At 43.6% G+C, this 72,089-nt stretch overlaps 3 protein-coding genes across 6 annotated transcripts; 2 read left to right on the top strand and 1 right to left on the bottom strand.

The window, feature by feature from the left end:
- Nucleotides 1-20,341: 20,341 nt before the first annotated feature.
- On the top strand, nt 20,342-23,574 carry LOC127296777 (chloroplast protein FOR GROWTH AND FERTILITY 2-like). The gene is made up of 2 exons (XM_051326990.2): nt 20,342-20,791; nt 22,660-23,574. The coding sequence occupies exons 1-2, from the start codon at nt 20,519-20,521 to the stop codon at nt 23,473-23,475; spliced, it is 1,089 nt and encodes a 362-aa protein (XP_051182950.1). The 5' UTR covers nt 20,342-20,518; the 3' UTR covers nt 23,476-23,574.
- A 1,564-nt stretch (nt 23,575-25,138) lies between these two features.
- Nucleotides 25,139-30,705, top strand: LOC127296775 (MEIOTIC F-BOX protein MOF). 4 transcript variants are annotated; one of them, XM_051326987.2, is made up of 5 exons: nt 25,139-28,486; nt 28,684-28,839; nt 28,922-29,123; nt 29,890-29,979; nt 30,256-30,399. In XM_051326987.2, exons 1-5 carry the CDS (start codon nt 27,611-27,613, stop codon nt 30,261-30,263), a joined length of 1,332 nt encoding a protein of 443 aa, XP_051182947.1. In that variant the 5' UTR covers nt 25,139-27,610; the 3' UTR covers nt 30,264-30,399. The 4 variants fall into 4 exon arrangements, with proteins under 4 accessions (XP_051182947.1, XP_051182946.1, XP_051182949.1 ...); XM_051326986.2 differs by having other exon boundaries at nt 25,142-28,486; nt 30,264-30,705; XM_051326989.2 differs by having other exon boundaries at nt 25,143-28,486; nt 29,940-29,979; nt 30,264-30,401.
- A 3,783-nt stretch (nt 30,706-34,488) lies between these two features.
- Nucleotides 34,489-39,865, bottom strand: LOC127296774 (uncharacterized). The gene is made up of 6 exons (XM_051326984.2): nt 39,364-39,865; nt 38,426-39,113; nt 38,183-38,339; nt 38,007-38,097; nt 36,659-36,760; nt 34,489-35,176 (listed from the first exon to the last, which is right to left on the bottom strand). The coding sequence occupies exons 1-6, from the start codon at nt 39,592-39,594 to the stop codon at nt 34,850-34,852; spliced, it is 1,596 nt and encodes a 531-aa protein (XP_051182944.1). The 5' UTR covers nt 39,595-39,865; the 3' UTR covers nt 34,489-34,849.
- Nucleotides 39,866-72,089: the final 32,224 nt, after the last annotated feature.

The raw sequence follows: 72,089 nt of genomic DNA on the forward strand, positions 1-72,089 counted from the left end.
GGAAATGAGGACAGTGAATCCGTATCGCTATGAGCAACGGACTTACACTGGTGGGGACAAGTTCTTCTGGACCAAGACACAAGCAGCCCTATGGCATGGTTTCTATAATACTCGAGAGTGTATGAAGAATGGTGCTGTTGTGATGCCCAAGGCCATCAACCCTGACGAGCTTGCCTTGCATGAAGCCACAAAGTACCGCTTTGTGGTTGAAACCTTGAAGGGTTTGGGACTATATGATCTTGTGTGCCTAAATCCCGATGATGAACAAGCAGAAAGCATCTACTGTCCCCTTCTTGTCCGTCAATTCCATTGCACCGTATTCTTCCATGATGATGAGGATCGCACTATCACTTGGATGACTAGCAAGGAGAAGTACGCATGCACCTACACTCAGTTCTGTGCAGCCATGGGTTGTGGTGGTGATAGTTCTCCAGGGTACAAGATTCATTCTCGGTCTAAGCTTACTAAGGGTGACATCTCCTTTTGCTATCCTTCGAACCCTACACCTGGGCCTCCCACTATCTCTGGGATGTACTACTCATATCTTGTCCTTGCCAAGTTGTTCCGTGAGAATCTCATAAGCAAGTCTGGCGACACCAGTGAAGTCAGGAACTATCACCTAAATCTGATGTACTATTGCCATCCTGACAGGGTAAGGAAGATTGATGGCTGTGATCTTATTCACTGTGAACTGAAGCATGCAATTATGGACCGCATGACTCCCAACTATGCTCAGTATGTTCAGCGGCTCATCAACTACATTGTTCCTGCTCCTCTCAACACTCTTGATGAGTGCGATAGCATCTCTCCTCTTTTCTTCGCCTTTTTGGTGTTCCGATGCCAAAGGGGGAGAAGAGAGTAGAGTCTAGGACCACGGGGTTCTTTGATTGTCACAAGCCATGGGTGTTGCTTTATTTGAATCTTATATGGCTTGTGCTTATTTGCTTTGATTTCTCAAGAACCATTTGCTACTTCGAATAATTCGTGTATGGACGACTATTTGTATGCTTAATCACTCTATTAGGATAATCATGCTTTATGCTTATATATCTTGATATACTTGTCCATACCATGCTTGTTTCCTAAAGATATTGGGGGAGCTTCTCATATTCCACAAATGGTGCACTTTGCATTCAAACGCAAATTCTCCAAGTGCACACATTATGGGGGAGCTGTCGTAATATCTTATATGGAATCAAGGTTTAGAGCTTATCATAATATCTATATGTGACTCTAGCTTGGTTTGTCATCGTATACCAAAAAGGGGGAGATTGTAAGGGTATTTTACCCTTATCCATTATTTTGGTAACAATGACACCATGCTAGAGTATTTGGCCTAATACGTTTATAAGGATAATCTCAGGTATTAGGCAAAGAGGCATAAATAGTGTATCAAAGGAACAAGAAGGCTAAAGGAGACCCCCCACTTCAACAACAATCGAAAAGGGGTCTACAGCAGAAATCCGGTTTGCCGCCCGGTCAGCCGGCCCCCCAACCGGCCAGTCGGGCGTGCGGCCCGGTCAACCGGGCGCCAACCGGGCGTCAAAAGAGCGCCTAAGTGGTCCGGTCTGCAGCCTGGTCTGCCGGCCTATAGACCGGCGGGGCCGGCGTACAGTCCGGTCGACCGGGCGCCAACCGGGCGCCAACCGGAGGAGCTCCTGGATGACGCATAGTGACTCCGGTCCCTGGTCCGGTCCGACCGGCCTCTGCACCGGGCAGTCCGGTCTGTGGTCCGGTTGACCGGGTTTGTCGGGAGAAAAGCTGAGGTGGCATGTGACCAACGGCCATATTTCGAAGAACACTATAAATAGCCCTTCTTCTACCTCTGAACTGTTAGGCACTACACTACAGGCTGTTCTTGAGCTCTCTCTCTTACTCCATTGCTAGAAACACCAAAAGCCTCAGATCTACCTCCTCCTCCACCCAAACTCAAATCCCTCCGGGGAATCGTTAGAGGAGGACCCGATCTACGATTCTACCAAGCCAAATCTCATTCCCCCTTGTATTCATCGAGAAGCTTACTTCCTAGGGTTCCTTGGAAACCCTAGGTGGGCAAGAGGAGTCCGGAAGCATCCGGGTTGTGGATTTGCTCCGGGCAAGACTGTGAAGGTTTGGAGGCTACCTCAAAGTCTACCACAAGTGAGTGAGCTATTCCTTCGTGGGATAGGCTCCGGAGAATAGGGTGAGCCTTCGTGGCGTGGGGAATCCTTCGTGGGACCTCCACCCCTCCAAACATGACGTACCTTGTTGCAAAGCAAGGGAACACGGGAATACATCCTCGTCTCCGCGTGCTACCGGTTATCTCTAACCGAACTCCTTACTTGTGATTTAACTGCCTGTGAGAGCCTTCGTGCTCGAGTTAGTTGTATCCTCATATAGGTTGCTTCACCTAGTTTGCATTAGGCTCACCTTTATATTCCGCAAAGCCTAATATTGCAAAGAAAGAATTAAAATCTGTAGGAACCTATTCACCCCCCCTCTAGGTTTACCATCTCTATACTTTCAATCTCTCCTCTAAGTGAGGGGAACTCTTGGGATCTAGATCTTGGAGTCATTTGTTGATTTCCTCTTTGTTCTTCCTCTCTAATCTCATCCTAGCATTTGTTGCTTTGGTGGGATTTGAGTGTGAAGAATTTGAACACCTCTAGTGTTCTTGCTTTGCATCATTGCATAGTGTTGAGCTCTCCACCACGATTAGTTCGAGTGAGAGACCGTGAGCTTGTTACTCTTGGAGGGAGACCTCCTAGTTGGCTTGACGGTTGGTGCTCCGGTGATCTCTTCAAGGAAGATTGTGAAGAGGCCTGGGCTTCTCCTTCGTGGAGCTTGTGAAGTGGTTTTGGAGCTTTCCATCTCCGGAGTGGAGGAAAAGCTAACCATAAGGAAAGGGCCATTATCCTTCGTGGGTTTGGCTCGGAGAAGAAGGTGAGCATTCGTGGCGTTGGGGAATCCTTCGTGGGACCTCCACATCTCCAAACGTGATGTGCCTTCTTGCAAAGGAAGGGAACACGGGAATACATCTTCGTCTCCGCGTGCCTCGGTTATTTCTATACCCGATCGTACTTTCCTTGTGATAGCCATCATGCTTGAAGTACATATATCTTGCTATCACTTGTGCTACATATATCTTGTGCCTATCTTGCTTAGCTCTAGTTATTATTGTTGCACTTAGTTGAGCCTAGCATATTTAGGGTTTGTGCTTGTAAACTAAACGTTAGTTTAATTCCGCATTCTTACAAACCAAATCCATAAGAGTTTTTGAACGCCTATTCACCCCCCTCTAGGCGACATCTCGTCCTTTCACATATACTTTCAGATCTATGCAGGAACTCAATGAGGCTTCGTACCTGGATGTACTCGTCCGTCGTCTCTTCATCACCGCCGTAGAAGCAGCAACCATCTTCGCTCCAGTCCAGTATGCAATCGGTTTTCATCTTCATAATGACGCTTCACTTCGTCCTCCAGTTTCTGATGTGGTTGTAAAGCTGAAGAGTGGTGACGTGTACGCCGGCGAATGCAAGAAGATCTGCGGCTACCTTCTTCATATGTTTCTCCTTGAATACCATGTTGAAGCAGACGCCGCTACGGACGAGCTGAACCAACCGGTTCAACAAAAACTCTGATAGCTCAGGTTTCCAAACCATGGCTGGTTTGCTTCCAATCAAACATGGCTGAGCATTCACAATGGGCGCAGACAGATCAGGGGAGCCCAAAGGTATGATCGCCTACATGACAAACACTATCACATCAATGAACTACCACTACCACATCGACATCCTTAAGCACTAGCAGTTCAATGAACTATCACCACTACCAGTACCACATCCACATCCTTAAGCAGTACCACATCAATGAACTACCACTATCACATCAATGAACAACGAGATAAGTAAGAGCGGCCTTGCAAGTGTTAAGCTTAATTTTCTATCTATGATCTATTGCAAATGTGTGTGTTTTAAATGGTTTCACTCAATAGCATCAAATACAACAAGTAATCAATACCGGGAGAGTTTCCCCTTCGAAATATGCGACGTACAACCCAAATAGTTACAGCGGGACGAGGTGGAGAAGGCGGTGATGATGGTGCTCATGGTGGAGATGATGAGGATGATGATCACAATGAAGTCCAGCTCGATGGCGGTGGCGACGATTTCCCCCTCCGGGAGGGAATTTCCCCCGGTAGATTCCTATCTGCCGGAGAGCTTTTCTCTCTGGTGTTTTCCGCCTCGTAGTGGCGGTGGAATATTTCTGCGAGCGGCCCCCCCCCCCCCCCGATCTTAGGTTTTCGTGGGGATGATATACGTGAAAGGGCAGCGTCAGATGTGGGCCAGGGCGGTCATACATGCCCCAGGCGCGGCCAGGGTAGGGCCCGCGCCTGGGCATTGTATTGCCCAATGGTGGCCCTCCTCAGGTCCTCCTTCTGGCTATCTCCGTCATCCGGGAAAATAAGATCTTCATGAAAGTTTCTGGAATTTTCTGATCTTCCGAAGTATGGTACCCTGATGACCACTTTTCCAGCAGAATTCCAGCTCCGGCGGCAAATCTCGTGAAAATCATCAAACATGCAAAAATAGATAAAATAACATAAGTATCATGTCTAAATATGAAATATATCAATAAATAACAGTAGATTATAATACAAAATAGATATGCAAATTGGACGTATCAGTCTCCTATGACCCTCGTGCCGCCCCATTGAAGCACATGGAAGCTCCTGGAAGGCCATCTACTTCGTATGAAGTCTAGAGTTCACGACCGACCAACTTGCTAGCGTCCACGTCCGTAGCCACGTGATTGCAAGGGGCCAGGAGGGTGCCGGTGACCTCATCGACACCATTTACGTCTCGAGAGGGGTGGGCGAGACGAAGGGCTTCAACGACCTTCCTAGGTGTGCACAATACAATCTTGCATCAACTTTTATGTAAGAGATGACACCGATAAATTTTACTAACATGGAGGAAATAAATTGAGGGAGAATAATACTCCCTCCGATCAATAATAAATGTCGGGATTCAACTAAAATTTGAGCTAATTTGAACAAAACCTCGGCATTTATTATGGATCAGAAGAGTGGTTAATTAGTTTGATGCATAATCCCTCATTCTCAATTTAGGATGCACATTAGTTTTGGTCAAAGTTAAACTTTATAAATTATGAAAATATATTAACTTTCATAATACCAAATGCTTATGAAAATATATTCCGTGATGGTTTTAATAACATCAATGTTGTAGATGTCGGGATTATTTTCTATATTTTTAGTTAAAGTTTACAAAGTTTATCTTTGACTAAAACTGACCCAACTAAAGAAATAGAAGCTGAAGGTAGAAACGAATGGGGGAAGGAGCAGAAAGCTCAGCCGTGGGCACCTGCTCTCTGTCCTAGGTAGGGTCGGCAGCTGCTGCTGCTCGGCCGTGGCATGCCACCCCTCCTTTTGCCGCCCGAAGCTGGTAGAGTCGAGGACGCGCCGAAGGCTAGATGATGCCGGTGTCGTTAGTCGTGGAGTCGAGGACACACTAACAAAGATCGAGATTCTCGGGAGGTATTATGTGGAGTCATGCGCTTGTTACCGCCGGTGGCTGAAAGAGATAGAGATAGGAGGTGAGGTGGGAGAGAGAAAGAGAGAGTAGGGGCAGACGAGGGAGCGATAAGGCGCGTACCGCTGGCCGCCATCGGACCCACCATTGAAAAGGGCATCTCAGTCCTCGCCGCATCCGCTATTGCCTGAGGGGAAAAGGGCACCGCCGATCTCCCCTCGAAACTGTGTGGCCGACCTCCCCGTCATCTTTTTTAACTTGCCGTCCCTTGGTTGGAAGCAGAGGAACCTCCATACCAACAGCCGCGCCGCGAACCCATCTCCCACCCAACCTCGCACGGCAGCAAGCCACCACGGTCCCCGGTGGTTCATGTTGCCCACAACACCATCGTTGTCTGGTGGCAGCAGGGTGGCTTCTAGGCCATGACCTCCGATCAAGAGGAGGCGGTGTGATACGTCTCAAACGTATCTATAATTTCTTATGTTCCATGCTAGTTTTATGACAATACCTACATGTTTTGTTCACACTTTATATCGTTTTGATGCGTTTTCCGGAACTAACCTGTTGACGAGATGCCGAAGTGCCAGTTCCTGTTTTCTGCTGTTTTTGGTTTCAGAAATCCTAGTAAGGAAATATTATCGGAATTGGACGAAATCAAGGCCCAACATCTTATAATTGCACGAAGCTTCCAGAACACCGGAGAGGGGCCAGAGGAGAGCCAGGTGGGCCCCACACATGGTGGCGGTGTGGCCAGGCTAGGGCCCGCGCCCCCCCTACTGTGTGGGTCCCCCGTAGCCCCTCCGACTCCGCCTCTTCGCCTATAAGAAGCCCCCTGACCTAAATCTTCGAGACGGAAAAGCCACGGTACGAGAAACCTTCCAGAGCCGCCGCCATCGCGAAGCCAAGATCTGGGGGACAGGAGTCTCTGTTCCGGCACGCCGCCGGGACGGGGAAGTGCCCCCGGAAGGCATCTCCATCGACACCACCGCCATCTTCATCAACGTTGATGTCTCCCATGAGGAGGGAGTAGTTCTCCCTCGAGGCTAAGGGCTGTACCGGTAGCTATGTGGTTAATCTCTCTCCCATGTACTTCAATACAATGATCTCATGAGCTGCCTTACATGATTGAGATTCATATGATGAGCTTTGTAATCTAGATGTCGTTATGCTATTCAAGTGGATTTTACTTATGTGATCTCCGGAGACTCCTTGTCCCACGTGTGTAAAGGTGACAGTGTGTGCACCGTGTGGGTCTCTTAGGCTATATTTCACAGAATACTTATTCACTGAGTTATGATTTGAGTTGGATGTCTCTATGAAATTGTGGTGTGTTAGTACCTCCTATGAATGCTCAAAGTGACAGCGTGGGGTGTTCATTAGTACTTGGGAATACATCTTTAAGGTTTTCCTACATGATGAATTAGAGTTCGTTATCTTGCCAGAGAGTAATTCGGAATAGCATAGTGAAGTGCTTATTTATATTCCATTATGATTGCAATGTTGAGAGAGTCCACTAGTGAAAGTATGATCCCTAGGCCTTGTTTCTAAATACTGCAATCATCGCTTGTTTACTGTTTTACTGCATCTTTACTTCCTGCAATATTACTACCATCAACTACACGCCAGCAAGCACTTTTCTCAAGCGCTCGTTACTACGCTTCATATTCATTCATACCACTTGTATTTCACTATCTCTTCGCCGAACTAGTGCACCTATACATCTGACAAGTGTATTAGGTGTGTTGGGGACACAAGAGACTTCTTGTATCGTGATCGCAGGGTTGCTTGAGAGGGATATCTTTGACCTCTTCCTCCCTGAGTTCGATAAACCTTGGGTGATCCACTTAAGGGAAACTTGCTGCTGTTCTACAAACCTCTGCTCTTGGAGGCCCAACACTGTCTACAAGAATAGAAGCACCCGTAGACATCAAGCACTTTTCTGGCGCCGTTGCCGGGGACGAATCAAGACACTCCATCAAGCCCGTCAACCGCCATCAAACCTCCCACGTCAACCACACGCCAGTTGTGGACAGCAAGCACTTTTCTGGCGCCGTTGCCGGGGAGGAAAGGTAAAAGGCACTCATACTCCGGTCCCAGGTAACTAAGTACTTTTCTGTTGCCGTTGTGTGTGTGCTCGAAGCTATTTCCTTTAGATCCTGCAATTGCATCTTTTTGTTTCTTGTTAAACACTAGTAAGGCATAATGGAAAACATCTGTGAGCTTTTTAAACTATTTCCTGAGTCAAGACATGAATGGTTTAATGTGAAAATTAAAAAACCTATGGAAACTTATTTGCATGCTAGTAGTAATATTAGTATGAACACTTTGAACACCATTGTTGATAATGATATAGAAAATTCTAAGCTTGGGGAGGTCGGTTTTGATGAAAATGATCTGTTTAGCCCTCCGGGTATTGAGGAGAAAGTTTATGTTGATTATGATATGCCTCCCATATATGATGATTATAATGATAGTGGTCTTCTGGTGCCGCCTACTATGGAGGATAAAGTTTATTATGATGATACTATACCTCCTATATTTGATGATGAGAATAATAATGATAGCTACTTTGTTGAATTTGCTCCCACTACAACTAATAAAATCGATTATGCTTATGTGGAGAGTAATGATACTTTTATGCATGTGAATAAGAATGCTTTATGTGATACTTATATTGTTGAGTTTGTTCATGATGCCACTGAAAGTTATTATGAGAGAGGGAAACATGGTTATATGCATCCTAATAATATTAAGTTTCCCCTCTTTGTGTTGAGAATTGTGAAGTTACTCTTGTTTTATCTTGCTATGCTTGTCACTTTGTTCTTCATGAATTTATTTGTGTACAAGATTCCTTTTCATAGGAAGTGGGTTAGACTTAAATGTGTTTTGAATTTGCTTTTTGATGCTCTCTTTTGCTTCAACTCTTATTTCTTATGTGAGCTTCATTAAAATTGCTGAGCCCATCTTAATGGCTATAAAGAAAGAACTTCTTGGGAGATAACCCATGTGTTTATCTTACTACAGCAATTTTGTTTTATATTTGAGTCTTGGAAGTTGTTACTACTGTAGCAACCTCTCCTTATCTTTATTTTATTGCATTGTTGTGCCAAGTAAAGTCTTTGATAGTAAGGTTCATACTAGATTTGGATTACTGCGCAGAAACAGATTTCTGTCTGTCACGAATTTGGGCAGGGTTCTCTGTAGGTAACTCAGAAAAATCTGCCAATTTACGTGCGTGATCCTCAGATATGTACGCAACTTTCATTCAATTTGAGCATTTTCATCTGAGCAAGTCCAGTGCCTCTAAAAAAATCGTCTTTACGGACTGTTCTGTTTTGACAGATTCTGCCTTTTATTTCGCATTGCCTGTTTTGCTATGTTTGATGGATTTCTTTGTTCCATTAACTTTCAGTAGCTTTGTGCAATGTCCAGAAGTGTTAAGAATGATTATGTCACCTCTGAATATATGAATTATGCACTGACCCTCTAATGAGTTTGTTTTGAGTTTGGTGTGGAGGAAGTTTTCAAGGGTCAAGAGAGGAGGATGATACAATATGATTAAGAAGAGTGAAAAGTCAAAGCTTGGGGATGCCCCCGTGGTTCATCCCTGCATATTTTAAGAAGACTCAAGCGTCTAAGCTTGGGGATGCCCAAGGCATCCCTTCTTCATCAACAATTTATCAGGTTTCTTCTCTTGAAACTATATTTTTATTCGGTCACATCTTATGTGCTTTACTTGGAGCATCTGTTTGTTTTTATTTTCATTTTGTTATTTTCCTTCTCTGAATAAATTCATGCTTGTGTGGGAGAGAGACACGCTCCGCTTGTTCATATGAACACTAGTGTTCTTAGTTATATCTTTAATGTTCATGGCAGAGTTGAAAACCGCTTCGTTAATTGCTATTTGGTTGGAAACAGAAAATGCTTCATGTGGTAATTGGTATAATGTCTTGAATAATTTGATACTTGGCAATTGTTGTGCTCATATAGATCATGTTTAAGCTCTTGCATCATGTACTTTGTACCCATTAATGAAGAACTACATAGAGCTTGTTAAAATATGGTTTGCATGATTGGTCTCTAAAGTCTAGATATTTTCTGGTTAAGGTGTTTGAACAACAAGGAGACGATGTAAAGTCTTATAATGCTTACAATATGTTCATATGTGAGTCTTGCTGCACCGTTTTATACTTGAGTTTGCGTCAAACAACCTTGCTAGCCTAGCCTTGTATTGAGAGGAATTCTTCTCGTGCATCCAAATCCTTGAGCCAAAAACTATGCCATTTGTGTCCACCATACCTACCTACTACATGGTATTTCTCTGCCATTCCAAGCAAATACTTCATGTGCTACCTTTAAACAATTCAAAAGCTATTATCTCTTATTTGTGTCAATGTTTTATAGCTCATGAGGAAGTTGTGGTGTTTATCTTTCGATCTTGTCATTTACTTCGGACAGACTTTCACCAATGGACTAGTGGCATATCCGCTTATCCAATAATTTTGCAAAAAGAGCTGGCAATGGGGTGCCCAACCCCAATTAATTAACTTGCATTAATAATTCTCTTCACATGCTTTGCCCTGATCTATCAGTAAGCAACTTAATTTTGCAAATAGACACTCCTCCATGGTATGTGAATGTTGGAAGGCACCCGAGGATTCGGTTAGCCATGGCTTGTGTAAGCAAAAGGTTGGGAGGAGTGTCATCTATAAATAATGAAACTAAAATACATGTGTAAACAAAAGAGAAGAGGGATGATCTACCTTGCTGGTAGAGATAACGTCCTTCATGGGAGCCGCTCTTGAAAGTCTGGTTGATAAGGTAGTTAGAGTACCCATTACCATTCGTTGACAACAACAAACACCTCTCAAAACTTTACTTGTATGCTCTCTATATGATTTCAAAACTTAAAAAGCTCTAGCACATGATTTCATCCCTGCTTCCCTCTGCGAAGGGTCATTCTTCTACTTTATTGTTGAGTCAGTTTACCTACTTCTTTCTATCTTAGAAGCAAACACTTGTGTAAACTGTGTGCATTGATTCCTACATGTTTACCTATTGCACTTGTTATATTACTTTGTGTTGACAATTATCCATGAGATATACATGTTACAAGTTGAAAGCAATTGCTGAAACTTAATCATCCTTTGTGTTGCTTCAATGCCTTCTACTTTGAATCTATTGCTTTATGAGTTAACTCTTATGCAAGTCTTATTGATGGTTGTCTTGAAAGTACTATTTATGAAAAGTCTTTGCTATATGATTCATTTATTTACTCATTGTCTTCATCATTGCTTTGAATCGCTGCATTCATCTCATATGCTTTACAATAGTATGATCAAGATTATGTTGGTAGCATGTCACTTAAGAAATTATCATTGTTATCGTTTACCTACTCGAGGGTGAGTAGGAACTAAGCTTGGGGATGCTTGATACGTCTCAAACGTATCTATAATTTCTTATGTTCCATGCTAGTTTTATGATAATACCTACATGTTTTGTTCACACTTTATATCGTATTGATGCGTTTTCCGGAACTAACCTATTGACGAGATGACGAAGTGCCAGTTCCTGTTTTCTGCTGTTTTTGGTTTCAGAAATCCTAGTAAGGAAATATTCTCGGAATTGGACGAAATCAACGCCCAGAATCTTATAATTGCACGAAGCTTCCAGAACACCGGAGAGGGGCCAGAGGAGAGCCAGGTGGGCCCCACACATGGTGGCGGCGCGGCCAGGCTAGGGCCCGCGCCCCCCTATTGTGTGGCGGCTCCGTAACCCTTCCGACTCCGCCTCTTCACCTATAAGAAGCTCCCTGACCTAAATCTTCGATACGGAAAAGCCACGGTACGAGAAACCTTCCAGAGCCGCCGCCATCGCGAAGCCAAGATCTGGGGGACAGGAGTCTCTGTTCCGGCACGCCGCCAGAACGGGGAAGTGCCCCCGGAAGGCATCTCCATCGACACCACCGCCATCTTCATCAACGCTGCTGTCTCCCATAAGGAGGGAGTAGTTCTCCCTCGAGGCTAAGGGCTGTACCAGTAGCTATGTGGTTAATTTCTCTCCCATGTACTTCAATACAATGATCTCGATCATGAGCTGCCTTACATGATTGAGATTCATATGATGAGCTTTGTAATCTAGATGTCGTTATGCTATTCAAGTGGATTTTACTTATGTGATCTCCGGAGACTCCTTGTCCCACGTGTGTAAAGGTGATAGTGTGTGCACCGTGTGGGTCTCTTAGGCTATATTTCACAGAATACTTATTCACTGAGTTATGATTTGAGTTGGATGTCTCTATGAAATTGTGGTGTGTTAGTACCTCCTATGAATGCTCAAAGTGACAGCGTGGGGTGTTCATTAGTACTTGGGAATACATCTTTAAGGTTTGCCTACATGATGAATTAGAGTTTGTTATCTTGCCAGAGAGTAATTCAGAATAGCATAGTGAAGTGCTTATTTATATTCCATTATGATTGCAATGTTGAGAGAGTCCACTAGTGAAAGTATGATCCCTAGGCCTTGTTTCCAAATACTGCAATCATCGCTTGTTTACTGTTTTACTGCATCTTTACTTCCTGCAATATTACTACCATCAACTGCACGCCAGCAAGCACTTTTCTGGCGCCGTTACTACTGCTCATATTCATCCATACCACTTGTATTTCACTATCTCTTCGCCGAACTAGTGCACCTATACATCTGACAAGTGTATTAGGTGTATTGGGGACACAAGAGACTTCTTGTATCGTGATTGCAGGGTTGCTTGAGAGGGATATCTTTGACCTCTTCCTCCCTGAGTTCGATAAACCTTGGGTGATCCACTTAAGGGAAACTTGTTGCTGTTCCACAAACCTCTGCTCTTGGAGGCCCAACACTGTCTACAAGAATAGAAGCACCCGTAGACATCAAGCACTTTTCTGGCGCCGTTGCCGGGGACGAATCAAGACACTCCATCAAGCCCGTCAACCGCCATCAAACCTCCCACGTCAACCACGCGCCAGTTGTGGACAGCACGGTGGCACTACTGGCCATCGAGTAGTCACATAACAGACCAATTGGTGTGATTATGATTAGCTGAAGAGAGCAAACCATGGCACCTCCATCGGCCACAAATGAGTTCTGACTAGCCTCCGAGAACCTCCTCCGCTCCGCCGACCGCCTAGGACAGAGAGGAGTGATGTCTACACACGCTTCTATTCCTGTAGACAGTGTTGGGCCTCCAAGAGCAGAGGTTTGTAGAACAGCAGCAAGTTTCCCTTAAGTGAATCACCCAAGGTTTATCGAACTCAGGGAGGTAGAGGTCAGAGATATCCCTCTCAAGCAACCCTGCAATTAAGATACAAGAAGTCTCTTGTGTCCCCAACACACCTAATACACTTGTCAGATGTATAGGTGCACTAGTTCGGCGAAGAGATAGTGAAACGCAGGTGGTATAGATGGTGGTAAACGGTAATTGCGAACTGAAGTAAATATTGCAGGAAGTAAAGATGCAGTAAAATAGTAAATAAGCGATGTTTGCAGTATTTGAAAACAAGGCCTAGGGATCCTACTTTCACTAGTGGCCACTCTCAACATTGCAATCATAATTGAATATAAATATAAGCACTTCATCATACTACTCTCCTGTTGGATAAAGAACTCAAATTCATTGGGCAAGTGTGCAAAAGCACACCTCAAAGGCGTATTCCCAAGTACTAATAAACACCCCACACTGTCACTGTGAGCATTCATAGGAGGTACTAACACACCACAATTCATAAGGGAGTTACACACGGCGCACACACTGTCACCATTACACCGAGGTCACAGTAACTCCAAAGTTCACATAATAAAGCACTTGAATAGCATATGACATCTAGATTGCAAAGCCTATGATCACATAGATGAACAAATAAGTGCTACTCTCAAACACTCTCTTGTTGGATAACAAACACCATTCATTGTGTAGGGCTACAAGAGCACACCTCAAGCCGGAGTAAACAAGCTCCACAACATCCGGAGTTCATATTAAAAGTAACCTCTAGAGTGCATAATAGACAAGAGTAACATCTACATATTCATAAAGATCACACCATGAGAGAGAGATGAACCACATAGCTACCGGTAGAGCCCTCAGCCTCGGGGGAGAACTACTCCCTCCTCATCATGGGAGACAGCAACGGCGATGAAGATGGCGGTGGTGTCGATGGAGATGACTCCGGGGGCAATTCCCCGTCCCGACGGCGTGCCGGAACAGAGACTTCTGTCCCCCAAAACGGAGTTTCGCGATGGCGGCGGAGCCCCTGGAGTCTTTCTGGAGTATGATGGATTGATTGAGGGTTTTCCGTCGCGAGGGAATTTATAGGCGAAAGGGCGATGTCGGTGGAGTCCCGAGGGGCCCACACCCTTGGGGGGCGCGCCCCCCCTCTTGGCCGCGCCGCCAGGTGGTGTGGGCCCCCTGGCCCTTCTTCGTCTCTCCTTCGGTGTTCTGGGTCCGTCTCGGTAAAATAGGAGGTTCGGCTTTTGTTTCGTCCAATTCCGAGAATATTGCCCGAACAGCTTTTCTGGAACCAAAAACAGGAGAAAACAGGAACTGGCACTTCAGCATCTTGTTAATAGGGTAGTTCCGGAAAATGCACCAAAATGATATAAAATATGAATAAAACATGTAGGTATTGTCATAAAACTAGCATGGAACATAAGAAATTATAGATACGTTGGAGACGTATCAAGCATCCCCAAGCTTAGTTCCTACTCGCCCTCGAGTAGGTAAACGATAACAAGGATAATTTCTTAAGTGACATGCTACCAACATGATCTTGATCAATACTATTGTAAAGCATATGAGATGAATGAAGTGATTCAAAGCAATGTTAAAGATAATGACTAAAAACTGAATCATATAGCAAAGACTTTTCATGAATAGTACTTTCAAGACAAGCATCAAAAAGTCTTGCATAAGAGTTAACTCATAAAGCAATAGATTCTTAATAAAAGGTTTTGAAGCAACACAAAGGATGATTAAGTTTCAGCAATTGCTTTCAACTTGTAACAGGTATATCTCATGGATAGTTGTCAACATAAAGTAATATAACAAATGCAATAAGTAAACATGTAAGAATCAATGCACACAGTTGACACAAGTGTTTGCTTCTAAGATAGAAAGAAGTAGGTAAACTGACTCAACATAAAGTAAAAGAAAGGCCCTTCGCAGAGGGAAGCAGGGATTAAATCATGTGCTAGAGCTTTTTAAGTTTTGAAATCATATAGAGAGCATACAAATAAAGTTTTGAGAGGTGTTTGTTGTTGTCAACGAATGGTAGTGGGCACTCTAACTACCTTATCAACCAGACTTTCAAGAGCGGCTCCCATGAAGGACGTTATCTCTACCAGCAAGGTAGATCATCCCTCTTCTCTTTTGTTTACACATGTATTTTAGTTTCATTATTGATGACACTCCTCCCAACCTTTTGCTTACACAAGCCATGGCTAACCGAATCCTCGGGTGCCTTCCAACATTCACATACCATGGAGGAGTGTCTATTTGCAAAGTTAAGTTGCTTACTGATAGATCAGGGCAAAACATGTGAAGAGAATTATTAATGCAAGTTAATTAATTGGGGCTGGGCATCCCGTTGCCGGCTCTTTTTGCAAAATTATTGGATAAGCGGATGTATCTGCCACTAGTCCATTGGTAAAAGTCTGTCAAAAGTAAATGACAAGGTTGAAAGATAAACACCACATACTTCCTCATGAGCTATAAAACATTGACACAAATAAGAGATAATAGCTTTTGAATTATTTAAAGGTAGCACATGAAGTATTTACTTGGAATGGAAGGAAATACCACATAGTAGGTAGATATGGTGGACACAAATGGCATAGGTTTTGGCTCAAGGTTTTGGATGCACGAGAAGCATTCCCTCTCAGTACATAGCTTTGGCTAGCAAGGTTGTTTGAAACACAAGTATAAACTGGTACAACTAAACTTACATAAGAACATATTGCAAGCATTATAAGACTCTACACTGTCTTCCTTGTTGTTCAAACACGTTTACCAAGAAATATCTAGACCTTAGAGAGACCAATCATGCAAACCAAATTTCAACAAGCTCTACAGTAGTTCTCCACTAATAGGTTTAAACTACATGATGCAAAAGCTTAAACATGATCTATGAGAGCTCAAAACAATTGCCAAGTATCAAATTATTCAAGACATATATCATTTCCCACATGAAGCATTTTCTGTTTCCAACCAAATAGCAATCAACGAAGCGGTTTTCAACTCCGCCATGAACATTAAAAGTAAAACTAAGAACACAAGTGTTCAAATGAAAAAGCGGAGCGTGTCTCTCTCCCACACAAGCATGGTATGATGGTGCCCACTTTATTGAAAATAAAATACACAACAGAAAATAAAGACGCTCCAAGAATAACACATAGTATATGAAGCAATAAAAATATAGTGAACAAAAACAGGACCTGATATTTTTATTGATGAAGAAGGGGATGTCTTGGGCATCCCCAAGCTTTGACGCTTGTACTTCTTGAATATATCTTGGGGTGACATGGGCATCCCCAAGCTTGAGCTTTTGTCCATTCTTCATCTCATCTCATCATTCTTCTTTCCTACACTTGAAAACTTCATTCATACAAAACTCATCACAAATCTCATTAGCAGCGTTAGTGCAATGATAATATTAATCAAATCTACAAAGTTCAGTATGACATATGAAAAGCATTTTAATAAGCATTAGATACTGTAGCACAACTTCAATAAGGTTCTTTGATCAAGAGAACTCAAAAAGGTGGGCAAAAAGATGCAAATGTAAAACAGTGCAAGAATCTGTCAAAACAGAACAGTTCGTAAAAAATTGATTTTTGAAAAATAGTTACGCTGGGTAACTCGAAAAACTCTGAACTAATTAAAGTTATATAAATACCTGGGGAAGATTCTCGTAAATTGGCAGCTCAAACTTACTTTCTGGTGATTTTTGGCGATTTTTCTCGTGACGAACCAGAAACAGTAAACAAGATTGCAAATCTCCCAAATACCACTTTCTTACAATTAGAGGCAATTCTTGGCACAAAAACAAAACAAACATGATAAGGAGAGGTTGCTACAGTAGTAACAACTTCCAAGACACAACAAAACAGTAGCAAAATAAAAACATGGATTATCTCCCAAGAAGTGCTTTCTTTATAGCCATTAAGATGGGCTCAGTAATTTTAATGATACTCGCGCAAGAAATAAGAGTTGAAGCAAAAGAGAGCATCAAAAGAAAATAAGAAACACTTTTAAGTCTAACTCACTTCCTATGAAAAGGAATCTTGTAAATAAACAAGTCATGTAAGCATAATGCAATAAGCATAGGAAAACAAGACAAGCGCAACTTCAAGATTTTAAGCAAAAAGAGATGTGTTTTAGTAACATGAAAATCCCTACAACCATATTGTCCTCTCTCATAAAGATTTTCAGTAGCATCATGAACAGACTCAACAATATAACTATCACATGAAATATTCTTATCATGAGCTACATGCATAAAATTATTACTCTCCACATAAGCATAGTCATTACTATTAATTGTAGTGGGAGCAAATTCAATAAGATAGCTATCATTATTATTCTCATCACCATAATCATCATATATAGGAGGCATATTGTAATCATAATTAATTTTCTCCTCAATAGTAGGTGGACTGAAAATATGATAGTCATCATTGTAATCATCATATATAGGAGGTAAAGTATCATCAAAGTAAATTTTCTCCTCCATGCTTGGGGGACTAAAAATATCATACTCCTCAAAACCAACTTCCCCAAGCTTAGAATTTTCCATAGCATTAGCAACAATGGTGTTCAAAGCAATCATAGTAATAACATTGCCATTAGCATGCATATAAAGTTCCATAGGTTTTTTAATTTTCTCTTCAAACACCTCATGTCCTAACTCAAGATAAATACTATAAAGATCTCTAATATTTTTGTTGTTTTCCATTAAGCCTAACTAGTGAAATAAAAACAAGAAACAAAAAGATATAATTGCAGGATCTAAAGGAGATACCTTCGAGCACTCACACACCGGCAACAGTGCTAGGAAATAGCTTAGTAGTCAGAGGATGTGAATACCTTTTACCTTACCTCCCCGGCAACGGCGCCAGAAAATAGCTTGATGTCTACGCACGCTTCTATTCCTGTAGACAGTGTTGGGCCTCCAAGAGCAGAGGTTTGTAGAACAGCAGCAAGTTTCCCTTAAGTGAATCACCCAAGGTTTATCGAACTCAGGGAGGTAGAGGTCAGAGATATCCCTCTCAAGCAACCCTGCAATTAAGATACAATAATTCTCTTATGTCCCCAACACACCTAATACACTTGTCAGATGTATAGGTGCACTAGTTCGGCGAAGAGATAGTGAAACGCAGGTGGTATAGATGGTGGTAAACGGTAATTGCGACCTGAAGTAAATATTGCAGGAAGTAAAGATGCAGTAAAACAGTAAATAAGCGATGTTTGCAGTATTTGAAAACAAGGCCTAGGGATCCTACTTTCACTAGTGGCCACTCTCAACATTGCAATCATAATTGAATATAAAATAAGCACTTCATCATACTACTCTCCTGTTGGATAAAGAACTCAAATTCATTGGGCAAGTGTGCAAAAGCACACCTCAAAGGCGTATTCCCAAGTACTAATAAACACCCCACACTGTCACCGTGAGCATTCATAGGAGGTACTAACACACCACAATTCATAAGGGAGTTACACACGGCGCACACACTGTCACCATTACACCGAGGTCACAGTAACTCCAAAGTTCACATAATAAAGCACTTGAATAGCATATGACATCTAGATTGCAAAGCCTATGATCACATAGATGAACAAATAAGTGCTACTCTCAAACACTCTCTTGTTGGATAACAAACACCATTCATTGTGTAGGGCTACAAGAGCACACCTCAAGCCGGAGTAAACAAGCTCCACAACATCCGGAGTTCATATTAAAAGTAACCTCTAGAGTGCATAATAGACAAGAGTAACATCTACATATTCATAAAGATCACACCATGAGAGAGAGAGATGAACCACATAGCTACCGGTAGAGCCCTCAGCCTCGGGGGAGAACTACTCCCTCCTCATCATGGGAGACAGCAACGGCGATGAAGATGGCGGTGGTGTCGATGGAGATGACTCCGGGGGCAATTCCCCGTCCCGGCGGCGTGCCGGAACAGAGACTTCTGTCCCCCGAAACGGAGTTTCGCGATGGCGGCGGCGCCCCTGGAGTATTTCTGGAGTATGATGGATTGATTGAGGGTTTTCCGTCGCGAGGGAATTTATAGGCGAAAGGGCGATGTCGGTGGAGTCCCGAGGGGCCCACACCCTAGGGGGCGCGCCCCCCTCTTGGCCGCGCCGCCAGGTGGTGTGGGCCCCCCTGGCCCTTCTCCGTCTCTCCTTCGGTGTTCTGGGCCCGTCTCGGTAAAATAGGAGGTTCGGCTTTTGTTTCGTCCAATTTTGAGAATATTGCCCGAACAGCTTTTCTGGAACCAAAAACAAGAGAAAACAAGAACTGGCAATTCGGCATCTTGTTAATAGGTTAGGTCCAGAAAATGCACCAAAACGATATAAAGTATGAATAAAATATGTAGGTATTGTCATAAAACTAGCATGAAACATAAGAAATTATAGATACGTTGGAGACGTATCAAGGAGGGCGCCGATGGGAGGGAGAAGAGGAAGTAAACGGTGACACCGATCTCCTCCACAGACCCATCCAGATGACCTTAGGCACTGCCCGGCACTACGACAGACATGTGCGGCAGAAGATAAATCTATGGGCGGGGCAGGTCTTCTCACTGCACCTGCCCTAAATTGGTGCGAGCGACAACGTGGGAGAGGAAAAAGGAGGACAACACGTCGCAGTGTTGAATATCGAGACGGTGGACCAGGTCAAAGCGGTGCGTCGGTCAGCTACCCAGGCAATTAACCTTGTCGCGCACACACGAAACCAGCACGTTCATGCAGACTCCATAACATGGGACGACAGCAGGACGACAACTAACCGGAACAACAAAAATGCTACACACAGCCAGAGCGAGAAAGAAAACCATCGGTGCTAGAACAACACAATAAGAATGAACCCCGCCTAATTATACACGCCACCAAAAGTATACACAGGGGTAAAACAGCAGGAACTGATCACCCAAAAAAAACATGTGTCAACCTGTCGTTAATCCCAAAAAAAAATTCGGAATTCAGAGAAAAAAGATGTTAGTTACCCTTTAGTATAGTACAGATGTGATCGTTAGTCACGGTCAATTAGTTTGCAACATATTCCCTCCTTCCCGATTTAGTTTTCCATAAGTTTTGATCAAAGTCAAATTTTATAAATTCCAACTAACTGCATATAAAAATGTATTTATTCTCATAATATTAGGTGCATATAGGATGAAAATATATCAGGTGCTCATAGTATTTTCTACACATTTGGTTAAATTTCACAAAGACTGTCTTTGAGTAAAACTAACCTGCATCCTAATTTGGAAAAGAGGAAATGCACTGGATATGAGCAAAGTGTTTTCACTTGTATATAAATATCATTCGTAACTTACAATCACAAATAGTAGACCACTAGTAATAAGATCATTGCATATAGATTAGCAAATATTGTTGTCTGTATGTGATATAGAGGGACGTGTGACACGTGTCTACGTCTGAGCCTATCGTGCATGCCAAGCACTGCTGACCAAAAACATGTTGACGGAGCTAATAAACCCTAGGATATCATCATCGTGACAGCTTGTCACGGGCGACTAGCAACAGGGAACGTGCGCGTCGTACCACCACCACCACCTCCCCCGGCGACCCCAACCACCCCGCACTCAAAGCACGCAGCAGCCGCCTCGCCGTGCACCAACCCAGAACCAGAACTCCGCAGACTCCAGCCTCCCCGTCCCGAAACTTGGCACGATCTCCCAGTTCTCTGCCCCCCACCACGGCCATGGAGCGGCTCATCTCCAGGACGACGGCCGCCCCCCGGATCCAAGCGCCCGGCAGATCCCCCCTCCTCCCCGCCCGCCGCACCGCCTCCGCCGCGGCTGCCGGAACCTCCAGCGCCGCGCCGTGGACCGCGGTGCGCGCGCAGCCGGCTCGCCTCCTCGCCGCGGCCTCGCCGCTGCGGCATGACGGTCTCTCGGCCGCGCCGCCCGCGGACGAGGTGGCCACGGCGGGTGTCGGGCCTCCCTGGAAGCTGCTCGGGACCCTGCTCCCCAAGGTCAGACGAAAATTCAAACCTCTCTTTTTTTCTTATCCTGACAGCAATGTTCGGTATCTCAAATATACGATGGTGCTATGATGTTGGGTATCTCAAAGATACGGCAGCAATTCCCCGGCTCCGTCAAAATTAGCGTAATTTAGCTCTAGTTACTTGCCCGTACACGAAAAACGTACTACCAGAAATAACAGCGAACTTGTTCTGAAATCTACTCCCAAGATCCTGATGGCTTGGACTAGTTAATTCTTCTGCCGATCAAGTATACCATGCTTAGCAACCTATCTGACAAGTTGGAATCCTCTTCTTCTTTTTAGTTGAAAATAGGAGGTCCTCAGCTGCAGTTTACACCTAGGAAGACAAAGTCAATACACGGGATTTTCTTAAACTGTGTTAGGTCGGAAGGAATGGTTCGTGGACTCTTCTTGATCCATGTTTAACACTGTCCAACTCGTGTTAAAAGTTGCTTTAACCTGAAGGAAAGGAAATAACCACTAAAATCATATCCGTGGGATATGCAAATGGCATGACTCAACAGGAAATTTGCAGTGAAACATGATGTTGCAAAGACTAAGCTTCGAAATGGCCACGCCTCCTTAGAATGATTGGTCCCACTGAATGTTTATGTGCTCTTGCACTGTTGGTGACTGAAATGTTAACTTTTGTTATTTATGTTCAAAAATCAATGCTCCCGATGTTCTCTTGGTGATTTATTGGCTAAATACATGAATCGTTTGAACCAGATTTTTTTTTTAGCATAATAGTAGAGGAGTGTTCTTCTGAAATACAGTACTCTCTCAGATCCATAATAAGTCACATTTGAACTAAAGTCCTAACACTTATTATGGACCGGAGGGAGTAATCAAATATAGTAGATTGCATAGAAGTTACAAGTTTCCACATGAACCAAGGCACACTCAAAAAATCTAATCACACCAACACAATTGAAAAAAAGGAAGATAACTAACTAACAAAGTTTGGCATATTACCAATATGAGCCGACTCCTTTTTTCCTTCGTCTGTCAACTAATCCAGCTCATTAAAGCTTCAGCCAACCTGTGGGCAACTATGGCCTTTAACTATTCAAAGTCAACCAGTAACTGTTTGTCTGTTTCTTTTTTAGCATAATAGTAGCGGAGCGTTCTTTTGATATAGCTTGCATAGAATTTACAAGTTTCCACATGAACCAAGGCACACTAAAAAAAGCCGAAGACACCAACACAATTGAAAAAGGAAGATAACCAACTCACAAAGTTTGGCATATTATTAAGATGAGCCAACTCCTTTTTCCTCCCTCGGTCAACTAATCTGGCTCAACTATGGCCTTCAGCTATTCAAAATCAACCAGTAACTGTTTGTCTGTTTCTTTCACCTGTTTCTTAGCGCTGACATGTGCTTTGGTACGTGGAAACCTTTTAGGCACATGGAAAAAAAGTAGTACTGATTGACCTTAAAACTTTGAGAAACACACATGCTCTGGCATATTACTAGAGAAAACCAGGAAAGTTTAGAATGCGTGAAACATATATTTATGTGGGGGGTGGGGGGGGGGGGGGGGGGGGGCAGGGGCTTATAGCAATTCTGCATTCTTATGCTAGATGCAATTACATTTACATGTGTGCAGATATGTAATTTACAGAAATTATGATTTAATAAAGTGTTTTGGAACTAAATCTGAATACATGATTGGTCATCTGAAACCAATTATTAATAATTACGATTTGTTTGCTTTCTGGTCTATTTTTGGTTGTATTGATGCACAAGAATTTTGCTATCTAGTTCATAACAGTTAATGCCATCGTTTAAAAAAAAATCTTGGTGATTCTTTTGGCAGTTCTGTTCAGATCTAACCAACATTTCCTCTTCCACAGGCTTCTACTGCTGCCCTTTTCCTACTTCTGACACTTGTTACAAGTGCTTTGCACTCTAGCGTTCCCCATCCTGCTTATGCATCAGCCCAACCAGCAATCAAATCTGGTGGATTCCTGTCGTTAGAGTTATTAAGCAGTGGCTGGGCTGGTTTCTTCGCGGGATGCTTACATACCTTATCTGGGCCTGACCATCTTGTTGCGTTGGCGCCATTATCGATTGGGAGATCAACACTGGAGAGTGGACTAGTCGGTGCGCTTTGGGGTTGCGGTCATGATGCTGGACAAATTATGTTCGGACTGCTCTTCTTGTTACTGAAGGATCGTCTGCACATCGAGGTTCTCCGTATATGGGGAACAAGAGTTGTAGGCCTGACCCTTCTTATGATAGGCGCTACGGGCATCCGAGAAGCTTCAGAGGTCCAAGAGTCTGGGCTAATTCTGGAGGGTGTGGACAGCACCATGAGTGGCGGTGAGCCTTTGCAGCAGGCCCCTGCTGCCCCCCGGAAGAAGAAAGTTGGGTTCACAACATTTGCCACCGGAGTTGTCCATGGTCTCCAGCCAGATGCTCTGCTCATGGTCCTCCCTGCGCTGGCTCTACCTTCACGATTTGCTGGTGCAGCGTATCTTGGCATGTTTTTGGTTGGGACTGTATTTTCGATGGGTAGTTACACGGCTTTTGTAGGTTCTTGTAGCGAGGCTTTGAAAGATAGGGTTCCCAAGATAACAGAGAAGCTGACCTGGGCTGCTTCCCTTTTAGCTGTATGCATGGGGTTAGCTCTTCTAGTTGGGCAGTTCTTTGGGTTCACTCTATATTGATTGATGCGTCCGTTCTTGTAACTTGGCTAAATTGTTTTGATTTTTATTTGTTATCCTTATCGGCAGTTGAGTTCATATCAGTCATTGATTATTTGATTACATGGTTATTATTGTTCACACTGCAAAACTTTGGGTTATCTGCCTGTCTAAATGGATAGGATTTTGATCCAAACTCTGCTTGCATGGTTCTTGGGTTGCAACCCACTGTACCCTGAGCCCGTGATCCGACACCATTGATTCATAGGATGTAAAAAGTATAGGAATATGAAAATATAGGATTGGGACAGCTGTGCATTTTTGTATCCCAAGCTACACATATCCTTTTTCCAAAATAAAAATGGTATTTAAAAGTTTGGAAATCCATTTTTTTCCTAGATGTAATAATCTGTTCTTTCAACGTGCAAAAAGCAGCTCCAAATACCTTATATTTTTGTCTGTTCGAAAATGACAAAATCTAACATATTTGGGGTTTTTGAATTGTTGCACTCTTCACACTTTTAGATGTCAGACATTGTTATTTTTTTCATAGCTAAGAGTCAAAACGTATATTAAGATGGTTTTTCGCAGGTTGATAGAACACTTCAGTATCTACATCTGGGGTTATTTTTTTAGTATTTTTAATTTTTTAAATTCCATTTTTGAATTTATCAAAAAACTAGCTTTTTTTTTTTGAACAGGGAAAGGGGTCAAAAAGACCCCTAAGAAGCTGCATTGATAACACGTGGTGGGTACAAATTTGCATAGAGGCCCTTTACAACACTTGCTCTAAGAAACCTAGAATTTGAAGATAAGGCCTCTAACCTTACAAAAAACACCCTGGCACTAAAGAAGAAAAAGCAATCAGGTGCTTCAGAGTCTCCACCACCATGCTCGCCGGCAACCTCAAAGCGCTGAACGCCGAAGTAGAAGAGGGGATCTAAGCTCGCTACGGCCTCCACACCAGCGAGGAACCAACAACGCCGGCCACCGCGACGCCTTCGGGGACGAACCACTTGAAGACGCGAGGAAGTCGAGCTCCGACGCAGGGCTCCGACAAAGGCCTCCAAATCGGAGGTTGAAGATGAACCGCGGTGCAGTGTACACCAAACGGCGCGGAGTGGCCTCCAATGGCCCTGAATCACTTCGGCAAACATGTCCTCCGTGTATGAACTCCGCATAGAAGCAGCTTCCGACCTGCAGAAAAGTTTGGACAGGTCGCATATTCCCCTTCTTGCAGCATGGAAGAACTCGAGATAGAGCTGCTCCACTTCCTCGCCACCACGGCCGGCCAAGGGGAGAGGCCAAGTCTCAAGCTCAGCATGCTGAAGAAAAACGCACTTGTTCCTGGGGCTCGCCTCAGCCTCCTCTGCCTCCTTCCTCCATGGAAGAGCAACAAAGAAGAGGCGCGACGGCTGCTCGCCAGCGTGCGCTGCCGAACGAGTAGCGAGCTCCAACTCCCGACCTTATTGGCGGAGATCCCAAAGCCCAAGACGCCCGCTGCGCGAGCTCTTGCCACCGCAGCCCCTGCCGGCGAGAGTCACCAAGCCTAGGCCGCGCCGGAGCCGGCCGAGATGCTCCGACGACCTACTCCCAGACGGCACGAAGGCACACCACAAAAGCAAAAAAACTACCGCTACTTGTACTATGTACAGGAGGAGGAGCCAACCACCTAGTCCATCCCCTCGCCGGCCAGCCAAGCCGCCGGAAAGAAGGAAGGAAAGGGGCGGCGGAGAGGTGCTGGAAACGACTCTCAACGGGAGGATAAGGTTGGACCGTGGGAGGAAAGACTAGAGATGCTCTTCATCAAAAAACTAGCTATGTGGCTACACTTGTGGTTAAGGGGCCGAGATTCGAGGGCCGAGATTCGATCATGCCAAAAAACGGAATCATACTCATGGTGTTCAAGAGGTCGAGGTGAACGCGCCAAGAAACATGATGGGAATTCCACCTAGAGGAAAACTCCGAACACAGCCTGCGACTGAGAAATTCCCACTTGTCTCGAAAGAGAGGACTTCTACCAAGAGAAAGCCCTGAGAGCCCATGGAAAACGTCCGGTTGGCACCGGTGTGGGAGCCGGTCTGTGCCGGACAAGCCGGTGAGGCAGCCGGCGCCACCGGGCCAAACATGAAAAAATGGTTTAAAAACCATGATAACTTTCGCGTATGGACTCTGATTTCGATGATCTTGGGCTTGTTGAAATCAGAACAACAAGCCCTACAACTTTATGCATAGAAACATCATTGTACACCCACGGAGTAAAAACCACAAGATGAATGTTTTGACTTATCTATAAAAGAGACACCGGTAAAATCTCCAAGCTCGAAAACGCAATCGAAGATGCATATGGATTCCGTTTTCGATGAACTTGGGCTTGTTGTGAAGCTAGCAACAAGCTCAAGAACCTCACATAGAGAAATAGCTTCACAACAAGCCCAAGAACCTCACATAGAGAAATAGCAAGAAGCAATAAGATTTATTGAACGCAAAGCTTGTAAAGGGCTGATGTCCCTAAGACGATGTGATCAAGTTACCCAACTGAAAGCCTCTCTTGATAGTGCGGCTATCTATTCTATAATCCGGTCTCCCAACAACCACCTTGAGACCGGTAAAAGGAAAACCTAGCAAGGCCATACCTTTGCCTTGCGCATCCCGCTTGATCTCGATGATAACTCTTCAAGCTCCACTCAAGCCGGAATGCCTTACTTGATCATTGTTACTTCGTGAAGACTCACAAATGCTCCCCATACACCATGATGGGAAAGCTTCATTGATGCACATCTTCACATGTCCATTATCACCAAATGAACGGCAAACTTCAAGCATATGATCCTCTTGAGATGCTCATCTTGAACTTGCCCAACTCAACGTTCATGACGATCACCACTTGACGTCATCCTCTCATGGGCTATATGAGATCTCACTTTTGATGCATGCCCATGAAAAGATACCTAACCCACATAGACAACACAAGGGAACATATATGATGGGTTAGTTCATAAAGCATAATTGACACGGAATACCATACCACATGACTTCTCGTGGCACATTCTTCATGCTTCATGTGTTGACCAATCTTGAATATATTCTTCACTCTTTGTATTGGTCAACCTTGTATCTTCTCATGTTCTATCATATTATCTTGAGATGTATAAATAATTCTTCATTTGTTTGCATGCTCTAAATCTTAGTCAACCATAGCTCAACTCATAAGACTATCATGACACCGACTTAGAGCCATAACTTGAATTCTTCACTTGGAATCAAGCACTCAAGATCTTGATCATTCATTGCTTATCACATAAGCTAGAGCATGGCTAATATTGAGCTCCACATAAGAACTCCTTCTTTATTTCTTCTTCTTGATCATATCACATATATGTCTTCAAATCGATGATCTTGATGCCAATACTCAAGGTATATCTTTTATCTTTATGGCATCCATACTTGAATCCAACACATGAACTTCATATAAACTCAATGAAAATATTAGTCCATAGGGGTTGTCACTAATTACCAAAACCACACATAGGAACAATATACCCTTATAAGAAGAATCGTCTCCGGTCTCTATAGTACTTGGCAGTATACACACCTTCACCTGAGTAGAGGAGGATGTAGGTGAGGCGGCTGGATGCCCATATGTGCCACCGTGTAAGAAATGAGAAGTTGGCCATCCCGTGCATGATATACCTATAGTACTAGCATATAACCACACATCTAACCTTCCAGCCATGATCCAACTAGGATCGAGCGACGAAAAGGATTATGTGTTATTCCCTTCCTAATGGTGTCTGTGTTGAAGAACCTTTCGCGTAGTCTGTCTTGTTACCAATGATGCTGATTGATCATTGATGGGTATGAGTGATGTTGTGTACCTTTGGTTGCTTCACTATGGCATTTATTCTTTTCTTTTTGTGATAATTTAGTTGTGTGCATCATCCATATATAGGATAATCTTGATATCCTGTCGCTCGAGAGGCCACCCTTCTCAATAGATTTTCCCATTTTTCTTTCTAGACTTTGAACCAGAAACCCTGGATCTGGAGGAGTGAACCGAACAAACCCTCGCGCCTGCACGTAGCCGTTCTCCCGCTGCCTGAGTAGCGGCGCACACCACCTGTTCGACGGAACACCGCCCAGAACAGAAGCGTCATCCATGGCGAGCGGGGTGGATCGCATCAGCGCCCTGCCGGAGGACGTCCTCCACCACGTGCTCCACTTCCTGCCGGCGCATGACGCGGTGCGGACGTGCGTGCTCGCCCGGCGCTGGCGCAGCGTCTGGCGGTCCGTGCCCGCCCTCCGCTTCACCGGCACCAAGGGGTGGGACAGCGCCGACAGGTTCGTCCAGTTCGTCGACCACCTGCTGCACCTGCGGTGCGCCGGCGGCGGCGGCGGCGCGCCTCTGGATTCATGTGATTTCGATTTCGATGCCGACGGGTTCATGCAACTGCCCGCTAACGAGCGGCACGCCAGCCACTGGATGTGGCAAGTTGTGCCCCGTGCCCGGGTCCTCCGGCTTGGTGTCATCGAGTTTGACCAGGAACCCTCGCCGCTCTCTGATCTGCATCTGGTTTCACAGCACCTCACGAGGCTAGAGCTCGTTGGCGTCCGCGTCAACGACAGCGTCGTTGATTTTTCAGGCTGTCCGGCATTGGTGGAACTGCGAATGGATGTCTGCGATGTTTTTGTCAACCAGCTGGTGTCTCCATCGCTGAAACATCTCCACATGGCCCGCTGCTATAGTTTTGATCATGCCCGCATTCTAATTTCTCTACCGAGCCTCGTTTCGCTCGAGTTGATTGAGTGCCAAGGAAGGATTCCATTGCTCGGAAGCTTGCCGTCGTTAGAACGAGCAGTTGTGGTACTCAACGGGATCTGTAGTGATCGATGTTCAAATGACCGGTTTGATTGTTGTGGTAACTGTGATGGTTGTCGTGATTATTACGGGCCTGGTTATGACCGTGACAGCTGCATGTTTCTCAAAGGTTTGTCAGAAGCTACAGACTTGGAGTTGTCAGCTTATTCTGATGTGGTACGTTTGAAACTGCATCTCTCTCAATTCCTACTATTATTTTCCTTCCACCAATTCTCATCCAGCAGCCGCATGCCCACATCAATCATAGCAAATTACAGCTGAGTTATATATGACTCACACAAAAGGATATTTCATTTTGTATCTGAAAGATCAAAAGGTTCCTTATTTGATCCAACTCTTTTGTACTTCCCTAGATTGTTTTCAACAGGGATTTGAAGTGGTGTCCTACATTTTCCAAGTTAAAGACTTTGTCCCTCAACGACTGGTGTTTGGCTGCTGACCACAATGCATTGATTTGCTTCCTCCAACACTCACCAATTTTGGAGAAGCTTACTATTAAACTTTCTAAGGTATAGAGCTTTAAGATCGATAGCATTGTGTATTAAACTGACCAACCATGATTACTGATCGATCTATTATCTTGTATGTTAGGTACGTCCATATGTAATGGAAACAGAAGGCATATACAAACCAATGGGACAGTCAATTGCATCTGTCTGTCTTAAGATAGTTGAAATCAAATGTGTATATGTTGATAGGAGTGTTCACAAAATTCTGAAGATCCTGACTACTTATGGCATACGACTTGAGCAAATTTATATCCAACATACCAACAAAATTTCTGGATCTGGATGTGAGTTGGCACTCTTCATGCTACTTCTGTTTCTGTATTTTGTTAATATGTTGTATACATTCTAAACAAAGTAATGAAAAAAAATCTCAAACTAAAGAAAAGAATATATCGTTAGGAATGTGCATGTATGTGGAGAAAGGCTGAAACTCCCCATATTTGATGAAGAGAGTGAAATAGAACGCAATGCATGTTTCCGACTGGCTTGCACTATCCAAAAATGAAGTACTATCAGTTTGTAGTTTTCATTTAACTATGATGGATGCAGAAATTAGTTTGTAACTTCAAATTTAGTTAGTAGAAATTAAACATCAAGTAGTTGCCGGTTTATCATGTAATGTCATTATATGTTGGTTGCAATTTATTGAAATAATGCAACACCTTCGTCTACTATTGGTAGCAATAATCCATTAGACACATGATATCCTCTGTCTAGTCATTTTGATTGAGCATGGCGTCATCCAGATCCCGATCATACAAATGCCTGTCTTATTCTTAACATAGGCATATTCTTATTGCCCCTTACTTTTAGTTGAAATTTGAGATCTCATAACATATCTACTGTGCATATTCAAACTCAGTGCCCTCTGTGATTGTTTCTGAATCCCTTTATGTGCCAATGCCCATGTCAAATAACCAAAAAGGCAGCCAAAATACTTATCACCTTATAGTAGGAAAGTTAGTGCCAATGCCCATGTCATGGAAAGTACCCTTTTGGCTGTAGTAGGCTCTCTGTAAATTAATTGTGTGTCTTCCCTTATCTTTGCAGGTTTCAGTTTTGTCTGTAAATTAATTGTGTGTCTTCCCTTATCTTTGCAGGTTTCAGTTTTGTCTGTACTGGTTTCAGCGAAAACTAGAGGTATGAAGATCTGGGCTGTTCCTAGGGGAAGTTCAAATTTTCACGTTTTTGTTTAAATGGGTCACACATATGTTTAGTTTTCAGAGCTAGATAAGAGGAATGTACGGAAAACTCAGCCTTTAGATCCTAACATAATCTCATACGATCTTGCTTTTCATTCAAATGCACTTCAGCACATTACTTTCATCACTGTTCTGTTTTCAGTTAGACCTATCTGTCTGTGTCTTCTGATATTCTTTCTTACGATTTGTGTATATAACTATATATGCTTATCAGCTGTCTAGGTATGACGTCCTGCTGTGGGGCTACAGGAAGAAGCCACTCGTGGCAGCTATCTGCATTGGAGGAGAGGTACTCCACCACATTCAGTGAGCTGTTCACAAGCCCTTGTTGGTCCCCCACTGCTGCTCCTCGTCGTTCCAAAGCCTTTCCCGCTAATGGTTTTGTACTCCAAACCAGACCATTGCAGTGTTTGTTCTGTGTTGTTAGGGCTGCAGGCGGCACTGGCAAAGTGACCCGCAAACGCAGAACCATGCAACCCTATGTGTTGGGCAATGCTTCTGATTGATGTAAGAAAACCATTGCGCTAGTTCCAGTTAAAGAATCCCTCAATTTCCAAACTGGGCTAATGTATTGGCATGTTGCTAAGAAGCAGATAAAGTTGCTCGGAAATGCAGGAATGAAAACACTTGGCTTAGTTTGGCAACAAAGTTTTTCTAAACTGAAGTGAAGTATTTCAGTATAAGAGGAAAGGAATACTTCCGTTTCTTAATACCATAATATTTTTCTGCTGGCAAAAAAATGCAAGGTGTTTCGGGAAAGCTGTTTTACCGAAACTCTGACTAGTTGTTTCGTTGGATGCAAGACCGATTTTGTCTGACAGGTGCGTGCATGGCTGAGAGCGAGTTGCTCACTTTGAATGGTTCACCTCTAACTAATTGAGACGTCTATAAAGTATGGCTTTGTAGTGTCCTGCGTCTACTATCAAGGTGAGTCCTGCCGGTATAGAATCCAGCTTGCCGCCCTGCCGTCAGTGGAAGTGGAAGCAGGTACATTTCCGTGTCTTGTATCGACCATGCCATCTCAGAGTCGGCTTGACTCCATGCTGCTGTTCACACTACCATGTAGTACTCCCTCCGTAAAAAAATGTAAGATACCTAAGGATTAGTAAAAAGTCGATGTTTTTTAATTTTTTTGACCAAGTTTATACGTAAAAACATGAACATTTACAATAATAAATCAGTATCAGTAGATTCACCATAAATTATATTTTCTTAATGTGTCCATTGCATATTGTAGATATAAATATTTTTTCCTAAATATTTAGTTAAAGTTAGTAAGGTTTTGACTTTTGACTAATCCTTAGACGTCTTATATTTTGGAAAATCAAACAGGCATCCACCAGGAGTTGAAAGCCACCATGTCGACGAACCAATCGCAATAAATCTACACTAGTTTCATGCATGCAAGTATGCAACCGTGACAAAACGGAGGATTCATTTCCGTGTCGTTGAGACTAGCCACAATGGGAGTATCATAAGTAGTATCATGCATGCCATGTTGGCAGCACGTAAAACTAGAAAACTTAATGGCAAACACATCATGTACACACATTTACATTGAGATTCTACAAAACATTAAATATGATCATACTATGATACTATCTTATGATACTATGCATTGGTTTGTATCATAAACTAGTATCATGTGCATGATACTAGTGTATGATAATTCCTATTATGACTAGTCTGATCTCATTCACCGCAAAAATTAATCCCGGTGACTTAGAGCATCCCCACTCGTTGGCTCGTTGGCGCTCCCCACGTCCAAATCCGGCGAATGGACGAAAATTTGGCCTGGGGAGCGCCGTAAGTTCCAGCCGTCCCCTCGGCAGGAAACCCCCAACCTCGACCATTTGACATATTTCAAACAAATTTGACATAAAATTTAACAAGTTCGGCGAGCAAGAGTCCGAAAATTGCTGAAACAAATTCGGCGATAATAAGTACAATGTTTAACAAGTGCTGAAACAAATGAAGCACACAATTTCACAATTTTTGAAACAAATTATGACAGACTAGTTGGCGTCGGCGTTGGCGTTGCCTCGGAGCGTCCATATGTGCTCCACCAGATCATCTTGCAGCTGCTGATTCATTGTAGAGTCTCGAATCTCCTGGCGCATAGCAATGAAGGCGACCCATGATGGAGGCACCTGGTGATTAGGCTGTGCAAGAGGATCCTCTCTCTCATATGGTGCTTGCTGCTCAGCCAGAGGAACCGGGTGTTTTTGCTCATTTTCAATAATCATATTATGTAAGCACACACAACAATTCATCACCTCCCACATCTGATCTTTGGACCAAGTCATAGCGGGGAACCGGACGACAGCAAATCTCTGCTGGAGGACACCAAATGCACGCTCGATGTCTTTTCGGCAAGCTTCTTGTTTCTTGACAAACTCGCAAAGTTTGGGGGTGCTAGGTTTCGAGATAGTCTTCACAAATGTTGACCACTTTGGATAGATACCGTCTGCAAGGTAGTATCCTTTGTTGTAGTGCCGACCATTGATAACATAGTTCACCGGGGAAGTATGACCCTCAACAAGCTTGGAAAAGATCGGGGAGCAGTTTAGGACGTTGATGTCATTGTTGGATCCAGGCATACCAAAGAAAGAGTGCCAAATCCAGATATCATGGGTAGCCACTATTTCAAGTATCACTGTGCAGCCGTTTTTGTGACCCTTGTACATTCTCTGCCACGCAAACGGACAGTTCTTCCATTTCCAATGCATGCAGTCAATGCTTCCAAGCATCCCTGGAAAACCTTGTTGTAAGGATCCTCTGAGTGTCTTCGACGGTGAGTGATCTCAAGTAAAAGCCCCCGAACACTGCTATGACGGCCCTGCAGAACCGGTAGAAACAATCAAGGGCGGTGGACTCCGCCATCCGAAGATAGTCATCTGCACCATCGCCGGGAGCTCCATAAGCCAACATCCTCATAGCCAATGTGCACTTCTGTAGTGAGGAAAATCCAACCAAGCCAGTGCAATCCGCTTTGCATCTAAAGTAGGGGTCGAAGTCTTGGATGACATACACAATTTGCAGAAATAGCTTTCTGCTCATCCTGAAACGACACCTGAAAACAGTCTCACCGTGCAATGGATTGTCGGCGAAGTAGTCGGCGTACAACATGCAGTAGCCCTCCATTCGCTGTCTCGGCTTGCACTTCATGCGACCCGGTGCCGACCCACCACGTCGACCAGTTGCCACTCCGGCGTACATGCTTGATAAGCAACCGAGGATCAGCATGTGCTCCTCGTCTTGGGCGGCGGCTATCATCTCTTCTCGCATAAGATCGACGAACATCTGCTCCTCTTCTTCGTCCGAGTCCATGGCCGGTGAGGCAAATGGACGAACACCTGACGGGCGTGGTCGAGGCAACCCAAGCCGCAAACGACGAGGAGTAGGCCGTCGTCGGAAAACAGGTCGGCGGAGGAGCAGCCAGATAGGCCGTCGTCGAAAGACGGCGGAATATAGGCAGGTGGGGGAGGAGGGGCGACGGAATCTGGGAAACAAGCCGACGGGGTGGTGACGGCGGCGAGAGAGATACGAGGGGTGGGAGAGATTTTGAGTGGGGTTCGTGTGTCCAGTCGCCGACAGAGCGGGCCCTTCCCCGCTTTTCACTCGTCCGGAGTCCCCGAGCGCGCCTCGGGGGACCGGGGTTGGCGTGGGCTCGCTGGATGGATTTAGGGCCAAATCCGGACGAAAACGAGAAACCGGGGCGCGACTGAATCGGGACTGGATGGAAAAAAGTCGATTGGGGGTCTCGTCGGGGAGACGAGTGGGGATGCTCTTATAGTCCAGGGTTCCTCAATCTGCGCCACCGCCCAGCCGAGCCACTCGTCCGCTCCCTCCGCACAGTGCTGGCCGACCTAGTCCAACTCGCCTTGGCTTGCAACTATGCAAGCAAAACCAACTTTCTTTTCCTTGTAGTGAGCTTGCTTTCTTCATTGACGAGGAAGACATGGCTGCATGTAGGAAAAAATAGGTCGGGATTGAAGTTTATAATACTTCAAAAAAGTTGAAGGTTTGGACATACTTTGGTTTCCAAAACTACCGTATTTGTGTTTTTGGACCCAAACGCTTTAAAGTATTCAGTGCTTCATTTTTTTACAAACTAAAGTATTCCTGGAGTACTTAAAAAGAATTAATCTCCAAAATGGGACCTGAAGTGGTGGGTTGGCTTTTAACAACATGATGAACAGTTGTGGAGACCCCCTTCTCTGGCCTTGAGCCGTTGTAAAGTGTTTTCTACTAATATCTACTATATTTATTTATAAAATTTACACCATAGGGAATTCCCCTATGGTAAAGGTGTAAAAAAACAAGAATGCATTGGTCAAGAAACTTAATAATAACAAGGCGTCATTGGAATTCATTCAGGATCTACGCAATTCAAACCAGAGTAAACAAAATGAGAGAATAGAATGACCGAACTAAACACAAGCACTACAAGTAATGTCATTTTTATATAATTTTGTGTCTTGAATGTCCAGTGTCTAGGATAACTCAGTTTACACAAAGAGACAATAAACTGTCCATCATTCAAGCAGAAACATGACATATAATAACACATCTCCAAAAAGACAAAAACTCAACAATTAAAATTCAGAAGTTCCATCTACTATTTTTTTTATAGTTTTCAGTTTTTTTTTTTTTTTTTTTGTGTATTACTATCTCCACTATCTTTTTTTGGGTTTTAATATTTTTTTCAAATCCTTTTTTTGAACAATCATCTTCATCCTCATCCAGGCAAGCGTGCCGTAAATACTGAAAACTCGGCATGCCACTTTACTCTCTTGGGTATAATCTCAAAAGGTATCGCTCCGGAGTAAACTTCTTGCGGTGCTCTGCCCAAAAATGGGTCCACTCCCATTGCTGTGAAGTCCTTCCAAGGTAGGTGCTTGATAGCCTATACTAGCGGAAGTTGTTGACCTAGTAAGGAGAGCTCCACCAGTCATTCCTTGCATACTAGGATGGTATGTTGTCCCCTCAAGTCCAACAGATTGAATCTGAGATGTCAATGCGTCAATGTTGGATGTCACAGGGGAAAATAAACCAGAAGAATTTCCAGCAGAATAATTTGATCTCCGAAGCAACCACATCTCCCATCTTGCACGCCTCCGTATTTTGTCACCCTGACCAAACACACCCAACATAAAACAGGTTAAGCCTTTCAGTGAAAAGTGTGGAGTGACTGTTAGGTAAGAAAGTAGTCATATTCAAGTTTATCTGATATATATCTAACCATGATACAAAGCAAAAGTGAGTATGTAATACTGTATTATAAATAAATGACTGAGAAAGCAACGAATTTCATTGTAATTCATCTTATTTCATGAGATTTGTAACGCTAAGCTACAATTGTTGCGGTATCCAAGCTGACATGCCAAATGTCAACTTAAATTGTGTCCATGGAAAAATAGGGGGTTAACTATGTATGATTTGAATGGAATTAAGAGATTAGACCTCTGATACATATTCTAATTAACCAAAGGAACTTCGCAAGTGAGGCCATGGTGCTTCATTCGGGTGTGAACAAATAGCAAGGCAGCTTACTGAAATATATGATCCTTTAGTGTACTAATATGCCATGATAAATCACTTAAAGAACAATTTGTGTGATCAACTGTCAAACTTAATGAAGAATGCATCATGTCCATGCTCCATTCATGTACGTACTGACTGATGTGGTGTTATGTGATATCATGGGGTTGTTTTGGCTCTTGCCATGGAAGGCAACCTAATTGTTGCTACCTCAAATGAGTACAGCTAGTCCTTTTTATCTAAGACGACTACGGCGATCGTGATGATCACCAAGTTGGACACAATCTCCAACTCTTATCCAAATCAAACACATCTCTGTTTTACTATATTATTTCTCTTTCTGATGATCACTCAAGAAACAATCCAACCTTAAGGTTCAACACCTAGATTACAAAAGCCATGACACTGAAAGTAAAGAATAGTAGAGGAAAATAACTATGCAATCCATAATAATAATGTCTTGCGAATAAGAGAGATAAGTGTGGATGATTAATCAAAATCGTCGAAGAGAGAAGATAATTGAGGGCAAAAAGAGAACATGACAATAAATTTAATGTGCAAGCCTCATTTTCTTCAAAATGATCGACATAATTATATGCCTAATATTTCTGAAATAATATTCCGCTAATAGACACACAGGGAAATGTTCGTTATTATTTTCACCTTACCAATCTAAATATTTGTTGAATAGTAGTTAGTCAAAATTACAATATCTTGGCTAGACTCTTTCTGGAAAGACATGTATTTACAAATGGAGGAAGTAGGTTGTAATCGAATAAGGATATACAAACTTTGGAACAGAATTTTGAATCCAAATCAAAGTATCTACATTATAGACAAGTTTGGAAACAGAAGGTCTGATCCTTGGAAGTTGGAACATTCATTCTATAAAAGCATAGACACTCTGATATAAGGAAACCTGTGATTAACCTTCTAAAAGATCCAACATTTTTTTTTATATAAATTGTGTTTAGTCCATCGTTTACATTTTATAGCATGTTCATGTGGCAAACAAGGCTGGAATTTTTTTATCAAAGGCACATCAATGGTAAATGAAGTCAAAGGTTGATTACCTGTACTTCCACCACAGTAGAAAGCAGGATTGTATCCAAGATAAACTGTAAATTATCAGCCAGCTTTTTTACTTGCCCAATACGATGTAGGAACTTTTGGACCTGCACAAAACAATGTAGGTGAGCCATCTGTCTTTGTCGTAAAAAAGAAAGCAAGATACAGTGTTGAATATTCAGGGTAGGGTTGTCTTGCTATGTTATCCTTAGCATAGACACCACATTTACTTGGCAAGTTGGCACTACCCATTTTTTAATATAATATTAAGACATGATCCAGCACAAAATCTTGAAGGAACCCTTTCTTAGCTCTCCGGCCGAAATGAGCTAGCCACTTTCGGAGTGGTATGTTTATAGCAAGCGTCTCATGCTCCATTCTTAGAGAAAGAGGGGCAAGGGCGCTAGAGAACCCCCAAAAAAAAGACTTAAGGAGATTCTTTTCTACATAGGGCGTAACTGCTAGTCATAAGATGACACAATGAGGTACTCCCCTGTTTCCACGAACTCACATCCAAACGGAACCAAGAACCAATGATTTTTCATTTTTGTATGGTCATCCCTATTGCTCCGCACAAACTAGTGGACCAAGTTCCAACATGCTGACTACTCACATGCTAAGATGACCAATAATTTTGACTTCTGAATGCAGAGAGAAATTTTAATAACAGAACAAAGGGGCCAAAGCAGATGAAAGACACAAAAGTACAGTTTTGCGTTTGGATGAAAAACTAGAGGGCTCCCATCAAAAAGCATTGCAGCACAATGTGCACCAAGTTAAGTGCATAGACTGGCGCTATTTATTTCATGTTACTTAGAAGCGTCCATGCAGCTTGTCTACAGCTGACGTCTCAGAACAGCAAAATTACACAGGATATAAATTATCGGCTATGTAGATTATACACTTAAATTTACAACAGATAGTACCATCCTTGCACATCTAAACAGTATGACTCTTCTCATAAGCCAAAAGCTTACACTGCTCAGGTTAGAGAGGAAGATATATCTTAAAGATAACTTGAAACAGATATTATCTAATTTAAAGATGTGCAGGAACCAAATTCTGTCGAGACTAAACTTTCAGGCAATGTGTAAACTAGTTTTCGTAAGTTATATCAACCACATCAGTACTGTGCGTCTGATTCCAGTTAACAGCAAAATGGCTATCCAGCAATTCAGTTTAAAAGGATGAAAACTGCTATGTACCAACTGTATTTCTCATCCGAGATGCAATCAAATAACTGAAGAAAGTGACCAGAACATTATTAGATTATTGAAGAATTTCGTATTTCGCTGCTGAAAAAATTCTTATTAGACTGCTGATTATAGCAACATGTAGAACCTGCAAACTGACCTGGTTAAAGCCAGCAATCAAGGATACTGGCACCCAGCCCTGGCCATCCATATGTTGCCGCAGGTAAATGTCCTTGCACAAATTTTCATCACTGCAAAAATTGAACAAGCAGCGGCTCAATTAAATGATTTCAGTGGTCACCAGAGTGTCTCCCACAAATATACACAAACAAGTACCTAAAGTAGTATTCTATCTGCACCAGTAGTTCCCTTTGGAGTTGTTCCAATGGAGAAATTAACATAGCTGGAGGGGTTGGCGGGGGAGGCACAAACGGAAGAGCTTGAAGACCATCCGAGGTGGGCATGGCAAAGTAGTAAAGATGTGGTGCCATGTCTGCAATTTAAAACAGAGCAAGGTTAAGGCAACATAATAACAATAGAACAATGGCATTTTCTAAGAAAACGACATGCATGGCGTACCAGGGAAGCCCATAGGTGCCCCATAAGGCGGTGTCTGTGGATTAGCAGAGCCAACAAATGGTGGCGGAGGAGGTGCTGCAGCTATAACAGCCAGTGGAGGAGAAGGAGACCTGATGTAAGTTGGCTGGTGATTACGCTGCTGGTGCCCTGGTCCATGTCCATCCCTGCGGCCACCGCCACGCCGTTGCCCGTCAAACCCTCCATGGTGCTCGTGTCCATGCCGACCACCATTGCCCCTTCTGTTCCCCCCACCGTAGCTGCCGTTTCGGCCATGGGGATGGGAACCAAAACGGCCATTCTGATTATGATCACCACCGCCGTTGCTCCGGCCATTAGGCGAGTACACTGGGGATAGCTCTGGAGCAGGGGCACGCGCCACCAGGCCATCACCTGCAGGCATCACCAGCCCACCGCCGTTGCTCCGGCTATTGGGCGAGTACACTGGGGATAGCTCTGGAGCAGGGGCACGCACCACCAGCCCATCACCTGCAGGCATCACCAGCCCACCGCCATTGCTCCGGCCATTAGGCAAGTACACTGGGGATAGCTCTGGAGCAGGGGCACACGCCACCAGCCCATCGCCTGCTGGCATCACCAGAGCACGCCGAACAGGTGGACCGCGCAGCAGTGCTTCATCACCATCCTTGACGCCAGAGTTGCCCAATGAGACCGGTGTGATCGCTGCCTCCTGTGACCAGTAATCCCCACAACAGGAAAGCACGATCTCGTCAGAAGGTACATAATCAAACTGACATGGTACTAGATGGATGGATCTAAGTTTGATCATCAAACACTGAGACGAAATCGAAATCACGATAATACAAGATGAATCAACCACTGATTTTAGACGGAATCGAAATCCCGATAATAATAATATAACGAATCAACTACTGAGACGAAATACAACTAAACTAACTGAATCAAAAACTGAAACGCACAGGGGGAGGAGCGGTGGCCTTAGGGGAAGCCTTGGGCGGCGTGGTCGGCGCGGGAGGAAGCTGGCCGGGCAGCGCCGGCCAGGATTCGGCGTCCATGATGGGGTTCCCTGGCGCCGTAAGGACCGGCGCCGGCCCGTTCTCCGGGCGCTTCCAGGCCCGCTTGGGGCTGAGGGACGGGGGCGGCGAGCCCGCGCCAGCGACGGCCGCGCGCGGCTCAGCGACGGAAGCCATGATCTATCCGATCGGGCGGGGCGGGGAACTCAGATACAGGCTGCGACGGCGACGGGGATGGCGATGGCGGCGGCGGCGGGGATAGGTCAGTGGTGCGGCATGGGGCGATCGGCGGGGAGGGTTCCAAATATTGCCGCGGCGGCGGGCGATCGGATCGGGGCGGCGGGAGGAGGTGGTGCGGCGCGGCGCGGCGTGGCGGCTCGCTGCGCTGCTCTTCCCTACCCGTCTTCCTTGCCTTGCCTTGCCACGGGCGGACTGGAAGCGGAGGACCCCTGCCGTGCCGGTGGTGGGGCACAAAAGGCACCCAGCGATGAGTGAGCGCCGTCCAATCCAGATCGACGGCTGGCGTCGCTCCTGGGCCCCGCGCCGCTCTAAAGTTCCTCGCGCTGGCGTCTGCCTGCTCGGCTGACGCACCGGCTGGCACGGTGGCTCCACATTGGGGCTAGGAGGGCCGTCCGATGGAGAGCTGACGGCTGCGAGGTTGCGGAGGATCCACGTCCGGGGAAAAGGGGGAGATTTACTGACACGTCAGGTCTGGATTCGCGAATCCACCGGCGGCGCACCGCAAGTCCGCAAATGCCGCCCCCCGCTGCCATACAGCTGGATTCTATCCATCGTCTTCTCCCCTTTTAAATGGGTTTAAGTACACCAACTATTGCAAGAAAATCACGTCATTAATTAGTGAGTGCACACTCACTAAAATTGGTATCATGCCTATGAGAGTATCCACGATAAGAGTATCATAGATAGTATCATGCATTTCATAAATGCAAAATGCTGATGTGGCAGTGTCATTCTTGGCTCTGTTAGTCAAAAGAGCTCAAGAAACTGGGCTAGCAACTGATCTGGATGATGGAATAGCAATTATACAATATGCGGACGGCATGATTTTCTTGTTTGAGGATAGTTTAGAGAGTGCTAGGAATCTAAATTTTATTTTGTGTATTTTTTAGCAGCTTACTGGTCTAAAAATTAAGTTCCATAAAAGCGAAGTCTCTTTTTTTGGTAATGCAATAGATAAACAAGATATGTATGCACATATCTTTACTTGTAAGAAAGGAGATTTCCTACTTCGGTATTTGGGGGTCCCGATGAACTGTAAACGTCTAGGAATAGTGATTGGAAAGATACCGAACATAAAATAGGGAAGAATAATTCTAGCTGGAAAGGTAATTTTACTCCGATTAATTGGGACTAGGCTTATTCTAATTGAAGCTTCGCTCCCTAATGTTCCGAGTTACATGATCTCGTTTTTCCTTATGCCAAAAGGGATTTTGAAAAGATGTGACTTATTGTACAAGTATCATTTAGTCAAATGGGTTGACGTTTGTCAACCAAAGGATGGGGGGGGGGGGGCTTGGGGTGACAAATCTACACCTAAACAACGTTAGCCTTCTTTGTAAATGGATTTGAAGGTTAGAGAATAAAGAGGGTCCGTGGCAAGATTTGGTTAGAGCAAAATACCTGAAAAAGGTACTTTTACTCAAAGTAGACCAAGTCCTGCACACTCTCATATTTGGTCAGGTTCAGTGGCTCCTGAAGATACTTTATATAGTTGTTGCAAAAGAGTTATTGGTGATGGCAGGAAAACTCGTTTCTAGGAGGACAGTTGGATCAGCATAAGCCTCTTTGTCAAAGTTTCCCCAGCTTGTATAATTTTTATTAATGTCATAGAAAATACGATGTTTACTAGAGGCATTTCTTTCTTAGAATTTAGAAGGTTTCTAAGGGAAGAAACGAAAGACAGATGGAACAATTTAGTGGAGATTTCCAGTCAAGTTAGCTTGACCGATGAACCGGAAAGAGTTTGTCGGTTGTTAACTAAATCGGGTGGTTTCTTCGTAATCCATGTATTCCTTCCTAATAGCTAAGAATGTGTATATTCCTTATAAATTTTTGTGGACCCTCAAAATGCCTTTGAGGATCAAAGTGTTCTGTTGGCTGGTGATCAGAAATAGAATTTGACAAAAGAAAATTTGTTACAAGAGGGTGGAAGAAAATAGAACTATCTGAGTTATGCGATGGACGTGAGACTCAGGAACATTTGTTCTTTTTGTGCCCTCTTGCAAATTATATTTGGAATGTGGTTAGTTTGGCGGTGGGTATCAACTCCATACCTCTAGTTTTAGAGATGTTTACCCGTGATTGGTTCAATATGTATTCTGGTAGAGATAGAAAATTTGTTATCATAGGATACATTGCATTAATCTGGGCTATTTGGAAAACGAGAAATAAATATTGCTTTCAAAGAATACGGCATGGGGATCCTAATAATGTTATCCTTTTTTGCTTGTAATCTTATTAATAAATGGGCAAAACTGCAGAAAAATGGGCTACAAAAGTGTCTACTACAGGGAGCTAGGAGAATGGAACAAATTGCTCGGAAGATTTTCGGACAAAGACATGACTGGAATCCCATAAGAAGGAGGATAGCTGTGTAGTGTCCTTGATCCTCTCCTGGTGAAAAGTTTAATTTGCATCTCTTGTAAGCATGTTGTAGTAGATCGTAGTCTGTGTACCTTCTGTCGTTCTATGTGTGGATAGTTGTTTTTTATGAGCTTTCTTCCTGCTCTTGTCTAGCTTAACAAGTTTATCTAGCTACCTGATTTTGTTTCCCAGAGTTCTAGTTTGGTCTCAAAAGGTTGTTAGTTTGTGGAAGTAGGAGAGGTTGTCCTGCTTTCATGCAAAGGGTGGTTCTTTTAGTTTTGTATAACTGACTCTAGTTTCTTCAGTGAAGGGTGTGGAGGATCTTATCTGATGACGGGGGACTGTGGCTGTCGAGGGTACTCCTCGGCAATGCCCTCCGATTGGGGCTTAGGGTTGATGGAATCCTGTAAGCTGACACGAGACATCGGTTCACAGACAAGCGGGGAGAGCGATTTACCCAGGTTCGGGGCCCTCGATGAGGTAAAACCCTTACGTCCTGCCTGTCTGATCTTGATTATGAAGATATTGGGTTACAATGGGGTGCCGAATAGTTCGGCTGAGATCTCGTCGAGAGGCTAAGTACTACGATGACCTAGCTCTGGACTTTTTGGTGGCTAAGATTGCTAAGATTGAATGTGTCCCTCGGCAGCCTCTCTCCTGACCTTTATATAGGGGGCCAGGTCTCAAGAGGTCTAACCGAGTACGACTAGGTTTACAGTAGTTTTTAAATCTAAACTTTCCTTGTTCGGCTGCTTTCTTGTCTTGCCCGCCAAGGAACCTTCTGGTGCGTCATCCAAGTGGCTCGTCTTGCCTCCAAGTGCCTTCGTGGGCCTCCAACTAGATAATATAGGATAGGGAAATGTCGGCTACCCGAAGGGTAATGCCCACGTCAGTAGCCCCCGAGTGTCTATCCGAACATAGTTTGGGTAGAGACTGAAGCATGCCTCCTCTTAATGTTCTTCTCCTTGATTGTTCTTGTTCATCTTGAATCAGCATCATCTTCATCTATCGGGTGCGCGTCAGCGCTCCCGATGGGAGTAGCCCCCGAGTCTAGGTACGGATGCTTGAAATCCGTGCGTAGACTCAAGTTGTACCACTCGAACCTTTTGCTCTGCCGAAGTTTTTCTGCAAGTCTTCATAGGTCATCCGATATATTTTCCGCAGGCAAGGGATAATGAGTAACGTGCCCAACTTTTGCTGGTTAACTACCGATGGCAAAACAACGTTATCCTACACAGAATCAAGTCCCCGGGCATGATCCTGGAGTGCAAAAAAGTTCTGTCGGGTGCGCGTCCAGCGCTCCCGATGGGAGTAGCCCCCGAGTCTGGGCACGGGTGCTTGCAACCGGGTGCAGACTCGAGCTGAACAATCATCTTTTTCTTCAATCTTTTTTCCTCGAATCCTCATTCTGTCGGGTGCGCGTCCAGCACTCCCAATGGGAGTAGCCCCCGAGTCTAAGTGCAGATGCTCGCAGTCTGTGCATAGACTCAAGTTCACCATCCGATACCCCTTTTTATTCCTTCGAATGCTTCGAGCATTCCTCACGACGTCATTGATGACGTTTTACTGACATCTTGATTTTGACTGATAAGACGCGACCCGTTGGGCCCATTCTTTCTCTGTTTGGCCCTATTTTTAAGCAATATCCGCCCTTCTCGTACAGTTACCAAGGCGCCTCCTCGATTTCCGCAATCATCAATGGAAAAGGTCCACTTAATGAACTGGCAGCAACGACACGTGCCCACGCAGTCCTCAAGTCCTCCCTCTCTTAAAATCTCCAAAGGACGAAAATCTCTAATATTCTCCCACATTTGCCGTAACATCTTCTTGTCCTTCTTCTTCTTTCCTTCGCAACCGCTGCGCCACCACCACCGCTTTTCCGATCCTCCCCAGATCTCGCAATGGTGAAGAAGAAGAGCCTTGCTGCCGCCGCCAGTTCCACGAGCGGTGGCACCACCGCTAAAGCCTCCTCGAATCTTCCAAAGAGGAGTGCTTCAGATGCTCCTCCCCCAGCTCCGGCGCCGCCAGCGCCGCCAGGCTCGATAGCCAAACCTGGAGATTGGCTAGCGTCCTCCATCATGAAGCGTGATGAAAAGAGGGCCCGAAGCCTCTGGTTAATCTCCTCCGACGAGGGGAACGTGATTCTTCCAGGTGCGATTTCTCGGCCCAATCCCCCTGCTGGTTTTACCGTGGTGTTCCTGTCGTTCTTGTATCAGGGTCTCTCGCTTCCTGCCCACGAGTTCCTTCATCGTCTTCTGCGGACTTACGAAATCCAACTGTGGCAACTCACCCCTAACTCGATCCTTCACGTTGCTGTGTTCATCACCCTCTGCGAGGCTTTCTTGGGCATTGAGCCTCATTTTGGGTTGTGAAAAAAGATCTTCTTTGTAAAGAGGTACAACAGTAGTAATGGATCTTATGTCATCGGAGGAGTGGGGTTTGTTGTCCGTTCAGAGGTTAACTATTTCAGTTTCCCAATGAGAGAATACGTGCAAGGATGGAGACTGAAATGGTTTTATGTCAAGGATTCCTCAACAACCGAGTCCCAGCTTCCTTGCTTTGCCGACGTCTTCGAAGCCAAGCCTAAGCATTCTTGAAGAACATTCTCTCTCCCGACGAAAGGGCAGCAGCCGACGAATTATTTGCCAAATTCCTTCGGATCAAAGAGGCCGATGGTCAAACTATGATCGGCACAGAGGTGTCAGCGGTGTTCTTGAAACATCGAGTCCAACCAGTCATGGCCAGAGTTCGTCTGATGTGGTTGTATTCGGGTCCAAAGGATGAAACCAGGATAAATATTGCTGAATTGTTGGAAAAGGAGCTGCTTGATGAAGTCCGTCGCCTTACTCTCTTTAGTCAGGAAGACTCGATCCCATTGATATCTTCTTATACTCCTCTTGATGCCGATCATCCACCGTCAGAGGTAATTTTCCTTCTCATACTCTTATTACTCTGCTTCCACTTAGTCGACTGATACGCGTACAGCACGCGACCGTTGGGAACCCCAAGAGGAAGGTGTGATGCGTACAGCGGCAAGTTTTCCCTCAGTATGAAACCAATGTTTATCGAACCAGTAGGAGCCAAGAAGCACGTTGAAGGTTGATGGCGGCGAGATGTAGTGCGGCGCAACACCAGGGATTCCGACGCCAACGTGGAACCTGCACAACACAACCAAAGTACTTTGCCCCAACCAAACAGTGAGGTTGTCAATCTCACCGGCTTGCTGTAACAAAGGATTAGATGTATAGTGTGGATGATGATTGTTTGTAGAGAACAGTAGAACAATTGCAGTAGATTGTATTTCAGATGTAAAAGAATGGACCGGGGTCCACAGTTCACTAGAGGTGTCTCTCCCATAAGATAAATAGCATGTTGGGTGAACAAATTACAGTTGGGCAATTGACAAATAGAGAGGGCATGACCATGCACATACATGATATGATGAGTATTGTGAGATTGAATTGGGCATTACGACAAAGTACATAGACCGCTATCCAGCATGCATCTATGCCTAAAAAGTCCACCTTCAGGTTATCATCCGAACCCCTTCCAGTATTAAGTTGAAAACAACAGACAATTGCATTAAGTATGGTGCGTAATGTAATCAATAACTACATCCTCGGACATAGCATCAATGTTTTATCCCTAGTGGCAACAGTACATCCATAACCTTAGAGGTTTCTGTCACTCCCCCAGATTCACGGAGACATGAACCCACTATCGAGCATAAATACTCCCTCTTGGAGTTAAGAGTAAAAACTTGGCCAGAGCCTCTACTAATAACGGAGAGCATGCAAGATCATAAACAACACATAGGTAATAAATTGATAATCAACATTACATAGTATTCTCTATCCATCGGATCCCAACAAACACAACATATAGCATTACAGATAGATGATCTTGATCATGTTAGGCAGCTCACAAGATCCGACAATGAAGCATAATGAGGAGAAGACAACCATCTAGCTACTGCTATGGACCCATAGTCCAGGGGTGAACTACTCACTCATCACTCCGGAGGCGACCATGGCGGTGTAGAGTCCTCCGGGAGATGAATCCCCTCTCCGGCAGGGTGCCGGAGGCGATCTCCTGAATCCCCCGAGATGGGATTGGCGGCGGCGGCGTCTCTGGAAGGTTTTCCGTATCGTGGCTCTCGGTACTGGGGGTTTCGCGACGAAGGCTATTTGTAGGCGGAAGGGCAGGTCAAGGGGCGTCACGAGGGGCCCAGGAGACAGGGTGGCGCGGCCAAGGCTTGGGCCGCGCCGCCCTACCTTCTAGCCACCTCGTGGCCCCACTTCGTTGACTCTTCGGTCTTCTGGAAGCTTCGTGTGAAAATAGGCCCCTGGGCGTTGATTTCGTCCAATTCCGAGAATATTTCCTTACTAGGATTTCTGAAACCAAAAACAGCAGAAAACAAAGAATCGGCTCTTCGGCATCTTGTTAATAGGTTAGTTCCAGAAAATGCATAAATATGATGTAAAGTATGCATAAAACATGTAGATATCATCAATATTGTGGCATGGAACATAAGAAATTATCGATACGTCGGAGATGTATCAGCATCCCCAAGCTTAGTTTCTGCTCGTCCCGAGCAGGTAAACGATAAAAAAGATAATTTCTGGAGTGACATGCCATCATAACCTTGATCATACTATTGTAAGCATATGTAATGAATGCAGTGATCCAAACAATGTAAATGACATGAGTAAACAACTGAATCATATAGCAAAGACTTTTCATGAATAGTACTTCAAGACAAGCATCAATAAGTCTTGCATAAGAGTTAACTCATAAAGCAATAATTCAAAGTAAAGGTATTGAAGCAACACAAAGGAAGATGAAGTTTCAGCGGTTGCTTTCAACTTATAACATGTATATCTCATGGATATTGTCAACATAGAGTAATATAACAAGTGCAATATGCAAGTATGTAGGAATCAATGCACAGTTCACACAAGTGTTTGCTTCTTGAGGCGGAGAGAGATAGGTGAACTGACTCAACAATAAAAGTAAAAGAATGGTCCTTCAAAGAGGAAAGCATCGATTGCTATATTTGTGCTAGAGCTTTGATTTTGAAAACATATAGAGAGCAATAAAAGTCAAATTTTGAGAGGTGTTTTGTTGTTGTCAACGAATGGTAGTGGGTACTCTAACCCCCTTGCCAGACAAACCTTCAAAGAGCGGCTCCCATTTTATTTTATTTTTGTGTGGCACTCCTTCCAACCTTTCTTTCACAAACCATGGCTAACCGAATCCTTCAGGTGCCTGCCAACAATCTCATACCATGAAGGAGTGCCTTTTTCTTTTAGTTTTATTATGATGACACTCCTCCCCACCTTTGCTTTCTCAAGCCATGGCTAACCAAATCCTTCGGGTGCCATCCAACAATCACATACCATGGAGGAGTGTCTATTTTTATTAATTAATTTGGGACTGGGAATCCCATTGCCAGCTCTTTTTGCAAAATTATTGGATAAGCGGATGAAGCCACTAGTCCATTGGTGAAAGTTGCCCAACAAGATTGAAAGATAAACACCACATACTTCCTCATGAGCTATAAAACATTGACACAAATCAGAGGTAATAAATTTTGAATTGTTTAAAGGTAGCACTCAAGCAATTTACTTTGGAATGGCGGAGAAATACCATGTAGTAGGTAGGTATGGTGGACACAAATGGCATAGTGGTTGGCTCAAGTATTTTGGATGCATGAGAAGTATTCCCTCTCGATACAAGGCTTAGGCTAGCAAGGCTATTTGAAACAAACACAAGGATGAACCGGTGCAGCAAAACTCACATAAAAGACATATTGTAAATATTATAAGACTCTACACCGTCTTCCTTGTTGTTCAAACTCAATACTAGAAATTATCTAGACCTTAGAGAGACCAAATATGCAAACCAAATTTTAGCATGCTCTATGTATTTCTTCATTAATAGGTGCAAAGTATATGATGCAAGAGCTTAAACATGAGCACAACAATTGCCAAGTATCATATTATCCAAGACATTATAGCAATTACTACATGTATCATTTTCCAATTCCAACCATATAACAATTTAACGAAGAAGAAACTTCGCCATGAATATTATGAGTAAAGCCTAAGGACATATTTGTCCATATGCTACAGCGGAGCGTGTCTCTCTCCCACACAATGAATGCTAGGATCCATTTTATTCAAACAAAACAAAAACAAAAACAAACCGACGCTCCAAGCAAAGCACATAAGATGTGATGGAATAAAAATATAGTTTCAGGGGAGGAACCTGATAATGTTGTCGATGAAGAAGGGGATGCCTTGGGCATCCCCAAGCTTAGACGCTTGAGTCTTCTTGATATATGCAGGGGTGAACCACCGGGGCATCCCCAAGCTTAGAGCTTTCACTCTCCTTGATCATGTTGTATCATCTCCCTCTCTTGATCCTTGAAAACTTCCTTCACACCAAACTCAAAACAACTCATTAGAGAGTTAGTGCACAATCAAAATATACATGTTCAGAGGTGACATAATCATTCTTAACACTTCTGGACATTGCAAAAAGCTACTGAAAGTCAATGAAATCGAAAAATCCATCGAACATATCAAAACAGGCAATGCGAAATAAAAGGCAGAATCTGTCAAAACAGAACAGTTCGTAAAGACGAATTTTATTGAGGCACCAGAATTGCTCAAATGAAAATTCTCAAATTGAATGAAAGTTGCGTACATATCTGAGGATCACTCACGTAAATTGGCATAACTTTCTGAGTTACCTACATAGAATTTTGCCCAGATTCGTGACAGCAAAGAAATCTGTTTCTGCGCAGTAATCCAAATCTAGTATGAACCTTACTATCAACGACTTTACTTGGCACAACAATGCACGAAACTAAGATAAGGAGAGGTTGCTACAGTAGTAAACAACTTCCAAGACACAAATATAAAATAAAATACTGTAGTAAAAACATGCGTTGTCTCCCATAAGCGCTTTTCTTTAACGCCTTTCAGCTAGGCGCAGAAAGTGTGTATCAAGTATTATCAAGAGACGAAGTGTCAACATCATAATTTGTTCTAATAATAGAATCATAAGGTAACTTCATTCTCTTTCTAGGGAAGTGTTCCATACCTTTCTTGAGAGGAAATTGATATTTAATATTACCTTCCTTCATATCAATGATAGCACCAACAGTTCGAAGAAAAGGTCTTCCCAATATGATGGGACAAGATGCATTGCATTCAATATCCAAGACAACAAAATCAACGGGGACAAGGTTATTGTTAACGGTAATGCAAACATTATCAACTCTCCCCAAAGGTTTCTTTGTAGAATGATCAGCAAGATTAACATCCAAATAACAATTTTTCAATGGTGGCAAGTTAAGCATATTATAGATTTTCTTAGGCATAACGGAAATACTTGCACCAAGATCACATAAAGCATTACAATCAAAGTCATTGACCTTCATCTTAATGATGGGCTCCCAACCATCCTCTAGCTTCCTAGGAATAGAAGTTTCGCGTTCTAGTTTCTCTTCTCTAGCTTTTATGAGAGCATTTGTAATATGTTTCGTGAAAGCCAAATTTATAGCACTAGCATTAGGACTCTTAGCAAGTTTTTGTAAGAACTTTATAACTTCAGAGATGTGGCAATCATAAAAATTTAAACCATTATAATCTAAAGCAATGGGATCATCATCCCCAATGTTGGAAAAAATTTCAGCAGTTTTATCACAGGCAGTTTCAGCAGTTTTAGCAGTTTCAGGCAGTTTTTCGCGCTTTGCATTTGAAGTGGAAACATTGCCAACACCAATTATTTTACCATTAATAGTAGGAGGTGCAGCAACATGTGTAGCATTAGCATTACTAGTGGTGGTAATAGTCCAAACTTTAGCTATATTATCTTCTTTTTCATTTTCTTCTCTTTCCCACCTAGCACGCAATTCGGCCATCAATCTTATATTCTCATTAATTCTAACTTGGATGGCATTTGCTGTAGTAACAATTTTATTATTATGATTCTCATGAGGCATAACTTTCGATTTCAAAAGATCAACATCAGCAGCAAGACTATCGACTTTAGAAGCAAGTATATCAATTTTCCCAAGCTTTTCTTCAACAGATTCGTTAAAAGCAGTTTGTGTACTAATAAATTCTTTAAGCATAGCTTCAAGTCCAGGGGGTGTGTTCCTATTATTGTTATAAGAATTCCCATAAGAATTACCATAGCCGTTGCTATTATTATAAGGATATGGCCTATAGTTGTTACTAGAATTGTTCCGGTAAGCATTGTTGTTGAAATTATTATTTTTAATGAAGTTTACATCAACATGTTCTTCTTGAGCAACCAGTGAAGCTAACGGAACATTATTAGGATCAACATTAGTCCTATCATTCACAAGAATAGACATAATAGCATCAATCTTATCACTCAAGGAAGAGGTTTCTTCGACAGAATTTACCTTCTTACCTTGTGGAGCTCTTTCCGTGTGCCATTCAGAGTAATTAATCATCATATTATCAAGAAGCTTTGTTGCCTCACCAAGAGTGATGGACATAAAGGTACCTCCAGCAGCTGAATCCAATAGGTTCCACGAAGAAAAATTCAGTCCTGCATAAAAGGTTTGGATGATCATCCAAGTAGTCAGTCCATGGGTTGGGCAATTTTTAACCAAAGATTTCATTCTTTCCCATGCTTGTGCAACATGCTCAGTATCCAATTGTTTAAAATTCATTATGCTACTCCTCAAAGATATAATTTTAGCAGGGGGATAATATCTACCAATAAAAGCATCCTTGCATTTAGTCCATGAATCAATACTATTTTTAGGCAGAGATAGCAACCAATCTTTAGCTCTTCCTCTTAATGAGAAAGGGAACAATTTTAATTTTATAATGTCACCATCTACATCTTTATACTTTTGCATTTCACAAAGTTCAACAAAATTATTAAGATGGGCAGCAGCATCATCAGAACTAACACCAGAAAATTGCTCTCGCATAACAAGATTCAGTAAAGCAGGTTTAATTTCAAAGAATTCTGCTGTAGTAGCAGGTGGAGCAATAGGTGTGCATAAGAAATCATTATTATTTGTGGTTGTGAAGTCACATAACTTAGTATTTTCAGGAGTACCCATTTTAGCAGTAGTAAATAAAGCAAACTAGATAAAGTAAATGCAAGTAACTAATTTTTGTGTGTTTTTGATATAGCAAACTAGATAGCAAATAAAGTAAAACTAGCAACTAATTTTTTTGTGTTTTGATTTAGTGCATCAAACAAAGTAGTAAATAAAGTAAATTAAGACAAAAACAAAGTAAAGAGATTGCGATGTGGAGACTCCCCTTGCAGCGTGACTTGATCTCCCCGGCAACGGCGCCAGAAAAAGAGCTTGATACGCGTACAGCACGCGTCCGTTGGGAACCCCAAGAGGAAGGTGTGATGCGTACAGCGGCAAGTTTTCCCTCAGTATGAAACCAAGGTTTATCGAACCAGTAGGAGCCAAGAAGCACGTTGAAGGTTGATGGCGGCGAGATGTAGTGCGACGCAACACCAGGGATTTCGGCGCCAACGTGGAACTTGCACAACACAAACCAAGTACTTTGCCCCAACGAAACAGTGAGGTTGTCAATCTCACCGGCTTGCTGTAACAAAGGATTAGATGTATAGTGTGGATGATGATTGTTTGCAGAGAACAGTAGAACAATTGCAGTAGATTATATTTCAGATGTAAAAGAATGGACCGGGGTCCACAGTTCACTAGAGGTGTCTCTCCCATAAGATAAATAGCATGTTGGGTGAACAAATTACAGTTGGGCAATTGACAAATAGAGAGGGCATGACCATGCACATACATGATATGATGAGTATTGTGAGATTTAATTGGGCATTACGACAAAGTACATAGACCGCTATCCAGCATGCATCTATGCCTAAAAAGTCCACCTTCAGGTTATCATCCGAACCCCTTCCAGTATTAAGTTGAAAACAACAGACAATTGCATTAAGTATGGTGCATAATGTAATCAATAACTACATCCTCGGACATAGCATCAATGTTTTATCCCTAGTGGCAACAGTACATCCATAACCTTAGAGGTTTCTGTCACTCCCCCAGATTCACGGAGACATGAACCCACTATCGAGCATAAATACTCCCTCTTGGAGTTAAGAGTAAAAACTTGGCCAGAGCCTCTACTAATAACGGAGAGCATGCAAGATCATAAACAACACATAGGTAATAAATTGATAATCAACATAACATAGTATTCTCTATCCATCGGATCCCAACAAACACAACATATAGCATTACAGATAGATGATCTTGATCATGTTAGGCAGCTCACAAGATCCGACAATGAAGCATAATGAGGAGAAGACAACCATCTAGCTACTGCTATGGACCCATAGTCCAGGGGTGAACTACTCACTCATCACTCCGGAGGCGACCATGGCGGTGTAGAGTCCTCCGGGAGATGAATCCCCTCTCCGGCAGGGTGCCGGAGGCGATCTCCTGAATCCCCCGAGATGGGATTGGCGGCGGCGGCGTCTCTGGAAGGTTTTCCGTATGGTGGCTCTCGGTACTAGGGGTTTCGCGACGAAGGCTATTTGTAGGCGGAAGGGCAGGTCAAGGGGCATCACGAGGGGCCCAGGAGACAGGGTGGCGCGGCCAAGGCTTGGGCCGCGCCGCCCTACCTTCTGGCCACCTCGTGGCCCCACTTCATTGACTCTTCGGTCTTCTGGAAGCTTCGTGTGAAAATAGGCCCCTGGGCGTTGATTTCGTCCAATTCCGAGAATATTTCCTTACTAGGATTTCCGAAACCAAAAACAGCAGAAAACAAAGAATCGGCTCTTCGGCATCTTGTTAATAGGTTAGTTCCAGAAAATGCATAAATATGATGTAAAGTATGCATAAAACATGTAGATATCATCAATAATGTGGCATGGAACATAAGAAATTGTCGATACGTCGGAGACGTATCAACCGCTATCCAGCATGCATCTATGCCTAAAAAGTCCACCTTCAGGTTATCATCCGAACCCCTTCCAGTATTAAGTTGCTAACAACAGACAATTGCATTAAGTATGGTGCGTAATGTAATCAATAACTACATCCTCGGACATAGCATCAATGTTTTATCCCTAGTGGCAATAGCACATCCATAATCTTAGAGGTTTCTCTCACTCCCCCAGATTCACGGAGACATGAACCCACTATCGAGCATAAATACTCCCTCTTGGAGTTACTAGCATCAACTTGGCCAGAGCCTCTACTAATAACGGAGAGCATGCAAGATCATAAACAACACATAGATATAAATTGATAATCAACATAACATAGTATTCTCTATTCATCGGATCCCAACAAACACAACATATAGCATTATAGATAGATGATCTTGATCATGTTCGGCAGCTCACAAGATCCGACAATGAAGCACATAAGGAGAAGACAACCATCTAGCTACTGCTATGGACCCATAGTCCAGGGGTAGACTACTCACTCATCACTCCGGAGGCAACCATGGCGGTGTAGAGTCCTCCGGGAGATGAATCCCCTCTCCGGCAGGGTGCCGGAGGCGATCTCCTGAATCCCCCGAGATGGGATTGGCGGCGGCGGCGTCTCTGGAAGGTTTTCCGTATCGTGGCTCTCGGTACTGGGGGTTTCGCGACGAAGGCTATTTGTAGGCGGAAGGGCAGGTCAGGGGGCCACACGAGGGGCCCACATGATAGGTCGGCGCGGCCAAGGGCTGGGCCGCGCCGCCCTATCATCTGGCCACCTCGTGGCCCCACTTCGTTGACTCTTCGGTCTTCTGGAAGCTTCGTGTGAAAATAGGCCCCTGATACGTCTCCGACGTATCGATAATTTCTTATGTTCCATGCCACATTATTGATGATATCTACATGTTTTATACATACTTTATGATGATTTTATGCGTTTTCTGGAACTAACCTATTGACGAGATGCCGAAGGGCCAGTTGCTGTTTTCTGCTGTTTTTGGTTTCAGAAATCCTAGTAAGGAAATATTCTCGGAATCGGACGAAATCAACGCCCAGCATCTTAGAATCCCCGGAAGCATCCAGAACACCCGAGAGCCGCCAGAGAGGGGACACATGCCTCCCAGGAGGTAGGCCGGCGCGGCCCAGGGGTGGCCCGCACCCCCCTGTGGTGACACCGCCTCGTTGACCCTCCGACGCCGCCTCTTCGCCTATTTAAGCCTCCTCGACCTAAAACCTCGACACGAAAAAGCCACGGTACGAGAACCTTCCAGAGCCGCCGCCATCGCGAAGCCAAGATCTGGGGGACAGGAGTCTCTGTTCCGGCACGCCGCCGGGACGGGGAAGTGCCCCGGGAAGGCTTCTCCATCATCACCACCGCCATCTTCATCAACACTGCTGTCTCCCATGAGGAGGGAGTAGTTCTCCATCGAGGCTCGGGGCTGTATCGGTAGCTATGTGGTTAATCTCTCTCCTATGTACTTCAATACAATGATCTCATGAGCTGCCTTACATGATTGAGATTCATATGAGCTTTGTATCACTATTCATCTATGTGCTACTCTAGTGATGTTATTAAAGTACTCTATTCCTCCTGCATGGTGTAATGTGGACAGTGTGTGCATCATGTAGTACTTGGCGTAGTTTATGATTGTGATCTCCTGTAGATTATGAAGTTAACTATTACTATGATGGTATTGATGTGATCTATTTGGTTATGTTGATCTATCTTGCACTCTAAGGTTATTTAAATATGAACATCGAATATTGTGGAGCTTGTTAACTCCGGCATTGAGGGTTCGTGTAATCCTACGCAATGGTGTTCATCATCCAACAAGAGGGTGTAGAGTCTAGCATCTATCTATTTATTTATGTGATCAATGTTGAGAGTGTACACTAGTGAAAGTATGATCCCTAGGCCTTATTCCTAAATACTGCTATCGCTGCTTGTTTACTGTTCTACTGTATTTGTACTGTCCGCAATATTACCACCATCAATCACACGCCAGTCCTGGACAGCAAAGCACTTTTCTGGTGCTGTTACTACTGCTCATACTTATTCATACCACCTGTATTTCACTATCTCTTCGCCGAACTAGTGCACCTATTTGGTGTGTTGGGGACACAAGAGACTTCTTGCTTTGTGGTTGCAGGGTTGCATGAGAGGGATATCTTTGACCTCTTCCTCCCTGAGATCGATAAACCTTGGGTGATCCAGTTAAGGGAAACTTGCTGCTGTTCTACAAACCTCTGCTCTTGGAGGCCCAACACTGTCTACAAGAATAGAAGCTCCCGTAGACATCAAGCACTTTTCTGGCGCCGTTGCCGGGGAGGAAAGGTAAACGGCACTCATACTCTGGTTCCAGGTAACAGTACTTTTCTGGCGCCATTGTGTGTGTGCTCGAAGCTATTTCCTTTAGATCCTGCAATTGCATCTTTTTGTTTCTTGTTTACACTAGTAAGGCATAATGGACAACAATGAGCTTCTTATTCTATTTCCTGATTTAAGACATGGATGGTTTGATCCGAAAATTAAAAAACCCATGGAACATGTTAGTATGAACGCTTTGAACACTATTGTTGCTAATGCTATGGAAAATTCTAAGCTTGGGGAAGCTGGCTTTGATGAGCATGATCTTTTTAGTCCACCAAGCATTGAGGAGAAAATTTTCTTTGATGATACTTTGCCTCCTATTTATGATGATTATAATGATAGTAGTCTTTTGGTACCACCTGTTATGGAGGACAAATTTGATTATGATTACAATATGCCTCCTATATTTGATGATGAGAATAATAATGATAGCTACTTTGTTGAATTTGCTCCCACTACAACTAATAAAATTGATTATGCTTATGTGGAGAGTAATAATTTTATGCATGAGACTCATGATAAGAATGCTTTATGTGATAGTTATATTGTTGAGTTTGCTCATGTTGCTACTGAAAGTTATTATGAGAGAGGAAAATATGGTTGTAGAAATTTTCATGTTACTAAAATGCCTCTCTATGTGCTGAAATTTTTGAAGCTTCACTTGTTTTATCTTTCTATGCTTGTTGCATTATGCTTTTTGAATTTATTTATTTACAAGATTCCTTTTCATAGGAAGCATGTTAGACTTAAATGTGTTTTGAATTTGCTTCTTGATGCTCTCTTTTGCTTCAAATACTATTTCTTGCGAGTGCATCATTAAAACTGCTGAGCCCATCTTAATGGCTATAAAGAAAGAACTTCTTGGGAGATAACCCATGTGTTTATTTTGCTACAGTACTTTTATTTTGTATTTGTGTCTTGGAAGTTGTTACTACTGTAGCAACCTCTCCTTATCTTATTTTATTGCATTGTTGTGCCAAGTAAAGTCTTTGATAGCAAAGTTCATAATAGATTTGGATTACTGCGCAGAAACAGATTTCTTTGCTGTCACGAATCTGGGCAAAATTCTCTGTCGGTAACTCAGAAAATTATGCCAATTACGTGAGTGATCCTCAGATATGTACGCAACTTTCATTCAATTTGAGAATTTTCATTTGAGCAAGTCTGGTGCCTCAATAAAATTCATCTTTACGGACTATTCTGTTTTGACAGATTCTGCCTTTTATTTCGCATTGCCTGTTTTGATATGCTCGATGGATATTTCGATTCCATTGACTTTCAGTAGCTTTGTGCAATGTCCAGAAGTGTTAAGAATGATTGTGTCACCTCTGAAAATGTGAATTTTTGATTATGCACTAACTCTCTAATGAGTTTGTTTCGAGTTTGGTGTGGAGGAAGTTTTCAAGGGTCAAGAGAGGAGGATGATATACTACGATCAAGAAGAGTGAAGAGTCTAAGCTTGGGGATGCCCCGGTGGTTCAACCCTGCATATTTCAAGAAGACTCAAGCATCTAAGCTTGGGGATGCCGAAGGCATCCCCTTCTTCATCGACAAATTATCAGGTTCCTTCTCTTGAAACTATATTTTTATTCGGTCACATCTTATGTACTTTACTTGGAGCGTCTGTGTGTTTTTGTTTTTGCTTTTGTTTGAATAAATGCATGCTTGTGTGGGAGAGAGACACGCTCCACTGGTTCATATGAACACATGTGTTCTTAGCTTTTAATTTTCATGGCGAAGGTTGAAACTGCTTCGTTAAATTGTTATATGGTTGGAATCAGAAAATGATACATGTAGTAATTGGTATGATGTCTTGAATAATTTGATACTTGGCAATTGTTGTGCTCATGTTTAAGCTCTTGCATCATATACTTTGCACCTATTAATGAAGAAATACATAGAGCATGCTAAAATTTGGTTTGCATAATTGGTCTCTCTAAGGTCTAGATAATTTCTAGTATTGAGTTTGAACAACAAGGAAGACGGTGTAGAGTCTTATAATGTTTACAATATGTATTTTATGTAAGTTTTGCTGCACCGGTTCATCCTTGTGTTTGTTTCAAATAGCCTTGCTAGCCTAAGCCTTGTATTGAGAGGGAATACTTCTCGTGCATCCAAATCCTTGAGCCAAAAACTATGCCATTTGTGTCCACCATACCTACCTACTACATGGTATTTCTCCGCCATTCCAAAGTAAATTGCTTGAGTACTACCTTTAAATTTCTATCCTTCACCTTTGCAATATATAGCTCATGGGACAAATAGCCTAAAAACTATTGTGGTATTGAGTATGTACTTATGCACTTTATCTCTTATTAAGTTGCTTGTTGTGCGATAACCATGTTCCTGGGGACGCCATCAACTACTCTTTGTTGAATATCATGTGAGTTGCTATGCATGTTCGTCTTGTCTAAAGTAAGGGAGATTTACCGCTAGAATGGTTAGAGCATTGCATAATGTTAGAGAAGAACATTGGGCCGCTAACTAAAGCCATGATCCATGGTGGAAGTTTCAGTTTTGGACAAATATCCTCAATCTCATATGAGAAAATTAATTGTTGCTACATGCTTATGCATAAAAGAGGAGTCCATTATCTGTTGTCTATGTTGTCCCGGTATGGATGTCTAAGTTGAGAATAATCAATAGCGAGAAATCCGATGCGATCTTTCTCCTTAGACCTTTGTACAGGCGGCATAGAGGTACCCCTTTGTGACACTTGGTTAAAACATGTGCATTGCGATGATAATCCAGGTAATCCTAGCTAATTAGGACAAGGTGCGGGCACTATTAGTATACTATGCATGAGGCTTGCAACTTGTAAGATATAACTTACATAACACATATGCTTTATTACTACCGTTGACAAAATTGTTTCTTGTTTTCAAAAATCAAAGCTCTAGCACAAATATAGCAATCGATGCTTTCCTCTTTGAAGGACCTTTCTTTTACTTTTATTATTGAGTCAGTTCACCTATCTCTCTCCACCTCAAGAAGCAAACACTTGTGTGAACTGTTCATTGATTCCTACATACTTGCATATTGCACTTATTATATTACTTTACATTGACAAATATCCATGAGATATACATGTTATAGGTTGAAAGCAACCGCTGAAACTTCATCTTCCTTTGTGTTGCTTCAATGCCTTTACTTTGAATTATTGCTTTATGAGTTAACTCTTATGCAAGACTTATTGATGCTTGTGTTGAAGTACTATTCATGAAAAGTCTTTGCTATATGATTCATTTGTTTACTCATGTCATTTACATTGTTTTGATCACTGCATTCATTACATATGCTTACAATATTATGATCAAGGTTATGATGGCATGTCACTCCAGAAATTATCTTTGTTATCGTTTACCTGCTCGGGACGAGCAGAAACTAAGCTTGGGGATGCTGATACGTCTCCGACGTATCGATAATTTCTTATGTTCCATGCCACATTATTGATGATATCTACATGTTTTATACATACTTTATGATGATTTTATGCGTTTTCCGGAACTAACCTATTGACGAGATGCCGAAGGGCCGCTTCTTTTCTGCTGTTTTTGGTTTCAGAAATCCTAGTAAGGAAATATTCTCGGAATCAGACGAAATCAACGCCCAACATCTTAGAATCCCCGGAAGCATCCAGAACACCCGAGAGCCGCCAGAGAGGGGACACAGGCCCCCCAGGAGGTAGGCCGGCGCGGCCCAGGGGTGGCCCGCGCCCCCCTGTGGTGACACCGCCTCATTGACCCTCCGACGCCACCTCTTCGCCTATTTAAGCCTCCTCGACCTAAAACCTCGACACGAAAAAGCCACGGTACGAGAAACCTTCCAGAGCCGCCGCCATCGCGAAGCCAAGATCTGGGGGACAGGAGTCTCTGTTCCGGCACGCCGCCGGGACGGGGAAGTGCCCCCGGAAGGCTTCTCCATCATCACCACCGCCATCTTCATCAACGCTGCTGTCTCCCATGAGGAGGGAGTAGTTCTCCATCGAGGCTCGGGGCTGTACCGGTAGCTATGTGGTTAATCTCTCTCCTATGTACTTCAATACAATGATCTCATGAGCTGCCTTACATGATTGAGATTCATATGAGCTTTGTATCACTATTCATCTATGTGCTACTCTAGTGATGTTATTAAAGTACTCTATTCCTCCTGCATGGTGTAATGTGGACAGTGTGTGCATCATGTAGTACTTGGCGTAGTTTATGATTGTGATCTCTTGTAGATTATGAAGTTAACTATTACTATGATGGTATTGATGTGATCTATTTGGTTATGTTGATCTATCTTGCACTCTAAGGTTATTTAAAGATGAACATCGAATATTGTGGAGCTTGTTAACTCCGGCATTGAGGGTTCGTGTAATCCTACGCAATGGTGTTCATCATCCAACAAGAGGGTGTAGAGTCTAGCATCTATCTATTTATTTATGTGATCAATGTTGAGAGTGTCCACTAGTGAAAGTATGATCCCTAGGCCTTGTTCCTAAATACTGCTATCGCTGCTTGTTTACTGTTCTACTGTATTTGTACTGTCTGCAATATTACCACCATCAATCACACGCCAGTCCTGGACAACAAAGCACTTTTCTGGTGCTGTTACTACTGCTCATACTTATTCATACCACCTGTATTTCACTATCTCTTCGCCGAACTAGTGCACCTATTTGGTGTGTTGGGGACACAAGAGACTTCTTGCTTTGTGGTTGCAGGGTTGCATGAGAGGGATATCTTTGACCTCTTCCTCCCTGAGATCGATAAACCTTGGGTGATCCACTTAAGGGAAACTTGCTGCTGTTCTACAAACCTCTGCTCTTGGAGGCCCAACACTGTCTACAAGAATAGAAGCTCCCGTAGATATCAGCCCCTGGGCGTTGATTTCGTCCAATTCCGAGAATATTTCCTTACTAGGATTTCTGAAACCAAAAATAGCAGAAAACAGCAACTGGCTCTTCGGCATCTCGTTAATAGGTTAGTTCCAGAAAATGCATAAATATGACATAAAGTATGCATAAAACATGTAGATATCATCAATAATGTGGCATGGAACATAAGAAATTATCGATACGTCAGAGACGTATCATCGACATAATTACTATTGTTCTTATTTGTTCTTTTCTTCGACAGATCCCCATAGTTTCTGGAAACTTGCATGATTCGCCAAACGATACTTCTGAGGGAAGAGGCTCCTCAGTCCCTGTTGATTTTCATACGGTCGAACACACAGGCCCAGAGAGTGAACATGATGATCCGATAGATTCTGAAGCTGTCCACACTGATCTTCCTTCCTCAGCCGATGATGCTTGCGACACAGAGGGATCAGTGCGTGATGATGACGCTGATCGGATACCTTTGTTAATGCAGCTGTGGAGGAGACCAGGGCTTCACCCGTGAAGAGATCATCCGGCGGCTTTGCCGACGAAGACGATCTCTTCGACATGTAAGCGCCTTCTTCCCTGAGTTCATATTTCGTCCTTTATTTTCTTGCATTTCTTTCATAACTTTCGTCGGTCATTTCCTTTCGCAATGACGAAGGTTTCATTGAGCCTCTGTCTAAGAAAGTCAAATCTGGCGCCGCTCCGCCGGACGTCGCGGCTTCCGAAGCTTCGGCTCCTAAGGCAGCCCCCGCGGCTCAGGTATCGACTGCTTCCTCCCTTTCTAAGGGGAAAGATGTTCCTTCAACTGCTGCCACCACGACTCCTCCTTCTGTAAGTCTTTTTTGGTTGCAACACGAATTTCCTGGAGTGTACCTTGTTTAATGATTCTTTGTCAAACATCCTCTTTCCTTAAGGACCTGCGGGGTGTTATATTCTCTTTGGAGGCCTTCACCTCCCAATTCACTTCTCTGGAGGCAGACAAGGTTCGGCTGCAAAAGGAAGTTAAATCTTCTTCCTCGAAGTTGGATGGCGCAGTCAAGATAGCTGCCACAGCTCGCCAAGAGGTCGACTCCTTGAAGGAGGAACTGGGTAAGCTGAAGGAAAAACTGAAAGAAGAGGAGGCGTCTAGGCTGGCTGCCTAGGCTCGGGCAGCTGAAAAGGATGAACTCCTTCGCCAGTCTTCCTTGGCTTTGCTTGGTAATCTCTTTTATACTTCTCTGTCGATTATTGCTCTTACGAATTCGATCTTTTGCCAGCAATCTTTTCTATTTCATTCTCTTGCAGAAGCCGCCAACATCCCTGCCAATGCCTTGGACAAAATTCCAAACAACTCTCCGGCAAACGGTGTGTCGATGACTCTCGTCTCCCACCAGCTTACACGGGAGCTTCTTGAAAAGGGGAAAGGTGCCATGGCGCGGATGCACTCGATGATTTTCCCCAAGATCAATCAAGACAAAATTCTAGGGCAGTTGATCGACGCCTTCGCGGTTGACACCAAGGAGGTTATCGAGGTATTCAAACGCACTTCGCGTACCTATGGTGCCCTCCTTGCCTTCCAACTTATGATGGGTCATGGCTTTCAGGCCGATATCGAAGAAATGTCTAAGGAGCTGCCGAAAGAGCAAGATGGACGGTTTGTTGATTTAAGCATCTTCGAGACGTCAGCTCTTAAGTGTGCATGCCAGCTCCTCGAGCTGGTTTCATCAAGGAAGACATCAGCTGGCCCCAGTTTATCGACTCAGACCCAAGCCCTTTGATTTTTGTAACAAACTTTTCTTTGAGCTGATGTGAAACAATGTTCTGTCGGATAACTTCTGTTTGTAATAAACTTCGTGCTAGCAATGTTGCTAGCACACCCTTGTTATGATATTTTCACTTGCATTCTCCCGATGGGAGTACCTTCTGATGTTGATGCGAATCGATCTGTCATGCCTTTGACGCTTTTCCTTGCAGGTGTTCCCAGTGCCTGCATTTGTTGACGATTTTTAGGGTGCTCTTTCTGAAGATGATCGAGTCCAACGTATGAAGTATCAGATCACGCAGTTGGAAAATGATCTGCGCAGCACCTATGCATTGGCTGCTATTATCAAGAAGAAGGGCGAGATTGCAGCCGACATAGAGCGCTATGCTCTTACTGAACTGCATAAGGCCACCGAAAGTTTAAACTGTAAGTTCCCTGGTCCTTGTGTTCATTACTCTTTCGTCAAAAACGTATTGCCTGATCTTCCGTTGATTCCTCTGCTAGTCATAGCTTTGAACCGTGCGGAAGAGAACAAGCGGATTCACGAGCGTGTGCACGCATTAACCCAGCTGTCATCAGCCGAAGAAATTTTCTGGAGGGAACACTCGAAGGCTTCGGCTGTCGCACAATTCCAAGATCGGGTCCAGCAGGTCCACCATTTCTTCGACAAGTGCTACCAAGCCCTGAGGGTAATTTGGAGGATGATGTTTCCCTTGAACGCTATCCCTCCTACGCTGCTGACTTAATGTCTGAATTTGGGAATACCAAGAAGATTCAAGACTTAGTGCGAGCTCAGGTTTTTGCAGGGGCCAGATTTACACTTGCCCTTGTCCTTGCACGTTATCCTTCAGCGAATCTATTCACTACAAGAAAAGTTCTGATAGACAACGTCTCAAAATCGTCCGCTAAGGGGTGTTTTTGTCGCCTATGGGCCTAACCCGACGATATGGGTTCTGTTGTCGAAACTGCGTCAGGCAAAGTCCTACCACGTTTTTTTCGGTCCGTCGCGCTTGGGTGCCCTTCCGCCACGAAAAATCGGACCGTTGCTGAAGTGTTTCCGGGAGCCCGTTGACTGCTGACGTCATGCAAACTGACACGTGGCAGACGCCGTTAACTGGGAGTTAACGGTGTTAACCGCTGAAACCCCGTGGTAGATGGTAGGCCCACACGAGGCCTGCCACGTCTTAACCGGGCTGGCCCATTAAGTTTGCGGGCCGGGCCAGCTGACTTAGTTTGACCGGTCAACTATATAGCTGGGCTGGTCCATTAGTTACGTGGGCCGGGCCTAACCTCTAAGGTTGACTGGTCAAAACATTAATGGGCCAGCCCACTAAGCATGTGGGCCGAGCCGAATGCACTCGTTTGACCGGTCAACAGGCAAAAGGGCCGGCCCACAAGACATGTGGGACCCACTTTCCTGTTATCAGGCCGGCCCATTTACCTAGTGGGGTCCACCTTAAAGCAAGTGGGCCGGCCCAAGAAGTTATTGGGCCGGACCAATTAGCATGTGGGTCCCACTTTCCTGCTATCGGGCCGGCCCATTTAGTACGTGGGGTCCACGATAGATCAAATGGGCTGGCCCAACAAGAAAGTGGGCCGGGCCAAAACACAGGTGGGTCCCACTTCCCTGTTAAAGGGCCGGCCCATTTAGTATGTGGGGTAGCAAGTGGGCCGGCCCAACAAGACAGTGGGCCGGGCCAAAAGCGCAGGTGGGTCCCACTTTCCTGTTAAAGGGCCGGCCCATTTAGTATGTGGGGTCCACCATATAGCAAGTGGGCCGGACCAACAAGATAGTGGGCCGGGCCAAAAACACAGGTGGGTCCCACTTTCGTCTTAAAGGGCCGGCCCATTTAGTGTGTGGGGTCCGCCATATAGCAAGTGGGCCGGCCCAACAAGATAGTGGGCCGGGCCAAAAGCACAGGTGGGTCCCACTTTCCTGTTAAAGGGCCGGCCCATTTAGAACGTAGGGTCCACCATATAGCAAGTGGGCCGGCCCAACAAGATAGTGGGCCGGGCCAAAAGCACAGGTGGGTCCCACTTTCCTCTTAAAGGGCCGGCCCATTTAGTATGTGGGGTCCACCATATAGCAAGTGGGCCGGGCCAAAAACACAGGTGGGTCCCACTTTCCACTTAAAAGGCCGGCCCATTTAATATGTGGGGTCCACCACAAAAGCAATTGGGCTGGCCCAGCTAGTTAGTGGGCCGGCCCAGTAGTGGGTGGGGTCCACCTTAAAGCAAATGGGCTGGCCCAATTAGAGTGTGGGGTCCACCGTAAATCAAGTGGGCTGACCCAATAAGTAAGTGGGCCAGCCCGTTTAGTTGCTGTTTATATGCCGGCATAATAGGCGCTTTAGGATTTTGCGGGCCGGCACATATGTGATTTCGGTTAATTGGGCCGTTTAAGGGATGGGAATTCGTGTTTTAGATACTGAGAATATTTACGCAGCAATGATTTCTGTCGGGTAGCCTCACTTACCACAAGCAACAAAGAAAAAATGCGCGAAAGAACTATAAAAACTAACTAAATATTACATCAGCTGCACGGCTTTGAAAAAATATTACAGAACCCAGAGAAATTGAATGGTAATTGAACCTAGCAATACAATGAAGCGATCCGGCAATCTTTTAAGTTGTCCATGCAGCACCTATATCTGAAACAAAGACATTACAAGTTAAGACAGCAACAATGGAAAGGCAAAGACACTACAATATTGTTTGCCAAAGAATTTGGAACTCATCATTTCGTCGTTATAACAAGATCATTGTAATGCGCACAATAAGCAAACAAAGAGTGCATGCCGCATACCAACAGCCAATATAACAGAGCATGTTAGAATGAAACAGCAGACTTACTACTGTCGAGTCCCATGCAAACCAACATGTTCAGGGAGTACAAAATTGGCATGAACAACATAGTAGCAGGCTATAAATTTTGTAACAACGGCTGAGCAAGATGAAGTTATGATGGCTACATCTACAGAGCAGGGAATGTAAACCAAAAATAGAAGTTACGATGGCAAAAGCTAAAGAGGAGGGAATGTGAACCAACATGTGCCAAGTGCAATTACTTCATTTTGGCCGTGAACTAAATAATACTCCTGAACTTATAGTGAAGGGGATGCAAATCAAGATGTTTCGGGATATAAACTTGTAATGAGCAACACATAGAGTATAGTTAATGCTGGAGCTTAGGATGGACCAGATACAGAATATAGTGGGATCACCTGTGAACTTGTATAAGAGGGAATGCAAACCAATATGTTCAGCATTCCATATGTGAGCGTCATGCCAAGTCAGAGAAATAAGTCAATAATGCAGCTTTTAAAGAACAAGATGGCACGCAAAATTATTATCTAGTAATATGACAAGTTTATTTGTACTACAGGCTAGATAGCAGAGTGATAGCATGCCAAACTAAGTCCTTACTTTGTTAGCTTACAATGAAGTAGATACAAAACAATGGCATCACCTAGTACAGGGGAATGCAAGCCAACATGTTCATGGAGTAAAAAATTGGCACAAACAACATAGTAGCAGGCCATATTTTTTGTAACAACGACTGAGCAAGATAAAGTTATGATGGCTAGATCTACAGAGCAGGCAATGTAAACCAAATATAGAAGTTACGATGCCAAAAGCTATAGAGCAGGGAATGCGAACCAACATGTGCAATTACTTAAAATTGGCCATGAACTAAATAATAGCAGGATGTTACTATAATACCTATAATTTTTGTAACAACGACTGAGCAAGATAGAAGTTATGATGGCTACATCTACAGAGCAGGGAATGCAAACCAAAATGTTCAATCGCTTAAAGTTAGCAATGAACTAGAAAATAGCAAGGTGTTACGGTCATAGCTAGGAATGAACTAAAAGAGCTTCAGACAAACAAGCATCTGAACCCAGAACAGGGCGCTAAAACAAGGGACTTACATTAGGAGAAGCACTCTGTGGGAGTCACAGCAGATCTTCCTGGGGTTGATAGATCCGGTGATGAAGTACGCTACATGTGCTACTTGGGGTTGGAGAGACGGCCATTACACTTCATGGTTACTCCTCTCATCTGCAAAAACGTAACGGCGCGTCGTTAGCAGAAACAGGTTCCCCCAAGATTAAACAAGAACTTGCAGGCAAGCAATAGAAAAGCGACAGTAGAAGAGTTTAGATCTTGCACGGCGCCGGTGAAGCAGATCCGGTCCATGCACAGCGGTGTCGGTGAGCAAGATCCGATGCGGTGGACGACGGATCCGGCGAAGCGGCTCCGGTGGGGTGGACGATACCTCAGCTGAAGCGACTGCGGTAGACTGCTGGATGAGCATATGGTTTCGAGGTTCGGCGGGGATGATCCGGTCCGGTTGATGACGGCGTCGATGAAGCAGCTCCGGCAGGCAGCCGGATGACGAGGATCGCGAGGCCTCGGGTAGGCCAGGGAAGTCCGGCGGGGATGTTCCGGTGCGGTGGTCGTGGAGGTGGGAGAGAGAGGGACTTGGGAAGTTCCGGTGGGTGTGGTCTCAGAGGAGAGACTGAGGGAAATGAATTCTTTTTCGGTTAGTTTCCGGGGCTAGGGAGGTGGTGATCGAAAAAAATGACGGGTAGACCCCCCACCAACCGACTTATACATGGACATTGTTGTCATCTTTACGAGGCTAGAATGGGAAGTTAGAAGCGTGTGAAATATTTGTATTTTTTCGGGCGGGAAGTTTTGCCGCTGGAATGAGATTTCGAATTTGGCTACAGTCCAAGTAATACAAAAATATGAGACCGTACTAGTACGGCCAAATGTCACGTCAAGTCATCATCACGTGGAAAATCGGTTACCACAATCATAATCATGATGTATCTTGAAAATCCATTTTGAAAAGCCCTTTATTTCAGGATTGGTTGGAGATTTTGCAGCTTGACTGAAAATTGATTTTGAATACGGCTATGGTGCAAGTAATACACTCGTGATTGTAATATATAAGGCCAGGGGTAGACCATGCTACTTTGTAGCCTGTTCAGCAAAAAAAAAGGCCAGGGGTCACATCAAGCCATCATCATAAAATCATTTACACCCAAGTTCTTTCAAAGTTCAATCCAAAAACGCGTCTGAAATATTCCGGATTCATTTTGCGGGGGGGTTTTGCCTCTCGACTGAGATTTTGAACTTTGAACTTTGCTACAGTAGAAGCAATATTAGTACTAGAAAAATGGTAGACCGGCGTAGTGCCTCTGTTCAAGAATCCAAGGCCTACGGTCACATCAAGTCATAATCACAACCGAAATCAGTTCCCATGTACTATCTCCTAAAAAAACTTAAATTTGAAAACACTTAGCGAATATTTTGGAATTTATTGGCGGGAGATTGTTGCGCTTGACAGAGATTTTCAATTTTGGATTTTCGAGGAGTTTCCTTGGCAAGGGATGCGGTGATCGAAAAAATGACGGGCAGACCCCCCACCAACCGACTTATACATGGACATTGATGTCATTTTACGAGGGTAGAATGATAATTTGGAAGCGTCTGAAACATTTGTATTTAGTGGGCAGGAAGTTTTACATCAGTATTGAGATATTGAATTTGGCTAAGGACCAAATATAATAACAATAAATTGTAAGACCGTACTAGTACTATGTTGAAGGCCGAGTTACACATCAAATCATCATCACCTTGAATATCGGTTACAATGATCACTATCTATCTTCAAAATCCCATTGAAAACGCGTCTGAAATATTTCAGGATTGGCGGGACATTTTGCCGACGAACTGAAATTTGATTTTGATTATGACTATGGTCCAAGTAATATAATACTAATATTATTTTTGGAGCTGGACGGAGGGGAAAACCCCACCGTTTGTTATTTATTCCCGAAAATAGCCAAGTACACGAGAGAAATATACTACTCCAGGAGTAGTAATACTAAGGCTAGCCATAGTGCTAGTATCATGCGCATTGGTCTCACAAAAATGCTCATGTGGCAGCTAATTAAGTAGGAGAGAGGAGATTAGAGTAACATAGGTAGATACTGTATCATAGCGCAAACAACGAGAAAAGTTAATGATAAACAAATCTTGTACACAAATTGGCATTGAGATTCTAAAAAATAATAAATATAACATGACTATGATACTACTACATGATACTATTCCTATAGTGGGTATGAAATTAGCATCATTAGAAAGTGATTTTTGTTTGACAAAGAATTACTTTAAATATATAAAGATTGTTTGTATGAAATTAGCATCATTAGAAAGTGCTTTTCAATACGAATCCAACGATATTAATTACATATAATATAATCAAGATTGTGTTGCTCAATTTTTATTGTCAAAGTTCGTCTTGGAATACGCGTGGGCCTTATTCCTTGGGACGGAGGTAGTACTTACCACTATGACTAGTCTAATATAAAAATGGTAGACCATGCGAAGTAGCTCTGCTTAGGCATTTATTCCCAGCGGTCATATCATGCCATTATCACAAACAAAATTAGTTACTCCCATGTCCTCCGAACTGCAATTAAAAAATGCCTCTAAAATATTTCGGACTTAATTGGCTAGTGGTTTTGCAGCTCAACTGATTTTGAGTTTGAGTGTGGCTACGATCAGCTATATCTGTATCTGTCCATCTATATCTATATTTGTCCACCTATCCACTATATATAGAAAAAATCTCAGTTTTTGAAATCAGATAAGCCATCACCATGATGCACAAGCAATTATTGGCCGTTGGCGCATCAGTTCTCCAACGCTTGATCCAACGGTCAAAGTTCCCTTTTTTAATAGAATGGTCAAAATTCATTTGATTCGCTCGGGAACTGCGCGCGCCAAAACGAGTCTAGGGTCACATCAAGTCATAATGAGAACCAAAGTCGGTTCCCATGTTCTCCAATTCAAAACGCGTACAAAATATTTCAGTGTGTGAAATAATTGTATTCGATAGACAGGAGGTACTAAATGCTACAGTTTCGAGATTGTGAATTAGACGGTTGTTAAGCTATTGATTATATGCAGTCGAAATTTGGTACTGTAGCATACATAAGTATCTCTGTTCACAACTCGCCTCTACGTAAGCAGAGCAATTTGTTGAGTTGCGGCACAACACAAAGGAGAAGCCTTTGTTCCGTTCATTGCACTCAATACAAGAATGAATGAACTAGACCAGTTGACAAGCTTCTAGACCTGGGCTATATGTAGAAAGCTGGAAATCAATGGATCACGAGAAAATCATCGGTGTCAAGCTTTAATGCACTAGCCAACGCGACCAAAAGTACGAACCGATGGAAAGGGCTAGGCAATCCACTTTATACATCTCAACATAGCCAACGCAACAAAAAGTCCAAAGCGACGTAAAGGGCTAGACCGGGAGAAGAGAAGAGAAGGTTTGCGAAAGCGATGACTCGAACTTGAGACTATGGGCTCGATACCATGTCAAAGCTTCATCCACAAGCCAACGGAACCACAAGTCGAATCGATAGAAAGAGCTAGGTAATCCACTTATAATATTAACAATCAGCAGGGTTCCGGTTCAAAAAAAATCCACATCACAACAAGGAAACGACCACCAAGATCATAGCAATTGCAGATAAATGCACCTACGAAATATGCTCAGACTAAGGAACCATTTTACAAGACCAAGATACTGACCTGCTGATACGTCTCCGACGTATCGATAATTTCTTATGTTCCATGCCACATTATTGATGTTATCTACATGTTTTATGCACACTTTATGTCATATTCGTGCATTTTCTGGAACTAACCTATTAACAAGATGCCGAAGTGCCGATTCTTTGTTTCTGCTGTTTTTGGTTTCAGAAATCCTAGTAAGGAAATATTCTCGGAATTGGACGAAATCAAAGCCCAGGGGCCTATTTTTCCACGAAGCTTCCAGAAGTCCGAAGGAGAGACGAAGAGGGGCGACGAGGGGGCCACACCCTAGGGCGGCGCGGCCCCCCTTGGCCGCGCGGCCCTATGGTGTGGGGCCCCGTGCCGCCTCTTGACCTGCCCTTCCGCCTACAAATAGCCTCCGTGACGAAACCCCCGCACCGAGAGCCACGATACGGAAAACCTTCCAGAGACGCCGCCAACGCCGATCCCATCTCGGGGATCCGGGAGATCGCCTCCGGCACCCTGCCGGAGAGGGGAATCATCTCCCGGAGGACTCTACGCCGCCATGGTCGCCTCCGGTGTGATGTGTGAGTAGTCTACCCCTGGACTATGGGTCCATAGCAGTAGCTAGATGGTTGTCTTCTCCCCATTGTGCTATCATTGTCGGATCTTGGGAGCTGCCTAACATGATCAAGATCATCTATCTGTAATTCTATATGTTGCGTTTGTTGGGATCCGATGAATAGAGAATACTTGTTATGTTGATTATCAAAGTTATATCTACGTGTTATTTATGATCTTGCATGCTTTCCGTTACTAGTAGATGCTCTGGCCAAGTAGATGCTTGTAACTCCAAGAGGGAGTACTTATGCTCGATAGTGGGTTCATGCCTGCATTGACACCGGGACGATGTGATGAGAAAGTTCTAAGGTTGTGTTGTGCTGTTGCCACTAGGGATAAAACATTGATGCTATGTCTAAGGATGTAGTTGTTGATTACATTACGCACCATACTTAATGCAATTGTCTGTTGCTTTGCAACTTAATACTTTGGAGGGGGTTCGGATGATAACTTTGAAGGTGGACTTTTTAGGCATAGATGCGGTTGGATGGCGGTCTATGTACTTTGTCGTAATGCCCAATTAAATCTCACTATACTCATCATGATATGTATGTGCATTGTCATGCTCTCTTTATTTGTCAATTGCCCAACTGTAATTTGTTCACCCAACATGCTGTTTGTCTTATGGGAGAGACACCTCTAGTGAACTGTGGACCCCGGTCCAATTCTCTTTACTGAAATACAATCTCTTTGCAATACTTGTTCTACTGTTTTCTGCAAACAATCATCTTCCACACAATACGGTTAATCCTTTGTTACAGCAAGCCGGTGAGATTGACAACCTCACTGTTTCGTTGGGGCAAAGTACTTTGGTTGTGTTGTGCAGGTTCCACGTTGGCGCCGGAATCCCTGGTGTTGCGCCGCACTACATCCCGCCGCCATCAACCTTCAACGTGCTTCTTGGCTCCTCCTGGTTCGATAAACCTTGGTTTCTTTCTGAGGGAAAACTTGCTGCTGTGCGCATCATACCTTCCTCTTGGGGTTCCCAACGAACGTGTGAGTTACACGCCATCAAGCATATTTTCTGGCGCCGTTGCCAGGGAGATCAAGACACGCTGCAAGGGGAGTCTCCACTTCCCAATCTCTTTACTTTGTTTTTGTCTTGCTTAGTTTTATTTACTACTTTGTTTGTTGCACTAAATCAAAATACAAAAAAAATTAGTTGCTAGTTTTACTTTATTTGCTATCTTGTTTGCTATATCAAAAACACAAAAAAAATTAGTTACTTGTTTTACTTTACTTAATATCATGCATGTTTTTATTTCACTAGTTTGGCATAATGGACAAGAATGAGCTTCTATTTTTATTTCCTGATTTAAAACATGGATTGTTTGATGCGAAAATTAAAAAACCTATGGAATCTTATTTGCATGCTGGTAATAATATTAGTATGAACGCCTTGAACACCATTGTTGATAATAATATAGAAAGTTCTAAGCTTGGGGAAGCTGGTTTTCATGATCTTTTTATTCCCCCAAGCATTGAGGAGAAGATTTACTTTGATGATACTTTGCCTCCTATTTATGATAATGATATTGGTCTTTTAGTGCCGCCTGTTATGGAGGATAAATTTGATTATGACTACAATATGCCTCCTATATTTGATGATGAGAATAATAATGATAGCTACTTTGTTGAATTTGCTCCCACTGCAACTAATAAAATTGATTATGCCTATGTGGAGAGTAATAATTTTATGCATGAGACTCATGATAAGAATGCTTTATGTGATAGTTATATTGTTGAGTTTGCTCATGATGCTACTGAAAGTTATTATGAGAGAGGAAAATATGGTTGTAGAAATTTTCATGTTACTAAAACACCTCTCTATGTGCTGAAATTTTTGAAACTACACTTGTTTTATCTTCCTGATCTTGTCACTTTGCTTTTCA

Source organism: Lolium perenne, chromosome 4, assembly GCF_019359855.2.
Source record: "Lolium perenne isolate Kyuss_39 chromosome 4, Kyuss_2.0, whole genome shotgun sequence".
NCBI classification, from domain to species: domain Eukaryota; kingdom Viridiplantae; phylum Streptophyta; class Magnoliopsida; order Poales; family Poaceae; genus Lolium; species Lolium perenne.

Coding starts and splice junctions, on each gene's coding strand:
- LOC127296775 (XM_051326986.2), top strand. CDS start 27,611: ATGGCGAGCGGGGTGGATCGCATCAGCGCCCTGCCGGAGGACGTCCTC. Junction 28,487..28,683: donor TGTCAGCTTATTCTGATGTG/GTACGTTTGAAA, acceptor GTACTTCCCTAG/ATTGTTTTCAACAGGGATTT. Junction 29,124..29,889: donor CAAAATTTCTGGATCTGGAT/GTGAGTTGGCAC, acceptor TTATCTTTGCAG/GTTTCAGTTTTGTCTGTAAA.
- LOC127296777 (XM_051326990.2), top strand. CDS start 20,519: ATGGAGCGGCTCATCTCCAGGACGACGGCCGCCCCCCGGATCCAAGCG. Junction 20,792..22,659: donor TCGGGACCCTGCTCCCCAAG/GTCAGACGAAAA, acceptor CCTCTTCCACAG/GCTTCTACTGCTGCCCTTTT.
- LOC127296774 (XM_051326984.2), bottom strand. CDS start 39,594: ATGGCTTCCGTCGCTGAGCCGCGCGCGGCCGTCGCTGGCGCGGGCTCG. Junction 39,114..39,363: donor AGGCCACCGCTCCTCCCCCT/GTGCGTTTCAGT, acceptor TACTGGTCACAG/GAGGCAGCGATCACACCGGT. Junction 38,098..38,182: donor CAGATAGAATACTACTTTAG/GTACTTGTTTGT, acceptor CAATTTTTGCAG/TGATGAAAATTTGTGCAAGG.